This window comes from Cyphomyrmex costatus, unplaced genomic scaffold (genome assembly GCF_001594065.2).
Source record: "Cyphomyrmex costatus isolate MS0001 unplaced genomic scaffold, Ccosl1.0 scaffold61, whole genome shotgun sequence".
In the NCBI taxonomy this organism is placed as follows: domain Eukaryota; kingdom Metazoa; phylum Arthropoda; class Insecta; order Hymenoptera; family Formicidae; genus Cyphomyrmex; species Cyphomyrmex costatus.
The window spans coordinates 56542-128630 of NW_017280167.1; the positions used below are offsets into that span (position 1 = coordinate 56542).

At 35.1% G+C, this 72089-nt stretch overlaps 2 protein-coding genes across 2 annotated transcripts; both read left to right on the plus strand.

Annotated features, from left to right (window-relative positions):
* Positions 1–2805: 2805 nt before the first annotated feature.
* On the plus strand, positions 2806–54690 carry LOC108779760 (fibroblast growth factor receptor homolog 1). Its single transcript, XM_018547251.1, has 11 exons — positions 2806–3133; positions 36561–36706; positions 47633–47983; positions 48566–48955; positions 50029–50216; positions 50801–50936; positions 51062–51547; positions 51762–52260; positions 52617–52757; positions 52849–52954; positions 53044–54690. Exons 2-11 carry the CDS (start codon positions 36595–36597, stop codon positions 53146–53148), a joined length of 2514 nt encoding a protein of 837 aa, XP_018402753.1. The 5' UTR covers positions 2806–3133; positions 36561–36594; the 3' UTR covers positions 53149–54690.
* A 12382-nt stretch (positions 54691–67072) lies between these two features.
* l(3)73Ah (polycomb group ring finger 3-like lethal (3) 73Ah) lies at positions 67073–68445 on the plus strand. Its single transcript, XM_018547162.1, has 5 exons — positions 67073–67175; positions 67407–67701; positions 67872–68017; positions 68096–68239; positions 68314–68445. The coding sequence occupies exons 2-5, from the start codon at positions 67425–67427 to the stop codon at positions 68443–68445; spliced, it is 699 nt and encodes a 232-aa protein (XP_018402664.1). The 5' UTR covers positions 67073–67175; positions 67407–67424.
* Positions 68446–72089: the final 3644 nt, after the last annotated feature.

The window sequence follows — 72089 nt, forward strand, 5'->3', positions numbered from 1 at the left end:
ACTTAACTGTAAAAGTCTGATTTTCCACTAGAATTCCGATTAACGCAACAAGACTGTTTTCAGTGCAATTTTTAATACACTGATATTTAGTATTACTATAACTCTTATGTATAGTTTTCGGTATATATTTTAAAAGTTCGGTTCTATCGATTATAAATTTTTATAAAACACATTTCCATATTAAAATCTTTTACAAGAATCGTTATTGTATATTTTTCAGCTTTTCACGTCATAATCTGAAAAAGTATAGTGATGTGTAAACAGCAGCTGAACTTTAAACCGCCGAAGCTGTCAATATGATACTTAATTATACATTCTCAAATAATCATGTAGTAATATTTCTCAAAATTCACAGTGTGAGTTGAGTATTAGTCATCTATTCTAAGTTCCGACATATTTTTCGACGTTTTCTTTTCTTTTCATAGTAACGAACAATTTACCGTGGTAGCGAAATAGAATGATACGCGCGTTCGCGTGTAACGATGAAACTGTATGATTGTTGAATTCAGTGTGTAGCATAATTATATTTTTATACAATTGCAAAATATCAAAAATATATGAATACATCTCAAATGTAAGTAATATCAAAATAACGCTTCACTCATCGAAAACAAGATTACAAGCCAAATTGGCATCTTCAGCTGTTGTATAGCAGAGTCTCGGCGATTCTAGTGCGTTAATCTCTCGGAGAGAAATGTTCGTAGTAATCGGAGGGGATTTATTTCACGATACGCGAGATAAATTCATACAGGCACGTGGACGCGAGATACCGTCCGCAGCCGAAAGGATCTGGCTCCTTTACGGGGCACTATAAAGATTTATATTTAGAAGAACGTGATGCGACAAAGACCCTTGCTCTTTCAGCGTGTCCTAGATAAATCTTTAGGTATGTCCCGCTCTCGCGACCACTTAGCATTAAACTACATAAAAATAAATCAATGAATCACCGCGAGGGGAGGGAGAGAATTACGGCGTTCGCACAGGAGATGAACGAGACTCTGGTGCGACGTCGAGTTATCTCGCGGTGCGCACGCAGTTCATTAACGACACCGTCGATTAAGGATCGCGAGTAAAAGCTCATTTACTCGTGCGACAACAAGTCGAGAAAAGCACGCGATCTGACCAAGTCTCGACGATCCTATATTATGTCAGAAGAAGTTAACGAAATTCAGGAGGAATACAAAACGACGTGCGTCTCTCTCTTCTACCAACGGCAAATATAAATTAACACGGCTGGCCACGAGGGAGTTTCATTAATTCGACTGGATAATAATAGGTATTCTGGTCTGCGCCGTGAGGTCGTTACGATTAGGCGAGTCATCGCGGCTTTCTATAAATAACGGGCAGAGACAGACATCGCCAGGGGGATGGGAAAGGGAGACGTGAAGACAGAGAGAGAGAGAGAGAGAGAGAGAGAAGTGACTGAGAAGGAGAAGCGACTAGTAATCTCGGTTGTTTCACCACCATCGCCGTTCATGGTGTGTCGGGTGTCTCGAAGGAAAACGAAAAGGTGGTCGACGTTCGGGCAACACATGTCCCGAATGTGTTCCGGACACGGTGATACGAGGGAACGAAAGAAAAATAGGGATAGTAGCCAGTGAGATGGTGGTCATGGAGCGTTCGAAATTACCTTCGAGGTGGTGATTCACGCGATTGCTCCGATATGGGACAAGACTTATCTACGAAATGCATTCTTTCGCTCGCGTTCGAGTGTTCGGGTACGAGACTTTGAGAGAGTTCGACGTTTCGAATTATTCTTTTCTTATCTATCTTTCTATCTTGTTTGGAGTTTCCAAGATCGATTTCCGGCAATACGAAAAGTGCCTGAATACAAAATGAAAAACGAGAGGTCCTACATGTTCCGGCCTTCGCGCGGCGCATCTCGGAATGGCGCGAAAACTGCATCGCGCGCACGTGTGCGTATGAGTAGCGCACGCATGATGAGACGACGCGACGCAAACGCAACGCGATGCAACGCGACGAAGCGGCGCGCGGCGGCGGGAGGATAGGAGAGGTGAGGAGAGGAGAGAGGAAAAGAGGACGCGTGGAGGAGACGCGCGGCGTTAGAAAGGGAGCGAGAGGGAAGGTGCCGTCAGAATGTGGTAGTGGGGTTCAGACTGTTCAGAGTTTTGCCGGCGATCTCGGCACTCGGCGGCATCCGTCGTAGTGGGGAAAGACTAACCCACGAGGGGTTGCGGAGGGAACGAGCGTGGACGAGCGGTTATTTCAAGCGACGGCTCTTCTGGCACTTCGCCCCGAGCTTTCCTCGTGCACATCCTCCTCTCGAAGAAGTAGTGCTGCCACGAGTAGTAGTGCGGATCGTCAGTGTCGCGAAGTCGCAGTCTCGAGACTAAGAGAAAGACAGAGAGAGAGAGAGAGAGAGAGAGAAACAAGGAACCGTCAGTCAAGAAAGCAAGAAGCACGAATTCGTCAAAAAATCGCCGATCGATCGATCGAACGATTTTGCCGTATCGGTATCCGTACTCTCGAGATCATCCGCGAAAACTCGCGAAAGCGAGTGTCCGGTGACACTCGCAGTGGTAAAAGACCAAAGAGTCTTTCGAGGGTGACAGTCACGGTGTCAGTGAATGGATGAACCCTTTTGTGTATGGTGACGGGGATTAAGAGAGTCGCGGCACGGGAGGACAGTCGGATAGGACGAGAGACTCTTCGGAGAGATCCATCGGGAGAATCGAAGGATGGAACGCGCGTGGAAAAGAGTAGCGAAGGAGGATCTATAACGACGACGCGCCGCCGTCGGGTGCGTCGGTCTGAAATAACAGCGGGAATGCGTGCGTAGTGAATCAGCTCTCTTTCGTTCCGCAGCAGACACGCGAATCTCCTCTCGGCAGTGACTCTAACGCACGCACTTCTTCTTCGCCATCCCGCCGCCCTGTCTTGTCTTCAACCCTTCCTCAGTCGACCGGTGCATCGTCGGTGTCGTTGCTCACGATCGGCGCCGACGCTCGACAGGGTGAGAAAGAGAGAACCCTCGAGAGCAGATTGAGGAAAGCCAGAAGCGCCAGAAGCAACGCGGAGATCAGAAGCTGGGAGCGTGAAGAGGCCGAGGGGAGTTTTCGGGACGCTGTCGAAGGAGTTTTCTCGGAAAGGAGATCGCGAGCGTCACAATATAGTGAGTACGCAGCCTGCTTCGTACTTATAGATAAAGATACAGACGCGAAGCGAACGTGGGCGCGAACCGTCGACAGAATTCGCAAAGCCGAGCGCTTAGGGGCAGGTATTTCACGTCGAGTGAAAATTTATTGTAAAAAATTTATAGCAAAGATTCGCGAATTACTAAAATGTCCCCCTGAATCTACTTAGAATTTTTTTAGTGGTTTTCTAATAATCGCCGTTCCTAGAAGAAATATGAATCATTTCGTTCACTCGGTAAATTGGAGTAAAAATAACACTACAAGTATCAACATTTCCTGCTCATTAAAAGGACCGAGCAAATAAATTATTGTAGAAATGTGCAAAGTAATAAAAAACCAAATATTTTGTTAGTATAAAAACATAGTTATAGAAAAGTCAAAATCTTATTGTTTGCACAAGAAATACAATATTAATCCAAAAATGTAAATGAAAATTGAGCTCGTAAAATGTGTAATGATAATATATTAAGATAAATGGCAAAAAAAAATGAATATGATAAAAATATTATATTTTATTCAAAATTAATAAAAAATAGATGTGTTTCGAACTCACAGAGTCTTCTTCGGCGATGCTACGAGTGAACATGCAAATTAACTACTTATATCTATATACATCAACAAACTGATAAGAAATACATTATTGACAAAAAGGTTATCAAAAGACTATATTAAAAGTTAAACACTTTTTTTTTTTACACCAAATATAATAATTTATAAAATATACTAAAAACTTACATCGCGAACTAGCAAATAATAACCGAATTTAAGTAGTTTAATCTGCATTATATAAATTTTACTACTTTGACTCTCAAATTTTTCAGTACAAATTTTTTCTATAGTTTAATAAATTATTTATTATGTTGCACGCGCGCGTGTCTAGCTTCTAACATGACCTCCTGATAATCTTTTGCATATGTTTATATATATTATGTTTATCAGAGAAAGAGAGAGAGAGAGAGAGAGAGAGAGAGAGAGAGAGAGGAGAGAGTCTATTATAATGTACATACATAACTAATTTTCAAGTTCATTCGGAACTTTGCTGATTGAGGAAGATTCTGTAAGTTCGAAGTGCACCCATTTTTCAATGATTTTAAAAAAAGTGTAACATATTTATGCCACTCATATTTCATTTTCTTTACTGTATGCCTTATTACATTAATTTAAAAAAATAAAAATAATCAATAATAACTTGATACTTCTAGTGTAAAACAGGATATTGATTTTCTATGTTAGAAATAAACGAATTGATGTGGCTAATAATAATAATAATAATAAATATGATTGATTTAACGACGAGAACGCGGACAGACGTGCAGGCTAGTAGCTATTGCGGAAATGCGTGAAAATGTATACGCGTCATCAAGGCAACCAGGGACCGGGGCGATGACGCGTGCGATATATCGATAAGCTACGAGGTTCTGCTCGCGTGCGTGCATACGAGCGGGAAGACATCGTTCGGGAATGCAACTTTAATTGGTATTGCCTCGTTGGTCGATTAAAGCAGACTCGTGCCATTTATTTCCCGATGCGTTCGATCGCGGTCGTACGAACCGAACGCGAGTCTTCGATGGAAAATTTCTATCCTAGCGCAGCATGCTCTTCCCGATAATACTATATAGCGAATATATTTTGCTTTCTGGATGAGCATTACCTTTTTCAGTAACATTAAATAACGAACTTCCAAAATGCATTTTGTCCAAAATTAATTTGTTTTTAGTTAGACATGGTAATTATTGACATTATGGACTATAATATATCGTATGCCTTGATTTTTGATATTGTATATTATTTGAAATATGCCCTTTATTATTGTTAGAGATGGCGTAATGTTTTCAGTGTTGAAAGACTTATATTATAAGTTATTCTGAGATATTCAGAAAAGCATTTTTTTTATCATCAATTTATATACTGGAAAAATATAGACATTTCGAAGTGTGTGTGCATTGTTTTTTAACTAGAGACAAACAAAATGCATTTATTTAGCATTTTTAGCAATTGTTCAGCAATTTTGTTTAGTATTTCACATCCTACTAATTGACATATTATTATTTTCTATAAAGTGCATAATTGTCTTGTGCGTGTAATTTTTTTCTTTCTCGTCTTCTAAAAATAAGAAATTTTAGACAAAACGCATTTTGAAAGTCTGCTCCTCAAATGGCGAATACGTTAAATACACCTTAGACACATACACGACAAACTGACACAACGTAATAAAATCGTCAAGATAAAAATCGTCGACAAGTAATTAAACAACTCCATGAACCTTAACCTTGAAGGTAGAACGACGATTTAATTGCTATCCCTTTTCGTTTTATTACTAGTAAAGTCGTTCTCCGTGCCGCCATGATAATGAGAGAGCGCGCAGGTAACGATTAAGAAACACGGCAAGGTGATCGGTTAATTGATCGACTAATTAATTTGGAGCGCAGAGAGAGATTCTACTACGATACGGCCGGCAACTTCTCCTCGTGACTCTCATCGCGTCTCGAAGGTGTGGTTAGATTGTAAAAGGTAACGTTGAACAAAAATCGACTTTACACTACTTAAAGAACGAAGTTATTAATTCGTTGCACTCTATCCATGCAAGACATGGCGAAGTTTACCCCCTGTGCGTCCCTCGGCCAGACCAGGCAGCTTATTTAGCAGGCGAGAGAAAGGGGGAGGTAATTTATTCCGGCTTTACTTAATCTCTTCCCTCGCATGTCTCGACGGCTCTCGACCGAGTCTTCTTTAATCCAAATTCCAGATCGAGAAAGGGAACGCACGCGCGCGCGCGTGCTTGACAAAGAGGGGAAAGAGAGAGAGAGAGATCTAGAAACGCGCGCGTCCGTCGAGATCCCCCGACGATGAATCAGATTATCGTCGGGAGTAAATCGCTTGCGACTCCGCGATCGTTTACCGCGTTTCGTTTTCTGGCTCTACGACGCCAAACGTTTCGTAAAATAATGGTGTTTCGGAGTACTTAATCTCCGGCTAAGTAAGACTAAGTCTCTCGACTAAGTTGGCGCCGCGCCGTAGTGGAATGAAACACGCTCGAGTTTCAGTTAGCCCGAGATAATTCCCTCCTCCCCCCCCCCATTGACTCGACACAAAAATAATCATTAGCTTTATCGCGCAGCTTTTTCTTAAATTATAAACCGGCAGGCAGTTGGGTAGCATACAGATTGGATGGACTGGAGAAGTGCCGCGAGAGATTGTCTTGAGCGAGTCATAAAGCGAGTAACAGTGTTCGCTTCCGGTGTTTACATGAGCAAAACGCCGCGAGCGAGCAGGTCCGCGCGAACGATAATATACACGCTCCAGATGAATTACACGCGCGTTTCTTTGCCTCCCGTATTGTCCACGATCGCGTGGCTCGCATGAGTCTTTCTCGCATCCGGTGATGTCCAAGATATGCCTCTTGAAATTGCTGATTAACGTGTCTCTTTCTGAGACAAGATTCCGAGACAGTTCGTTTCCACCGAACTCCAAACAATATCGATTTCACGCAATTTATCGTTTGATATCAAATTTCTCTGAACAGATTTGTCGAACGTTCTACGTTATCAAATTGAATTTATAAACACTGAATACAGGTATATTTTTTCATAAAAAATGTACTTAAAAATACCTATTTTAGAATTTACTTAAAGATGTATATTATAAATACTTTCGAAATAATGAAAAAGTTATGAGAGAATTACAAATTATTTTACACATCATATTTAGAATCTGAATTAAAAATTATTTCTATAAAAGTGTATTTTTTTATAAAAGAGAAAAAATAAAGTGAAAAATTAACATTATAACAATAAAAATAATCATAATCGCATATATAATATATAATTATAGTTAGAAATACCACAACAATTTTTCTCTTAGTATGATATACGTTTTTAAACATTTCTGTGAGACTAAAAGCGTGAATTAAATTTATTTTGCCAACGTAAATTAACTATAATTTCGCTTTAATTTACTCTTCATTCTTTTTATTTTTAGAATCTCGAAAGAGATTGAAAGTTAAATCGAGATAAATATTATATTCTATATTGATGGACATTAAGAGTTATCCGAGCAAAGGTTAAAGCTCTGACTGGCGTTTTCTCAATGCACGTCCTTGAATGTAAGAACCATGCAACATATGTACACTGCGGCGCATTGTGTCATTTTTCTCAGTCCTTCGTCCTTTTGATTCTCTCTTGCTCGCTCCGTCTTGTGCATCAAAGTATCATCCGCAAAGGATTTCATTGAATACGAAACGAAGAGAAGGGACAAGAGATATTCGGGTAGGTATCGAATATAGAAAGCAAGAAAGAGAAAGAACGATCGCGAAGTAGGAGGTAAGATTGAAATTGCAAGTAAACTCGTAAGAAGTAAGCTACGATTTATTTGACGCGTCGCGCCGACTGCGGGCGAGCTAGAGTGGTTTATTTTATAAGACCAGATTGCTGGCCTCGCTCTGCCGGAATAGAATAATGAACGTTTCTCTCCATCCTTCGTAGTACAATCTCCTCCTTCTCCTCCTTCATCGTCCAAGCGCGGAATTTCCTCCCTCTCGCTCTTTCCACCCTGCCTCACGAAAGTCGAGTGTCGTTCAAGACCGCTCTTCGTATTGGATCACGCCGTGGTTATGGCTCTCCCTTTCTCGTCAGGCGAGATTGAAACGAAACTTTTTTTTTTTTTTTCGTCAAGCGTAACGTGGTAGAAGGAATATATATATGCAAGTTTCACGCCGTTTTGGTAACCTTGTTGTAATGGATCTTTATCTCGACTGCCCTCGCAATTTATAGATCTCCGTGTTTGAAAGTACTGGATTGAAAAATTAATTCAGGACGGGTACACGAGACCATTCTCTAGCCGGTTTCTTCCCCGCGATGTCGCATCTTATTGATCGTGCGTTCGTCGTGCGATCGAATTAACGATAATGCCCGTTAAGAGCGAGTTACATAGTACACAGTTAATCCTTTGCGCGTACAGTGTACCGCTAAATCGCTCGATAATCACGCCGAAGAGACGGTACCTGATTACATTCGACGAGGGGAATTTCAAATAAGAACTTACCGGTCATGGAGCGATAACTCTTTTGGCGCCGTCCGTCGCAAGATCGTCGAGGCACAAGAGATCTTGTAGTGCCGGACGTGGCACTTACTCCATCCTCTCGCTTCGCGGATCGACTTTGTGTATAGATCCTGAAAGCAAAAAGCCTACGATTAAATTCATCACGATAGATTATTATAACTGCGATATATGTATTTGATCACTAATGCACTAGCTAATTAAATTTTAATGATTGATCATCAAGAAGAAGGATTAACGATATGCCTATTTCATGTAAGTGCTTATTTTATTATTAATGATACACTCGATATTGAATTCTTAAGATCCGCACTGAGAGAAAAGTATTTATTGGTTAATTACTGGTGACTATAATTCTATGCTAAAGTAAGATTAAGATAGCCATACTATTATTATAATGTTATGTAGCGTGGATTTACAATTTTTAAAAATTAGAATGAATAACGTATACTGTACAGCGTACTTGTCAGGATCTTACGTTAAACTGTTCAGCGAGCTCGCGTCCCTGCTTCGTCTCTTTCCCCGCACGGAGGGGGCATAGATGGATAGTCAGTAATACGCAATCACACGACCCCGAGGGCTCAATCACATTTCACGGGGAAACCGCGACGGTTATCAAATTCGGGAATCTTCTGCGCGCGAGTTTCTCCTTTCCTCTCCTCTTTCTCAAAAACAAACACTCGCATTCCTCAACGAACAAGCGCGATCACTCGAACGGACTTTACATACAACGGTAGATAATATTGTAGTTGTTTCTTAAACTGACTATATATGTATATATATATATATATATTGTATTTTACATAGAATCATAAATGCAATTGTATTATTGCTAAATTATATAGTAGTAATAACATTAAAAATAAAACTTCTAATTGTAATTATTTTACCATACAATTATATATCTAATCAATCACAAATACTTTTCTCTTAATGAGAAAATCTGAAAATATTGTGAAATATTTCGAAGTGAAAAATGGATGATTTTACGCGTGTAATTACATCAGTGCATATAAATATTGCACGTTTTTACGAGTTAATATATCCCTTCGACTTTTTGACGTGGCATTACCGAGATTTGCTATGGCTACTGATGTACTGGCGTTGCCGCAAAATTTATTAATAACCGCCAGACACGCGCGCGTACGTATTTATATATTTATACGAAGGCAGGCACTGCCTTCGAAATGGATTCCGAGAAGAAAAACTCTGCCTACGCGCGGCTTTATGCCGATTAAACAACGCGTCGAACGCTGTGCATTACAAAGTTTTTGCAATAAAATGTCTCGGATATGGCAAACGTTAACGTGATGTGCGCAATGAGTATAAATCATGCAGTAGCTCGTGTCAAACGTTGGTGTCATTAGTATTACGGTATTGCGAAAACCGTCCATTAACGAGAATGAAGCATGATCGAATTTGCTTCGTCTACGCAGAATCACGATTCAAGATGATAAATCGTGCATGCGAGTCCACTGACTGTCCTCTTTAGCTTCTAGAACGCTTTGCGCGTCGGAAGAAATCTGATAGATTTCTCTTTTTATCATTTAATACTCAAAGAAAAGTGTACGATATTTGTGACTATATGATAAAATAATTACGGATAGTAATTCCATTTTTTTAGTTATTACTATGACGTTAAAATTATATTGATGACAGTAATTAATTGTATTTATAATTCTACCAAAGAACGCGTAGTTGGCACCGAAGATCAATTATAATTAAATTATGGTAATTGGAAGCAGTTTTGTTTCAGTGCACGTTTAACGAAAACATATGTTTATTACTTGACATCTAATTAAATATAAAAAGCAGATTGAATTTCTCAGCATTGATGAAATTTTCTTTGCAACGAGTCTGAACGATAGCTCGTCTCCGGCATGGGATTAGCATCGAAATATTCGCTTAGCCGCCAAACCAGCAACGATGTTATTCCGAGTGCGTCCATTCCGGTCGAACTTGGGCGACTGCGAAATCGAATTGTCAGAAGCGGCGCGTAAATTCGTCACGTTCGCGGTTACCCGCCGCGCTTAACCAACTGCTAATCTTTCTAAAGCCACAGCCGCCTTGCCATCGACCGCGAGACTGTCCCGTGTTTGCATACATTTCCGTCTTCGGAAATCGAGTAACGTTCGCACTTTCGATCCACGCTCGTTTCCAGTCATTCGACGTTTTTGATGACACGCAATGGAAATCTAATGTTTATTTAAGCTGATCAACGTCGCCTAGTCCAAAAATCAAATATATTATATGTTATAACTTCGTAAATTTAACGATAAGAAATAATAAATTAAAAATTTTTATTTTTAGAGCACATATTTTTATACGATTTGTTAAAATAATAGATTGATTAAAAATTATTTCAATGCTAATAAAAATTTATAATAGATTTCGTACAAATTTCAAATAATGGCTAAGAATATAATATATGTAGGATATATTTCTATTTTGCGATTTAGTTTGGCAAAAAATAAAAATAATAAAATAATACACGCTTATTAGCAGTAAGATGTATATCGCAAATAAATTTTGCCGCCATAATTATATACAAGTCAATATTCATGACAGCTAAATGGACTTACGAAAAGTATAGATGAGACTGATTGCCGCGTATATACGCTGTACATTACTAATTTATCAGCTGGAATCTGAATTCACTAATTGCCATACACGCCACACGTAATGTTTCATGTAAGACAAAACGAATGATGACTCTATTCGCGGCATTGAATAATATATCGCATAATAGGCGAAAGAATAGACCGACAGAGAAACCTAATGAGTCATTCTCTTCGCAATCCTCGAAGGAGCACCGATTATATTTTATACTCGAAGGATCACGTATCGTAAGAATGAGAGAATCTGAATAGAAATACATACACGAATCTGCCGGATACTTATTAATACCCGTGTTAATTAAATTAATTAATTTTTTATAACGCGAAGAGATAAATAAGGATTATTTTGCCGCCGGAAGATCAAAGATAGAAAAAATAATTATCGCGTGCACAGGAAATCGCAATTGTATAAATATACGCGACCGGATATAGCGGAGTATGGATACTGAACTCAGAGTATCGGGAATTGTGCTTCCGCTTGTCGACAGGTAGTTGTTCGGCGGACGTCTCGCTCTTTTCGATAGAGAACGATAGAAGACAGAAGACGAGAAGTGTACAAGGGCACTGTTAACGAGATGGGGATTATACACGCGCGGGACCGGGCGAAGAAACTGTTACGACGTAACAGGTTATTTGTTCAACGCGGTTACATCGCACAGCTCGCTCGGTGGTTGAGAGAAGCGGACGAAAGGGCGGGAGAGGGGGGGGGGGGGGGGGGGGGAGCGTGCCGCGGTGACGATTCGACGATAGCTCTGCCGCCTTCCTTCTTCCGCGTATAACTCTTGTGTTCTGCTGAACCACCGTCCTAACGCTTCCCCGATTACGCAGACTATGAGTAAACCAGCCAAAACAAAAGTTACCGAACAATCACGGTTGCCGTATATCTGATAGATGACGCGATTATTCCTCGCGAAAAGAATTTGCGAGAGGATAAATTTCATATTTTGCTCGCTGGATTTTGCAACGATTGTATAGTATTTATAGTCTACTAGATTTATATCGACGGTTATCGTTAACTCGTTCAGAGAAATAAATAGAGGTCCGAAACCTCCAGTATTTCATCGCCGCATTTGCTTAACGAGCGCATGTCGTAAAATCTATTGTAGTCGTTATTCAAAGGACATTTACTCGCGGATGCGCGATAAATCGTGGAACCTTTGTCAGCGCGACGACAACGGGGAGGGCGGGCCTTATGCACCTACTCACGGGGGCTGATAATGCGAGTCCCTAATAGGTTGACCACATAATAATACCGGCTGTGCGCGGCTGCGGAGTGCCGCGATTAAGAGAGCGGACGGCTCTCCGGTCCCACGTCCCGTTTTCTTCAAGCCTTAAGTGGTCGCGTGAAAAAGAGCTAGGTAGCATTTAGGATTAAGCGTAAGCACAAGAAAACTGAGTAGCTGAAAGTCGAGATATAAAAGGAACGAACAAAAATATTCAAAAAATCCCAAGATGATAAAATGTACGGATGATGGAAAAAATTCAATGTTAATTATTAACTATATATTAATTTATAAATATAATTGATGTTCAAGGATTTAATTAATTCATGCAATGTTTTTGAAACGACTATATTATATAAAAAAAAAGTACTAGCTATTATATAGATAAGTGATAGCTATATAAATTTAATGTAGAATTGATTGCAACTATTGCTGTTGTTGCAACATGAAATAATTTTTTTAACATTAATTTTATAAAACATATATGGTTATCATCTACTACTACGTCTTTTTCTTCGAATAATGCATAATTGTTCTTTGAGTGTCGCAACGAAAGTCATCAAATGTTATAACAAGAGCGCAATTCCGAAGGTTCCAACGAATCTCAAAGAAAAAGAAAGAGGGCTCATCAATCTCTGGACCTCGTTGCGCTTGTTCCGCCAATTACGTTACGACAATGCGACATGGTTTGCGGACGGTAAACAAAAGGGTCTGCACCAACTTCTCCGTAGCACTTCCTAGAATGCATCACGAAAGGAGTACGACTAAAAGCAATTTGAGCCAAGAAGACATCTGCGAACACACACAGAGTTTTGGATAGTCTGTTGTTCAAGAATGTTTTGGTTTCAAAATTTTATTAGAAATACATGCCGTTATGAGATTGCTGCATCTTAAGTCCTAGAAATTACATAAATCTAGGTTTATATTTATTTATGAAAAAAATATCATATATTCACGCATTAATTCTCATATTCAGCTGTATATCGCAATAGTCATTTCATATGAAACAAATAATAATAGAAAATTAAATAAGCAAAGATCACAAATGCCTTATACATTTCGCCTTTCAGATCGTTTAATATTTTAACTATAAAAAGAACATATCTTCTTTTATAGAATAATTTTTTTAACCGTTAAGAAATATATGTTATATATTTAACAAATATAACATACACACATAGAACACTAATGATCCTCCGATACAAAATGTATTAATTATTATTATTATAATAATGCATCTTAAAACACGAAAAACTTATTGAAAAAAACATTAATATAGAAATATTAATATAAAGAAAAGATCACGAACATAGAAATCTTAAGCAATTAATTTGTATTATGTAAAACCGCTTTTGCGATTTGCCGTGGAGAAACAATGTGATCCGCTCCTTTCGTATACAATGTTTCCTAAATGATAAAGGGCGTATAACGCAGTCATTAATCATCATTACGGGGCGTAATGATTGCCGGTGGAAGTCGTTGCCACGAAATAATGAGACCATTCTGCTTCACAGATCGTGCCTTCCCTAATCTCGACTGGCCATCGAATAACACGGCACGACTACCAGATTTCTCTTTCTAAACGAGGATCTCCGTGTCCACGGCTTAGCGATGTCAGATTTTATCGGTGGTGAGCCTAGGCCGAGAAGGGTCTGGATCCGTGTCACGAACGCGTTATCCCCTTCGGGGTGGTATGCGCGAGACTATTATCCACCACCACGCGACGCGGTCCATCGATCGAAGACGCGATCGGTCGGCAGTATCTCGATGGTAATTAACATTCGCGTTTTTCTATCTGTCTCAAGGATCTCTCCACAAAACTTCTACTAAGAGAAAAGTTTGAAGTATTTGTGACTATACTTACATGTTACCTTAATTACGGCTATTACTATTTATTACCTCTATAATGTATTAGTAATTATCAAGCGACACGGCAGTCAAGGACATAAAAATATAAAATGGAAATATAAAACGGACCGCGTGATCGCGTAACGAGTGAACGCACATGTTCGTGTCGCTATCAAGTTTGCGGCGTTACCACCCTAATGCTTGTTCTACCAATGTAGATTAATTTTAATCGTGGTTCAACTTACTCTTCATTTTTTAATTCTCAGAACTAGATGAAGAGTTCGTTGAACCACGCACTGAAAAAAAGATTGGTTGAATATGTATTAATATTAAACTACATTGAGGTAAAAACGGGTAAAAGAGAAAAATTTTCGCACAATTATCCAATTCTAGTCACGAATATTAAATACTTTTCTCTCAATGTGTAAAGACATCTTACATTAATTCCGGTAATCTGCTAACAGTTGAATTCTGCCTTTATATCACGTCATCGTAAAATGATTACGAGCGCGCCTTTCATTATGCTAATTGCACATGGTTACAATGTGAGGCACTACCAAGAGCTCCGATTACGGCCGGTAAGCGCAACGCTTTTTTTTTGTAATTCGGCGATATCCATCAAACGGAAATTACAGCTTTATATGCGGCAGCGGGCGCGGAAATAAAGCAGAAAAACCGACATCCTCGCGCGCTCGAGGTGTTGTTTGAATCAGCGTACGAAACGAACGCGCAATCTTTTCTAATTATCTCGTTCCACAAGCGGGAATTGCAAATCGTAATCGGGTATGCTAATGGATACAGGGGAAACGTAACGATGTTAACCGCGTTTTTATGTCGCTGCGGTATACCCCCTCGGGCACCGATGTGCCCGCGTGCGCGCAGGTGTGCGACGTGATGCAACAACAAACGCTTACAGCGAAGGTCGCCTCGGGCGACTGTCAGCCAGCGGTGGTACGTCATCGACGTATATCGCGTCTGCTCAGATTAATGGCGCTAGAAAATTTCTTAATTATCGTGCTCGCGCATCGCGATTACAGTAAGAGACCCGCCGACGATTTGTTTGAGAGACATTTCTCTTTCTCTCTTCTTACTCAGGTTGACTTCTGTCAAAGCTCTTTTTGCTTGCCTCCTCGTGGATTTTGACGAAATTTTTTTTGCTTCATTTTATCTACATTAGCTGTTAATAATTTTTTCGAAACTGCATTGCACATGCGCTCGCATTTTACTGATTTTGATTTATCGATTATGTAACTTGTTTTCTGGGACGGAAATGTGAAAAGTAAAATTTTTTGCATGTATGAGTATGTATAGAAAATTTTCACTTTTCATATGTTTCTACTCTAGAAAAAAGTTACATGATCGATATCCTGTGACTATCGACGATTCAAAGTTTCAACTGTCGCTGTATTCAACAACAATGAGGGATAGGATAAATAAACGTGGTCTTACCAAACAATCATTCAGTATATCCAGTTTATCATGTTTAACGGATAGACCGGTAAGAATAATTAAGGCGTCGCGACTTACATACTGAAACAAAGTATCACGATAATGTATATTGAACATTTTATTATATAGTAAAAAGAGAAAGCGAACGTAAATTTCTCCAGGACGCTTCACCCTTCACGTGCCTTACACATATAAACCAATTCATGAATATAAATTTTCAATATCAGCGTAAAAATCTTCTGTCTCACGTTTGCATTAATCGCGGCTAGAAAATTTCTTAATTATATCATGCTTTAGCATCGCGTGTTAATAGAGGCACGTTGAGGGACGACACTCCCCCTCTCCCTCTCTCTCTTTCAAGAAATTTACATGCTTCCTCTCATAAGAGGGGGGGGGGGAATGTAAATTTCTTCGGGCACTTCACCCTTCGCGCGCGCGATTTAAACCAATTCATGAATATAAATTTTCAATATCTGCGGGAAAAATCTTCAGATAGTAATCCTGCGTGGATTTATCGCAACTTTGTTGCTCACGAACGTTGCCCGCGAGGACGTGATGCACGGTACGATAAGAGCCAAGGGTTTGTCCAGTGCGACTGATTTCAATTTATCTCGCGGCGCGTATCCCGGCTTAATCGCGAGAGCGGGGGAGGCAACGTTTCTCGTTACATCTCGTGACTACCGAATCCGCCTGCTCACGCGTGTACCCGCTTATCTCGACGTATCGCCGCGTCGTGTCTTATGCCGCAATTGAAAAGAGAGTCGTAGTCATACACAACGAATTCTCGTACGCGCGCGCTCCGTATTTACTCGCTCAAGAGAAAAACCTGTTTTCGCACGCCGGTGGTCAACATTGCCGAGGCAATTGTCCGGCGTACCGAAACACGCACGCGAGTGAGAGAAATATAAGGCCTCGTTACGAAAAAGGCGATGTTCTCGTTCGCGCGTGATGCGTGTTGGAATTTCCACAGGTGGAATTTTCACTGTGTGATCGGAATTGAGTCCCTCAAGTAAGAGTCTGACCAACTTCGACAGTGTCGTTGATTCAAACAATATGCTCAAATATGGCGGTCAAGGACACAAAGCACAGTAAGCAATAAAAAAAAATGTTAAATATATTTTTATACTGCTCGTACAGTCAAGAGCATGTCAATTTTATAATTTAATAAATTAGAGCTATGCAATTTTATAATTTTTATAATCTTTTTCTAGTTTCTATTTAAATTATTTATTTTATTCAATTTCCACATTATTATAAATAAGATTGATTTTATCGTCATTGATCGCAGACTCAAATGTTACAAAATTGCAAATTATCCAATTTGTAAAGTAATAGTACCTGATAAGATTCTTGCGTAAAGGACTTTAATCGCAATAAGAACAGTCGAGTAAATCGTGGTCGTAATATGGAGCTGTCTCGTTCCCTTCCCGCACGAGAGATCATAGAAATTGAATAAAAAAAAAAAAGAAGGAAAAGAGTAGGCACTGATTTTTATTCTTTGAACTTTATCTCCGCAAGCGCCGCTTCTGAGAAGGATGTAGATTGATTTACGCAATACAATAGCTCCGAATGCTACGACGCAACGACGGCGTAATACGGCCAATCTTATGTCCGCCTTGACACCACTAACATTCGTCAAAAATAACTCACGACCGTCCGCAATTAAACGAGAGCGTATTCCCCGACCTTCGACGGTGCACGAAGGATTGATTCACAATCTGTACAAGAGAGACAAACTGATCGTTCATTACTATCATGAAATATTAGCGTAAAAATTGCGAATTGTTTAATCATTATTCCATAATACGTATATACCTTATTCGCTATCGATTATCAAAGAAGCTATTGCGTAGAACAGAAAATAGAATCTTAATGATAGGATAAATTAAAATTATAATTACGGAGAAAAAATATCTCCGCGGAAGAAAACAAGGGCTTGTTGTGCGATGAAAATAATTTGGCGCCTGGGCGCTGCGCTGCCGCGAAGCAAATCAAGATTTATCGATTCGCCTCCGGATACGTGCCATTTCCATTGGCTACAGAGAGCGAACGAGGCACGTCGACAGCCAAAACATTTCTGAAATAGATCGCACGTCGTAATGTATATATCTAGGTCATATTTACCATAGAACAAAACCCCCCGGAAACTCCGAAAACATAAGTGACTCTCGCTACTGCTCGCCAAACTGAACAGGTATGCTAATATTTTATATATATATATTTATATATATATATATACATATATGTGTACATCAAGTACACCTAAGCCAAAATGTTGCGATGCATATGTGTCTGAATTCACAAATTCGATCTAAATACATACATGACGATTACAGGAAAAACCATCACGTCATTGATACATTTAGATCGTTAAGAGAGAAAAATTGGTTGTAATTATCACAATTTAATTTACAGTCATTTTCAATACTAACTATATATTTCTAATTTTTTTAAACACATAAAACAGACTGAAATTGGGGTATATTAAGTTAGCACCCCAACTATAGTACTCAGGAGTTCTGATTAGAGTTCCCACTTCCTTTTGACGAGACGAAGAGTTCCCTATAGTTAATAACAAGAGTTCCGCTCAATAAACATTTTTTTTACATTTTTTAAAAATGGGGTGCTAACTTTTTATTGAATTTCGAGGTGGAATAGTTCTGAGCGGCTTAATAACTTCAATTTGCGATTGCTTAGAGTTCCTGATATGTAAAAAAAAATTTTCGAATAATAAAAAAAAATTAAAAATTTTTGAAGAATTAATTTTTAGATACAATAGTTCTGATGATAATTCCTGCTTTTTTTTAACGATACGAAGAGTTCTCTATGATTTTTGATGATATATGCGCTTAATAATCATTTTTTAATAATTTTTTAAAAATGGGGTTTTAATTTTTTAACGAAATTCAAGGTTGCATAGTTCTGATCAGCTTAACAAAACTATTTTGTGAATACCTAGAGTTCTTGATACATAAAAAACATTTTTGAAATATAATAAAGTTTAAAAAAAATAGTGGAAATCTTTGAAAATTTTTTTGAGAGTACCGAATAGTTCTGAGTAGCGTTTCTTATAGTACTCGACGAGTTCTATCGAAAACTGTAAGGTGAAGAAGCGATTGGACCAACGGTTTGCAAGATACAGCGACATTTGTCGGAACATTAACAATTCTTAGAGTGAGTATATCTCGGAAACCTTTGATCAAAAATTTTTTTCTAAGTCCCACGTCGGAAAATTTTTTGGGAGTACCGAGTAGTTCTGTTCGGAGTTCTGGACAGTTCTCGGCGAGTTCTGTCGAAAAGTATCAGGGCTCAAAGCGATTGGACCAATGGTTTCCAAGATATACTCTAAAAATTGTTGATCTTCTGACAAATGTCGCTGTATCTTGCAAACCGTTGGTCCAATCGCTTTTTCACCTTACAGTTTTCGATAGAACTCGTCGAGTACTATAAAAAACGCTACTCAGAACTACTCGGTACTCTCAAAAAAATTTTCAAAGATTTCCACTATTTTTTTTAAACTTTATTATATTTCAAAAATGTTGTTTATGTATCAAGAACCCTAGGTATTCACAAAATAGTTCTGTTAAGCTGATCAGAACTATGCGACCTTGAATTTCGTTAAAAAGTTAGCACCCCATTTTTTAAAAATTATTAAACAATGATTATTAAGCGCATATGTCATTAAAAATCATAGAGAACTCTTCGTATCGTCAAAAAGAAGCAGGAATTATCATCAGAACTATTGTATCTAAAAATTAATTTTTCAAAAATTTTTTAATTTTTTTTTTATTATTCGAAAATTTTTTTTTACGTATCAGGAACTCTAGGCAATCACAAATTGAAGCTATTAAGCCGCTCAGAACTATTCCACCTCGAAATTCGATAAAAAGTTAGCACCCCATTTTTAAAAAATGTAAAAAAAATGTTTTTTGAGCGGAACTCTTGTTATTAACTATAGGGAACTCTTCGTCTCGTCAAAAGGAAGTGGGAACTCTAATCAGAACTCCTGAGTACTATAGTTGGGGTGCTAACTTAACATACCCCTGGAAATGACTTAAGTGATCAACTGGATTATAAAGAAATGGATTATAGGGTGGGTGCCATTCCGTATCCCCTGAACATTAAACGATTAATATTCACGCTCAGTCCCAAGATTTACATTCTTCTATTATTTGCAGATATATTTTTATGTCCTCACATATTATATGTTATTAATATGTCTATTATATCTAATTTCAATTACTATTTGCCATATGTTAAATAATAAATTTTTATTCCTTATTAAAAGTGGATTGAATAACGAACAAATTATTATTCATCATTCACAAGTAGCCGAATAACGAATAAATTCTTATTCGTCATTTATTGAAAAAAGCCTAATTAATTAAGAATAAATATTTATTTATTAATCGTTAATCGTGGAATTCCAATCATGCCCATCCCTGTTTTCCAATTTTATTACATTATTCTTCCTTCTTCCAATTAGAATAAATTTAAGATTATGTAACTGAAATATCAAAAGTGACGAATTGTTGAACTTTAATTTATTTATAACTTTGTTTTTAAAAGTAGACAAAAAAAATTATGAATAAACAAACGCGTACATATATGAACTATCGAATTCCGTATATAATTTTGGAAGAATATTCACATGGGGGTGTTACAATTTTATTTATTTATAATTTTTTTTTTAACGGAGGATAAAAATTTTTTTTTGGTGGACAAATGTGAACAAATGGTGGACGATCGAATACGATATTAATTGTATTAAAATTCGGATTTGGGGATACCAACTTCACAGACCTCACTGAAACCGATTATAAATTGTAATTAAATTATGGTTTCTTCTCTCAGCGTACACGTGGTCCCTATGAAATTATTTTTCCAACTTGTGGCTGAGTGTTTTCCCACGGGGAAACGCTGCTTCCGTAGACTACGAATCGTTCGTCGAGTTTGTCCCTCGACAAGTCGCTACTAGACTATGTCGTTGAATGATGAATCGTTCATTGTGCGACGTTACGCCGAAGAGCAGTCGGTACTTGCGCAACATATGTGGGCACATTCTAAGCCAATCTCGATCTAATTCCAATTCTATCAATTCGAAACAATTCAAGGTGCTACGAGAGCGATAACGACAGAGAGTTCTGTACAAGCGAGATTGGTCGAGATAATCGACACGCGAGAAACGACGTTTGAAAAAAATATCGCGCTCATCTTTATCGTCAGAAATTATTTTATTCCATCCGACTCTGAATCCGATTAAATCCGATTCGACTCGGCCTTCACGCGCGCGTCTGTCTCGCGAGATTCTTCAGCGAGATGCGACGACAGGTATAGCTCAAGAGGTTTGTTTATCGATCTCCGCCGGGCATTGTAAATGCGTTCACGTAATTCAGAAAAAGTACGTGGCCGTTTTGTATCGCGCCCTCGTCGTAGGAGGCGGCGGCGGAAGTACGTCGTGATTCGCCACGACGCCGGAAGCGACGCACGTGCGTCGTCGTTTTCGTAATTCATTCACTTGTTTTCTTGGAATTCATTTGAGGATGGGACTAAGAACGTATGTATGTATTATACATTCTGAAGATCCCTAAAAAAATCTGGCGTTAATCCTCGTCGTGTAAGTCAAAAATATTCTCAATTTAAAAAGATAGAGCAGAGTGAGATTATTCCGTCACTTTCAACCTTAAAGTAATATAAAATTTACTGCAACAAACGATATCCTTTTGCAGTAATGTACTTATAACTATTTTAAACAATCATGATTGCTTCTTGAGAGCACAAGCGACCTTTAGATGCTTATAGATTTTATGCTCAGATTATACGCTGCTCAGAAACAATATCCTAAATGAAATAGCCCCCCCCCCCCCCCTCTATCCTAAGTCGAAGGATGAAAATTGATAAAGACAGTGTGACGATAAGTGACGATAATTATCATATTTATAGACAATGTAACGAGAAAAGTTGATGCAAAACCGATTAATAAAGGGATCGCGCACTTTCGTGTTATAAAGAGGTCGAGGTTTATTCACGCTCCCATAAATCTCATTAATTGCCCGTCTATTCGACACGCATCGAGGAAGTCACACGAATGATCTTACAATTACGCAAGACGCAGACACGCCGGGTCATTCACCGATTCCGTGCATTGTTCCGTCAGGTCAAGAACAACGCCAACACGCTGCCGAGTCGCGCGCGCGTAAGAATCGACTTCGCACCTTTCCAGTCGCCGATGAAACTACAATCGAAGGATCCTGCCGACTAGAAATAACCGACACGATTGGATCAAGTAATGCGATGAGGCAATAAAGACGGAATATTCTTATACGCGAGATACTCTGTGTAAGACACGTTTCGCCAACGCGCAACGGCCTTCGCTATCATCAGGAGCGGTCGGTAGGGTCACCGAGACGAACGTAAGAGATCGTTCAGATTCCGTAAAAATGATAGCAAGATAAAAAGATAAACTTAGGGGTCGCCTGAGGGGGCAAAGGTATACATCTCTCTCTTTTTCTTCTTCCCCCCCTTCTCGCGCGATGACGATATTCTTCTCTCGTATGCTTTTCTCGAGACCTCGGGGTCAAGAGACGATTTCTCTCTTTCTCTCTTTTGCCGTCTCTCCCTCTTTCTCCGTCTCTCCTCGAGTTATCGTCCTCCACCTCGTCGCACTCTCACATGTCCACCGTCGTCTGCTCAGGAAACCATCCATTACGGAGATCGGTCGGCGTATTTAGTGGCAGTGTGGAGTGCGCGCGGCGAAGTACCGAATTGAGAAAAGTTGGACTCGGCTGAAACGGATACTACATTACTGCGGGTATCGTAAATATCGGGCACGCGCGGGGTCTGCGATGCCCGAGGACGCGAGGAGTGAGGCTCACGTTACCAAAGAGAGAGAAAGAGAACGATTCGCTCGACGTGAATGCGATTTGTAAGTAGTATAAGTAGTGTATTGCGCGTTCCATGGCACGGTAACCCGCTATGTTTCGCCACTTCGCGTGCCTTTCGACGATTCCAACTGCATTTAAATATAAGACAAGCTCAATGGATATCTTCACGTACAAGAAGTGAGAACTCGAGAGATCCAATATAAATCTAACACGTATCTCGTAAAAAGAGGTGGACGGAACGCTCAACAGTGCACTGATTGTTAGAGAAGTGTTTGATATTCGATATTTATGACTATAATTGCATGTAAAGTAATTTCATGTGTTTGGTATTTGTGACTATAATATATTGCATAATAAAATAATTATATTTAATATCTCCGTTTTTACAGTTACTGCTATGTAATGTATTAATAATAATAATTATATTTATAATTTCATATATTAAAAAAAAACATAAGTTGTTTTCGAAAACGTTACAGAGTGCAGAAAACTACAATTTTAAAAATTAAACTTTTAACCGTAACTCTATTTTACCATGCAATTATAGCCAGAAATATCAAACACTTCTCTCAGCGTGTAGTTATAAAAATATTTAGTGAAATAAGAATTATGATAAATCTACTCGAAGGGGAGGGGGGCGCACAATATGACGCAGTTACCCACGACATACTCATGCATTGGACACTCCCGTTAGATGAAACGCCTGATTTTGATTTTCATTACCGTTACTAGTATAATTAAGTCAGACATGAATGAATCGCGACAACGGCGTGATTTATACATTTTTTTTTTTAGTACTTACGGGCATAAGGCGCGCTCTGTTCCGCCAAAGCCCCCGCGATTTAAAAAAAAAGTGTTCCTAGCTGCACGACGACGAGCAGATGTTTGGAGCGGGATGGAGGACGAAGAAAGCCACTTGGGGGTCACAAAGACGCTTCTCCGAAACGGAACCCGTGGCGGCGCCTCAACACGTAAAATGAATTTCGAAACACGGGCGACCCGGTGACGATTGCAAAAAATAAAAAAAATTCCATTTCCGCGGCCTAAGAATCGTCCCTTCGAGACGCTCAGTGACTCTCAACGTAATAGAATCTCTCTTAAAGAGACTTCTCTTCAAATAGTCAAATATTTGCTCTTTATCGTATATATAAAAATTTCACGGCTGTTTAAATTTCGAATTGTAAACATCAAAATTACAAAGCAATTCACTCATCATTTTCTACCATCAGATGCTTATTTCACAATAATTTTCTTTATACGAAATCGGAAATCCATATCTAATTTTTTTAAATTTTGAGTAAATTAATTTATATAATTTTTTAAATACTAATAAATTGTTTAAAAAAATTAATAGTAGAATGCAAATTAATTTTAATTTTAGTTTAATTTACTTTTTTTCTATTTCTTAAAACTAGAAAAGATAAAGTGTAAATAAATCTATATATTCAAATTATAATATACATTGGTAAAAACAGACCAAAAAATGTTAATTTAATTTAAGAGAACAGTTATCTAGATTTTTTGTGTGTGATCTACTTTCTTTAACAGTCATTAAAAGTCATTGTTACACGAAAAGAATGGTTTTGCTAAAGTGTCTAAAAATTACTTATATCTATATACAGATTTAAAAATAATTACATTAAATCATTAAAATAATTATATAAGATGCTCAAGTATGATATGTAATTGATAATAAAAAAAAATTGATATTTTAACAATTAGTTTGAGAGTCCAATATAATTATTTTAATTGACTCTGCATAATTATTTTCAAATCTTGTATCCATATATAGCCGAATTTTAGATTCTTCAATAAAACCATTCTTCTATATATGATATTAACTTTATATATATATATATAGTATAATGATATTATATATATTATCGCATATTAATTATTTTACAATTTATTAGTATTTTAGATTATTATTATAAGATTTATAGTCAAAGTTAACAAAAAAATAGATTCTTGGTTATATATACATATTTCATAATATCTGTACCTGTTATCACAATAACTGAGCTTCATTTCTTCACTGCTGAGATGTAAATCATTTTAGACTGTTCTCAGATATAATGTCCTTCTCCTTGACATATTTGACAATTGCAATCTTTGTCTCCAAACATTGTATTATACCTGTTGAAATGTTATCATATTACTGCTCTTTTATTTCGACAATTTCCGTTATATATTTCAAAAAGCTGATTCAAATAAATTAAATAAAATAAAGGGTTAAATGTAATATTAAAGTAAAAGATTGGATAATGAATTTTAACAAAAAAAATAAGAGAAACGGTATAGATTTTTCGTTATCAACCAATGATCTTATGCAAGACAAATTTTCGAGAGCTTATTGCGGATTCAACATGCGTCTCCCGATCGATTCTAATAAATAAAATATTCCAAGACCGTGTGCGTACGCTTCCCCATTCTACCGACCTCTCCGCGTCTCCTCTTCCGAAAGCATCGCACGTACACACCTCTTATTATTCATGCCATTAAAGTATCTTCTTTAACTTTCTTACCTTCGAGTCTCATCTCACAAAGTCATCAACAATCGTTGAGAAGTATCTTTGTCAGGATGGGCCAGCAAGAAAGCCGTTGAATCGATATATTCCATATTTTCGCCAATTAATGTCTCATGATGTACTTTGCCCTTAGAGTGACCAACTCTTTCGAAGCATCAACCTTAAAATATTAGGACACAATCAAAAAACTTTTTCATTATTATACATTGAATTACGAAAAGACTTTGTAATTAACCAAATTATGTAGTAATGAGTCGAATATTGAAAAACATGAGTGAGAGAGGGATATGGAAAAACATTTCATATAACAGTTGTACGATCTGAAGGAATACAAATAATGGTAAAATTAATTAAAAGAAAAATAAATTTTAAGGTCATACAAACGCCCTTTTTTTAAATGTAATTATATGATTTTTTTACACAGATTCCAATGATTATTCCGCATATAAAAGTATCATATTAAAATTAAATTATCAAAAAATCAATAATTTACGAGATATTTAATACTGACACATTTTGACATGAAATGTTAAATATCTCGTGAACTTAATTTGTATTAATTTGTTATTAATTTCCTGATAATCTTATCTTAATACTTTTATGAACAGAGTTATAAGATAAATCAATTAATATAAAGAAAACACATAATTGCTGTATATAAAATATATGTAGACAAATATTTCTTAAATAAGCAACTGTCCTATGATATTTAAAAAATATATTAACAAATTTTATATTAATTTACGTTAAATGATAAATCGGTACAAATATAATCTCATCTACAATAACACGGTTATATCTGTGATACAGACGTGCGACTATTATAGGTGAAGCCTCAAACCTACTTTATAATAGAGTCGCAAGTCGTAAGAAAATAAATAATCATAATCGATTATTTGTTTCATACTCAACTGTGCCTGGCCAATTTCTTGTACGGCTTACGACTTGTGACCTTATTATAGAATAAGCATAACAGTTTTCAAATAATGCCTGACGATTAATAGTAAGTATTACACTAAATGTCGTTCGTGTTTACATACCACATGAGATATCTTAAATTAGGCTCCTGCCTCCTAAAATTGTAATATAGGAGGTCGATACGGTCAATCACATGAGACAAACAATCTGGAAACAAATGATTCGATTAACCTCCCTCGTCCCCACTTCTGTTGCTATTCGCGGAAGCGTCGCGTCGCACGGTTTTTGCGAGGCGTTCGCGAAAGCATCGCACGTTTTCTCGATCGCTATGCACGTCACGGATCTCCATCGTAGATCGTAGGTGATCGCGAATGACAAACTGGTCGGCGCCGCGCGAATAAAGATACGCGACCGAGATTGATCTTCAACAATATCATGCAGAACAAATTCTCTTCCGGATTGGGCCGTTGATTAATCGATACATATTACACTCACTTCGAAATTATGATCGAAAATACTCAGAAATTTTATGTTCTATATTGATGAATATATTCGTTCCAGAAACATAGAAGATAAAAAAAAGAATATACATACTTTTATCTCTCTACAGTCAATTATTATATTAAAATTGCGTTTAAAAATTAATATCACAAATTAAAACAACTAATATTGACGCGTAGCCCTGTTGTTTTTACCGTTTCAATTTCAAATTATTTGAGATCGAACGTGAAAAGCAACGGCAATCATGTTGCGCAAATCAACGGTTTTCGGCGTTTAGCGAGCCGGCGAGATTCTGCGTCGATAACGATGATTCGATCGTGCCCGCCGTAGATATCTTAATTCGTTCAGCAGTCACGTTGGATGCATGTTTTATTCATCGCTCGACGAGGCCGAGAGAGCCGCGACACGTTTACGCCGCGATATTTCTCGCCGCCACGAAACGGTAGGGAAATACAAAAGATGTCCGCTTACCTATTCTCTGGAAGTTCGCCACACCGCTGGTGATCGATTCGACGATTTCGGCCGACTTTCGTTACCACAAGTATCTTTTACGCAGCAGTGGCTTTCTGTGCAGAATGGCACAACGCGATAAACCGAATTATAACAGATTTCGGCAAAGATTTTCCACCGAACGGGATACGCGTCGTTGATTACGCGAGTAATGCGCGAGAATAAGAGCGCGGCGCGGAACGATGTGAAGTGAGTCGCGAAAGCTCGAAGTATCGGCCGACCGTTTCCGCCAATCAGCGCACGCTGCGAGAATTCGTATCAACCCCCGTATTTTTGAACTCATCATAACAGTAATTGTGTTGTTTTATATCTATTGTTATATTACGCAGATTTTGTACATAGAACAATAGAACAATAGAACAATTTCTTTTAAAATTTAAATAAAACGATTTCAATGTGAGATAGCATATACCCGTCTAAAATTGATATATATATATATATATATATATAATATATACTTTGTTTTTAAATAAAATCTAGGCTATTTTACGCGATTTAAAATTTAAAAAAAGGAAGGAAGGAAATCTCATTATGGAATCTTTGAATATTTTGCGAGGGAATTGTCATTCAAACAAAATAGCGAAAAGTTTAGTGTTCGTAAAATCGGAGAGTACGAACAAGGCCACCCACGTGTATCGTACGATCTGATCGTCGACGTCATTAATTCTTCTCGCGACCCCATGGGGCTAAAACGGATATGCTCTAAGCGGCTTATTTTTTGGGGGTCGACACCCTTTCCGTGTACGGATAATATCTTAACCCACCATGAGACTTGTTTTCGAGACGATCCATTTCCGGTTCGCGCGGATAAATGAAAACAAATACATGAACGTGAGTATCGAAAAGAATCATAAGGGGGAAACGAACTAAAAGTCTATTTTAAATCCGTTCGGATTTGATTTTATATTTTATAATTCTAAAAATAATGTCGTTATCGGTATACAATATTATCAGTATACAAATACACAGTCATAAAACTAATTTCGGATAATAATGATACACGAGAAGAGCTAATATAAATTCATTTAATTTAACAAAACTAAATACAAATCAAATATTTTCGACTCCGATCAAGTCATTATCAACATTTAAAATATATCGATTGTGAGATACATCTATATAAATATAAGATAATTATTAGTGTGTTCGAAATTCTCTGTATTTTTGTGCTCTTGACCGACTACTTGTAACACAGATTTCATTGTTTTGATAAATATAAAATTCTTATAATTGGAAAAAGAATATAGGTAATTTAACATAACATTATTTGTTCGTTATCGCAGTGACATTTCATAGTCTTGACAAACGTTCGGATAATGCTATCGATGATTTCTTCCGGATATTAAAATTATGGTTTTAATATTATAGTAAATATATAGTTTAATTATCAGTTTTAATAATTTTAATCTTAACATTATGTATCTACATATCTACGTGTGTGAATCAATTTATAATATAACTAATCAATTACAACTACGATTAACAAAGTTGATATAATATCTCACTTTGAGCAATAAAATAGCTAGTAAATTTGTTCTTATAATAATAAATTTCCTTTACTAATAAATTAATCTAGAAATTCGATACGATTAGAAATAATCTATTTATTGATTAGAAGTGAGATAAATTAATAGAATAAAACTGACAGTAAATTTAAATGAAAGAAAGAATAAAAATACATTCTGTACATCATATTATTCACATATATTTTACTTGATAGCCCACGATAATTTTTTTTTGTATTAATACGTGTTTCCGGTTTTATAGTTCACTCCGTTTTATGATTTTTATCGTCCACGATTTATGACATAAGAAAGAGAGGCTTCCAGAAAAACGAATCTCTTCAAAATCTTCCTTTAGTGTTTCTCTGATACTCTTCTCGTGATCCCCTCTTAATGCACCTCTTCTGTCACCGTCTCCTCCTCGTCTTTGATCCGCGCCGCCGTTTCAACGACAGCTGAACAAGCTTTTTAACGGTGAAAGTATCAAAGTGTATTCAATTAGGCGCCATTTCGAGCCGACAAAATTGTGTTTCTATCACAATTGTCGTCCGTAAATTTCATAGTTCCATACTTTCATTCTCCTTTATCTCGAGGGTTACTTTGCCGAATTTATTTACGACTTCGCCTGTCTCTTTCTTCCTTTCTCGAGATATTGCCATAAATTATACGGACTATGTCCCGTTTCAGTTAAAATAATACTAAAATCGTCTAAAATAATATTAACGTCGCATTCACTTAAATATTAAAGGGTTAACAGAAAAAAATGTAAGATGAGCCCATCTAAAAGCACGCTTCTTGAGTATTCCTGAAGGAGCCAGGAAGCACACCTTAATTTATGCATGAATGTTTAAGTGCCACGACGATCCCCATTTTTCCCCGTTCGTAGCCGTCTTATGATTATCAACGGAAATCTCGGCGAGATGCACGATATTCCTACGAAGGAGTGTTCCACGACCCTCGACAAATTGAATGAAATCGCTCCAACCTGTTTCATCACGGAGGCCCGGCGGATTTGACCACCCGTAATTATCGTAACGTAGGTCCGGGTCTTCATCATGGTGTCGACGGATGGCAAGGATATAATTTAAAAACTCGTCACTAGCACTTTCTTCCGAAATTTTAACCTGTTTTACATTATTTCATTTCGTACGCAAATTTCGGCGATAGTTAAACGCGACGCTTAGGCAACTAACAATAAGTAATTGAAGCTGCAAAGAGGAAGAATACATGTACAGGACTGAAGACAATATGCTAATTTTAAACATTTTATTATCCGTTTTTAAATTGCTCTATCCTTTGTCTTTTTTAAACATAAGTTTCGATTATACTAATAAGACGTATATACATATATCTCAAAAATTTCCTGTTAGATTTTCAAAGATTTACACCACTCCAATTTTTTAGCAGTGAATTAAAGGATTTGTCTTCAATTTATACACTGGCTAAAAAATAAAAATCTAGATTATGACACCAAATTGTTTTTCATCAGTAGTGTCATATCTTGAACAATTATGTTTCAGGAATCAAATGAAAAACGGAAAATATAAGAGTTCAATATTTGTAAAGAATATTTTTATTAAGAACGACTTGTAAAATTATGTAAATAAAATGTGAATGAAATATTTGCTTTATATTTTAAATTATTATTATATTTATATTTAATCATTATTGTGTTACAAAAATAAATAAGTAAAAAAATGGGATAAATAGATACTTATTTAACTGATAAATATACTAAATAGAAAATTTTGTAAAAATATATCAAACAAGTTCAGAGATTAAAAAATTTTTTGTTTCCTAAGACTTAACTTTTTAGACTTGTTCGGTTTTTCTGAAAAAGAAATCTAATTATAAATTATTACCTCTATCATATATGAATCTCTGGAAACAATCTTTTTTAAATAAAATTATAGAAATCAAAATTGACTGTGTGTTATTCCAATCGCTTTTACATACAGTCCCATCTCATGAATGATTTCAGTGATTTTAAAATGCTAGACGGATTTAGCGAAGTTTCGTTTCGATGCCAGATTTACATTCCCGCTAATGGAATCGTCTTCAGGAAAATTCCAGGCGTTCGATGTACCACGCTTTAAATTACAGGAAGAAAGCATACTGTGCATGTGTGTGAGTGTATAGTACGAGCGTGTCGATGAATACGAGGCGAGAAAACGAGCACGGTTACGATTTCGACGAGAACCAGACACGCGTGCTTGTTCTAAGATTTAACTTTCGGTCGAAGCCTACTATTTTTTATAAAGTATCACAGTAGAAATAGAGGAAGAGAGAGAGAGAGAGAGAGACCAAGAAGATAGATTCCATTCGACCGTTCTCGGGTCGATTTATGATAGCCTGCGTTCGCGTGCCGATTCGAAAAGAATAAATGTTTACTATGGTGCCGATGTTCACGCGTTATTTTATAATAGCTTTTACAAATAGATTTATGATATTCTTAAATATTCCTACGATCCTATATTCCTACTGAACATATTTTTTCTTACCAATCGTACCTATATATATTTAATTATCATGATCGAGAAGATAAAATGATGAAAATATCCTAAAACAACAGTGATATATGTATTTGTTGAGATAAAGAAAATTACAAAAATATCGTCTTTCAATTTGTACAAGGTTATATCTTATCGAAACATTTTGATCGTGCACTCAAAATTGCTTTATATGTATATTTCTCTCATGTAATTTCGTATTTTCTGCGATCGGTTGAGTGCAAAGTTTGTGATAATGAAACTCGAAATATTCCCTTGTGTGCATGGAATATTTATTCATAGTCGGAAATGTCGAACGAAATCTCGATAAAATATCTTATAAAATTCCAGCCTCCGAGAATTGCAATTTTCGGATTTATACAAAATACACGAACGAATTTTGTGATTGCTATTTGATTTAATTTGGAGCAACGATATTCATTACCGTAGTTTTACATTTAAGAATGTACTCGCGCTGTTTAAACCGATCACATAAAATTCTTGAAGGTTTTTTTGAAAATAATAATAAATACACAGAAAGGACGGTTTCCTGAATATTTCGCTGAAATATTTAATCAAATGCAGATCTGAAAATGTAATAATTTGTGAGACCGTAATAAATTAATTGAGTGTAATTATTAAAGACGGATTGCTAGAATCAGTTTGTTAGAACCTTTTAGCATTGCTTATCATGTGCTTGAGAAAAAATTTCCTATATACAAAATTATTCTGTAATTCGATGAAATTATTTTCAAATCTGTAGCTAGCTAAATTTTTAGATATTTCAGTAAAACCATCTTTCCGCGATTGATTTTAAACTTAAATTTAAATTCTTTCTAGAACGTAGCCATAAATGTCACGCGGTAATAAACCAAACCGGAAATGTTATCTTCTGAATTAATCAGATGCTAAAGATTCCTTCGCTTATAAAATATTAGTGCATTTTTATATGATCAAGGGAATATTTGCTGTTGCTTGGATAGCGGTGTGTTGTGCGTACGTGAAAATAGTGTTTTTATCCTCGAGTGAGATAAAATTGGTAAGATAAAGACTGTTAATAATTTAAACGCTAGATAATGCCCCGCAGTTGAGGAAATGGACACAGATTTATAGCGAGTTCGATATGTTTAACCGCGAACGCATCGCGCTAATTAAATGCTAAGAAATATCGGTGTTTACATTACGCTCCCTTTTATTAAACACTAAACTTTGCGTAATGTCGAATTTGTGCTATGAATATATAATATTAGCAAATATACAAGCTATCTCTTCATTCACGTTCGTGATAACATTCCTTGGCGATGGAAATCCGTAAGATCCTTACACTGGGAAAAAAATCTGGTTGCATATATTATAAATCTGGTCGATTCAACGAGCATACATGGTAGAAAAATAAACGAACAAAATTTTTTTTATAATTTAATAAGTAATCATGAATAACTTCTTAAAGTTAAATATATCAGCCGTTTTTGGGAAAAGATGGTAGGTATAAGTCTAATTTAAAAAAATGTATTAATGGCAGTTTTAGTTAAACAGAATCTACTCGTATATTTAACTAAAAACTGTCATTAACTCATTTTTTTAAATTAGATTTATACTTTCAAAAAAGACGACTCATACGTTAGACTTCTAAATAATATGTACATGTCTTCGATAACATAACTTGAAAAAAAATTGTACATTGTCTAATGATGAAAATTATTATAAACTTATTTCTATAAACTTAACTTTAATTGTATTATAAATTTATTTTTGCAGAGTCTGAAGTTACTATGAAGAAGATTAATTTTATTTGTGAGTTTTAACTTTATTTATGTGTAAATATTCATTTAATAACTGCTTTAATTACTCACTATAATCACCCACATATAATTGTCAATTTTAATTAAATAATTTTTACAATGCAGTGAAAAAAACATCTTATGAATATAATTAGAAGTTTTACAAATCCAATAAAAAAAACTAGCCGAATCTTTATAACTAATTGTAAGTCTATCAAACGTTCTATAAAATATCGAGTTCAATTATGCTAAATAATGATTGAACTCGATATTTTAATATTCTGTTTAGTCTTACTAAAATGCGTTTTGTTGTACGATATACAGCTCATTGATACAATCAGAATATTTTTCTCAGTAGCAGCGTTAACCGCATATATACGATCATAAAATATCTAATAGCGAGACTGAAGCGATACAGAATTCTTTGCGCCTTGCGTTCTGCATACAAATTAGGATCGCCACGCAATTTAATGATTAAGCAAGCATTCTACTGAAACCGGCGTGTTATGTTAACGTACAGTAACATAAAACAAGCATGTGTGCCTAACATGCACGTGTATCTAACCGGATTCGAAGGAATATTCGCTTTAATTATTACATGCATTACCGAGAACGATTCTGCATTTCGTTCTATGCACGACTGGTTATTTATAAATTAATGTACGGCCCTTTGGGCTGCTTTACGCCGACTGTATTGCTCTGCACTCGAAATTCCGCGACCCACGCGTACCTAAAATCGGCAAATTATTAGCGCGAGTAAAACATGAAAGTCCTCTAATATCCCTCGTAATTTATTTTCGACCGAGTGCCAGCGAGTGAAATACGCACGAAGTATGAACAAATTGAAATAAATGCGCTTTCTGCAATATGAAGCGGCTACATAAATTATTTAAATAAATTATTAAGTATATGACACAATATAATCATTCATTTTGAGAGTTTATATATACTTTTGCCTGAAAATCTCATATGTTCTCTCGCTATAGTAATGTAATATTTTTGTCTTTCCTTTGCAAACTATCGAATTATTTCTGTAATACTGTTTTTCAAAAGAATACGATTTCTCTTCAGTTTCACTTGTCTCGATACGCCTTCTGTCGTTACGAGCGTTTTTCTGGGCTGCCTTGGAGATATTGAGGAAAAACCTTCTCATAACACCGTGATTCTGCTGGAGAAATCAAACACCAATGGACTTCAACCGCAGCGAGGGTGCGCTTATTTCTCTTTTTCATCGACCCAACAGGTGACGCCTCGACCAGCGAGGAACGTCCCAGACATCGAGAACCCATGAAATTCTTCGACCCCCTGAGGAAGGGTCGGATATTAATCGTCGCTTGTCGGATTCATCATTTTTTATTTCTTTCGACTTTTACAGACCTGCAGTATTCTTCCTCAAACCGAATCTCTAGGTAAGAAGACATGTGTCCATGTAACCGTATAAGGACGTTTCGAAGAAAACAATCCGCTTCGAAGACATACCCTCGACCTTTTCAACAGTCGTTAATAGCAGCGTGGCAAAACAAACACATATGTAGAATGTTCAAGGAAAACATTGATCATGAAATTATCTTAAAGGATACTCGAGATCAGAGATGGGCACTTTTACAAATAAAAAATAACAAATAAAGAATAAAGTCTTATTCATAAATAAAAAAAATTTTTTATTCGAATAAAAATTTATATTTGTATATAAAATAAAATTATATTCGAATAACATTTACATTCATGTATGTGGGAATAATGTATTCGAATAAATTTTATGCCCAACTCTGCTCGAGATTGCATATATCGAAAACAGTATGCAAGAAAGTCGGTTAACAGCCGATTGTTTTAAATTCGAACGCTTCATTATTAAATTTATGACGTTAAATTGTATTTAATTACTATAAAAAATGATTTAAATAACCATAATTGTATCCTTAAGAAGAAGTGTTTCTCAATATACTGATTTATTCTGACTGATGAAATCTTTTTCTTAAGAATATAGTCATTTAAATCATTTTTTATGATAATTTTAGCCATTTTTATGATTATAATAATTATAATTAGTTATTTTTGGTTGCTTATTAATATTACAGGATTCATAATTATAATTATACACAGAGAAAATGATTTTGCTGAAGTATCCAAAAATTTAGCTAGATACAAATTTGCTAATAATTTTGATGGTCCAACAAAATTATATAGGTATTTTTAAATATATATCTAACTAAATTTTCGGATACTTGAGCAAAATTGTTTTCTCCATATAATATGTATATACCATATACGTGTAATTATAGTTATAAATACCCAATAGTTTTTCTCTCAACACGCGGGTAATATAAAGCTAATTATCATTAGGATTTATCGTAGGAGATACGGTAGTGTCGCGGAGCGATAAGATAGTCTTGATAAGAGAAACGACGATCGATAATATTGTAATAACATACTCTAATGCGTGTCAACAAAATAGCTAACTGTTATTGTAAAATACATCGATAGCACTGTGATCGCAAGGATTAACAATATATATATATATATCACGGAATCTGGCATTTTTGTGGCCATCTATACATTTTCGGCCGCTCATGTGATAATTTCTTTCGTTCGTGTCGCGTGGTATAAATTAAATTGTACATATCAGTTTTAAATGTAAGTATCCATTTACACTGAGAGAAAAAATTGCAATTACCATAATTTTATAATTAGTTTATAGTTATTTCGCGCGGTGTCAATATGTATATTTTCTTTGGTAAAACATATAAATATATAATAATTATTACTAATATTAGAGTAAAAATTATTTAAAAAATGGAGTTTCTAACAATAATAATCTTATCAACAGTTATAATCACAAATATCAAACACTTTTTCTTGTATACTATGCATTTCCATTAAAGTTATCAAAGTTTAGTGAGATTCCATTTCTCGCGCTATCAAGCTCACAAATATCAATAGATAGCACGATACCTATGGATTCCTGGCGATGATGATTTCGAGTTACATTATACGTAAAAGCGAAGAATGTCGTCATTCCCGGACGGGAAGCACGTGCGTAAAGCTTGACTGGTACTCTCAGGGCCGTATTTCAACGTGGTCGTGTCTAAAACCGTTAGTCGGTGTGTCCTCGGTGAGTGCATCGCGTTTTCGGGGTCTGGCCGTCCGCCAAACGACGGGAGACTCTCTTCTTACGAAAAGAGAAAAAAATATGACGAGGTCGGAGAAAAGGAGGGAATGAGCATTTGGAAGGAAATGAACATTTTGCTCATCTATTATTAATGCCGACATAATTATGAGTTTGTTTTGACTACCGAATATTTCTTTCTCAATTTTTACCATTTACATACAGTGAGTGCAAAAATATTTTGTACAGAAAAGACATCTTTTAAAAAAAATCTTATTTTTAGAAAGTAAACGTTAATTAACAATTTATTAACAAAGAATAAAATATATATATTGTGTATTTCTTAAAATAGTTGTAAAATGATGTGTGATAATTAAAATATATTATCTTAATCCTTGACTATAGCAATGGGTTTAGTCCAGACGCAAAAATCTTTAGTACCATCACGATTGATAAAGTTCTACATTGTTGGTAAAAAAGAAAAACTTTTTCTGTCAATCTCTCTCTAAGATGGAAATTTACTTACATACTTTTAAAACTCACAATTAGATGCAATTTTTATAAATAAAATTGAGGGTTAATAATAAGTAAAATTTAAAAAAAAACTATTATTTGAATATATAAAAAATATTCGTACAGTTAAGTAAAGAATTGCTTCTAAGATCATAAATATGATTAAATATTTTCGAAACTATTTTGTTATATTAGGACATGTATATATATAACGTATTTTTATTACTAAATTGTGAATTAATGTTTATTTTTTATAAAAATCTTCTCTGTACAAATATCTTTGGTATTCATTTGTTACATAATTACTCTTCTCATCATTTCTGTACAGTGGTTGTGATCAAGTTGAAAGTTGCCACCGCTCTCGTTGCTCCCGAATAAAGTCGTTGAAAGATATATTTTCCATCACGAGCTATTTTATCCCGACGCGCTGCGTATACAGGCAAAGATAAATAAATAAACTTTCCACGGTTTCTGTTTCAGGAAGTTATCCATGCCGAGATTACACTAACTGCGTATGTCCGGTGTCGAGCGAGTCGAAATGGCGATGAGGATCTGCATAATCTTCGGGATCCTCGCTATCCTGGCCGTCGGATTTACACAAGGAAGGAAGCCTTATATTCGACTAGGTGAGGAAATATAACTTTTATTATATATGCACTTCTTGGAAAAATCACATAATCATTCAGTTAATGATAATAGTAGCACACTTGTGTTCAAATTTCAGACAAATGAGAAAGATAGATTCATCTTACTTTTACATCTCAGTTTTATCATTATCAATCGAATAAATGCGCACCGATAAAAGTGAATTATAAATATAGATCAAAGAGTTTAAGTAGCATGCAATAGACCACATAAATGATCAAGAGATTAATACGTGCCGCTCATTAACGCTATAGTCGAGTTATATTTGGAGAGCGTTTAATTCACAGAAGCGACCTCGAGACGTTTTCTAGGAAAATTTGCAAAGGGAGATGAAAGCTTGGTGCACGATGGAAATCTCGTAAACATTATATAGGTCTGTTTTTTGTTTCTACACTGGACTGCACTAAAAGTCTTTTTCTCATTTTCTTAAATATTAAACATATATACCTATCTCACTTTAAGTTTCAAAAGTATGCACTAAGTTCAATCACAAAAGAGACTATTGTTCAAAAGATGATGTGTGGAAATTTCAATAAAAAGCCGATATTCTCATGTAACGAAATTTGTTATTATTTTGTCGCAATTTCGCGGTGAATTTTTTTTACTAAATTCTTGTTGTAAAATCGTGAGTGAAATTAAACAAGTGAACGCCACTAGAAGCACCTGGTCGTCATGAACCGAACATTTGTAAAGGAAGTCCGTAACGACATTCCGTTCTGCGATATTTTCGTATCGAAAAAGGAACAAGCGGGAGCATAGCTAGTGCGAATCACGTGACGTGAATAATAGCGCGAAGGAAGAAGCGTTGCGAGTCTGACGAGGAAGCTAGTGAAAGCGAAGGAGCGAAAGCGGAAGTACGAGCGAAAAAGGAACAACGCGTTTATAGATGGAACAGCTTGAGAAATGTCTAGATGAAAGATTTACAATTCAAGAACCGATTATTCAGCGACTTATATCGAATCCGGCTGGGCGAAATAATTTTGCTTTTTATATCAGTTCGAGAAGCGTTGAAAGAAATTAGCACGACGACGTTACGATCCGCGTTAATAATACGGAAGAATTATTCGCGCCGTGTGGTGGAATGTGTGAAATCGGTACCGAGAAACGTCGACTCTGTCAGGCTTTCAAATGGCTTGATCCTGGTTTATTTTCAGCAGAGTTGATAAAAAACGTGTTTTAAATATGTGTCTTAAATAGTTTAAATTATGTTTTTAATATATTTTAAATATCTCTTTTTTATAATATGATTTAAAGTGTATTAGAAGCATTTAGAAGAAAACAATGTTTTATTCCTAAAAAAAAAAAACATTATAGTCTTAGGAAATTCTGATTTCCAGTCACGTTACTCTTTTAGACATCGTAGCTACGATTTAATTATTGGCGCTTGCATTCTTGGGAAACTTCGTCGGGAAACGTCACGTGCATACATATCGTTGCTATTTAAATCGTAACCGCTGGCGCTTGGTTGCACCCATCGATGTTCAAGGAAAGCCGTGACACTACGATCACTTACTTGATATCCTAAATTGTAAACTGCAACCAGCAACGGAACACGGTAATTAATTAGCGTCAGCGCGACGATATAATTATGCTCCATGTGGATATAATTATCGATGGCGTACGCAGAGATCGTTTATCTTCGTGCACTGAGAGACAGTGAGATATTTTAGTATTTATTACTATAATTGCATGTTACCGTAATTATTACTGCTACATGTAATGTTAATAATAATTATATGTTTAATTCTATCAACAAATATATGTATATACGCGGTTGGACCAAAAAATAACTACAAATTAAAGTTAAATTATAATAATTGTAACTATCTTCATATAATAATATCTATAATTTGTAATAGCAATTATTTAAAATATAGATAACAACTGTACAAGTTTTACGTGTTGAATTAATATAGAATGTAAACTATTTTGTAGTTGCAATAATCAGGAGACGCGGTAGCGTCTCCGGCCATGTTCAAAAACTCTGATTATATTATTATTATTTTATAATTATTATAAAACTAAAACGTTAATTCTACATATAAAACTTGTATAATTGTCACTTGCATAATTGTTACATTTTTGTTCTGATTGCATGCAAAGAAATTGGTCATCGATTTCGTTTAATTACGCGTTTACATCTTAAATCATTAAAATGTACATATTTTCGATTGTTGTTTCATTGTGCCTCTCCACCGTTGATCTTGAAATTATTACGTAACATCGCGATGTATTCGCAGAACGGTATGCGAGAACGGTGCGTGGGCACTCGTTTATTGTTCCAAACAATGAAAACGTCGATTTCGACGAAAGTTGTAATGCTGCTCCGGTCAAAAGGAGGAAGGCGTAGTCGAAATTTTCAACCGGCACCACATCTGGCGAACAGACGTGGCTTTGTACTCGCGCTCTGGTACGATTTCCACTATATTCCGTAGTTGGTGCTCGAAAGTAGCGTGTTTCGTTGGAATTTCGGCGACGGAGGTCACGTGCGTAAACGCACAACACGTAAACGGGGTCTCGTTTCGCCGCGAAACGACACGGCCTAAATGTCTGGACCAGTCAACAGAGAGAGATCCCTCGTTCGGCTGCAGGCTGCCGTTGACGACGGTTCCCCGATTATATTTTCAACGTGCTCGACATATATTCCGCCCCGGTTGCGGATTAATATTTCGGTAAATAAATACCGTCGCGGTGAACGGGCGAAACGACACGTCTCTGTGTGACACGATATGCGTATGAGCGTTATTATGATTGAGCTCAATTGTCCAATTGCCCGGTCATTGAATGCCGAGCCGGGCTGCGGAGGCCGCTATTACCGAATCGCCAGCAACGATACTCTCCCGGACGATGGCGGATATACGAAACGCCATTTTCTCGGACTAAATCCAAAGGCGGGAGGGGCCCCGCCGCCGCCGCGAGAGCGACGAGAGCGATGAGAGCCACTGCCAATCTTTTGTCTATTAAATGTATTCAACAGCGTAATAGCGGCTGATATTACCAATTGGACAATGAAAGAGATGGCAGCGCGATTTATGGTAGAAGGGGCAGAAAGAGCGGCGGGGGTTACAGACGAGCGATAACGGGTGGAGGGGGGGGGGGGGGGGGGGGGGCGGGGGAGGAGATTTCGCCAAGAGATCTCGGTCTTGCCAGTTGATCGAGCGTCACTCCGTTTTTCCGCTGGACCTATGCCCGCGGATTCATGCTCGTCTCACTCGTTCGTTCAGAAGATCCTCGGAAAATCGACACGCGGAAGAACCTCGCGCTGCACAGACTCTGTCCTCCCTGTCAGCGATTCAATCTCGAAGCATGAGAGGAGCTCTCGGCGTGTTCGTTAAGATAACGAGCGCGCTTAAATGCGACGCGCTCCTTCTCTCGATTTCTCCCGAGAGTCGGATGATCCGTTTCGAGGTGTAATTATGCGGGGTAGATACGCGCGTACCTGACGAGATGGTTTCAGACTGTCGGACCTGTCAAGAATCCCGACGTTTCTATCTGCTCTCTGTCTCCCGGCCCGTGAATCTCCTCGGTCCTTTTTACCCCCGCGTTCGCTCCATTATGAAAGGACTGCTTCCCAGGACGAAACGGAATCTTAATTAGATCGTCGGGCCAGTTGGCAGGTCTTCCTATCCTAGTGGAGAGGCCTGCGGTACTTTGTTAACGCGATATCTTAACGCGAATGGACGATGCGTTAAAACGTGTCTAACAGGATTCTTCTCGATCCTGCGCGACTCATCTTCGCTGCGGCTCGTTTTTTTTTTTTTTTTTTTATCTCGAGTTATCATATATCGAGTCTTTTGTCGAAAGAAGACGTCCATCCGCGGCGAGTGCTCGCTTCGTCTTCCTCCGGGCAGAGGAAGATCCAAATAAAAGCCTACGATTTCAGCCGTCAAACACGCGCTACAGAATAGAAACAAGGTAATTGGATCGACGGCGATTCTCGTTCCTGTACCGTAAAATATCGTTAACTTGTCGACGGCGGAAAAAAACATTGTCGTCCATTAAGGAATCGTGAAACACATTTCAATCACGAAACTTTGTACGCGCCGACAGTTTTCCACGAATAAGCGAAGAAACAACGTCGTCGCGGGATAGGTGAACACTCCTATGAAGAAAAAGGATCTGCTGAAATGACGAAAAAACGCGGTCGGCGTTTTAACGTTTCCGCGCCGTTCGCACAAGATGGAATTATCGTGTCTAGAGTTTCTCCTTTTTGTCGAATCATCATCTCGCGTAAGATCGACCGTCTAACATCGGCGGCATGAAAGAGACCTCTTCTCCTTCTTCCCCGTCAACGAATGAAGACGCTAAAAGCCGAACGCGTGGGACGATCGTAATCCGACACCGCGGGGCACTTCTTCGTGGTCGAGAGACCTTTCTCGCCTGTCGATTTTTCTTTATTTCCTCGGTGCAGCACTTCTAGAGAATAGACACTCGTTTCGTTCGTGAAGTAAAATGATATAGACTCCGACACTAACCGGCAGCCGTGATTTCTGTCATCGTTTAGGATGACGCGCCGTTTTACGTTTTGCGGATTAATCACACCGAATGTTCCATGTAATACGCTTAGCTTCTGCTGAGTCTTCAGCGTTGTTGTTTGATTTTGCGAATCGTTTGCTCGCGTTTGTATCGAGTCGAATCGTTTTCTTCACGGGTTCGTTTACGCTTTGAAAAAATTCGTCGAAAATCTTGAGAAAAATATTCATCTTACTAATTTGGAGGAAAGCTTTGTGAAATTCTCTCATCCTGTTATTATAATAATTCTCTTTACATTGAAAAGATGTTCCAGTTATATTAATAAAAGGTGCAAACAAAATGCATTTATACTAAAATTCTATTACTGCGAAAGAAAAGATTGGTTGCTACAGCAAATTAGATGGTGAAATATGGCGTAGCATTTTTCATTGGCTGCTGCAACTAATTAAAAATATTATGCCATATTCTCAACTAAAAAATTTAATTACTTTAATAATTAATGCAGTAATTAAATTTTTAGTTATCTTAATTAAAATTTTTGGTACATTGAGCTAAATTATACAAACAAAAAACGATGTCACGCTGAAATATCTAAAAATTTAGTTAGAGATAAATTTTGCTAAAAAAAAAAAGCAATTTTATTAAATTATCAAAATAATTATATTAATTACGTAGAAATCTCAAACATAATGAGTTGTACTGTAAAAAATTTTGACATTTTAGCGATCAGTTTAACGGTCTGACATCTTACATAATTATTTTAATGGTTCAACAAAATTGTTTTCAAATCTATCTCTATAGTTAAATTCTTACTTATTGTTAGTTACTTTAGCGCAAAACATCTTTTCGTGTATTTATGGTTGAATCTATCAGAATTCCAATTAATGCAACCAGACGATTTTTCCAGTGCATATTTAACGCGAAAATTATACCACCAGTGTTCGCTCAGCGACTGACTCGTTTCTGTGAAAGCAAAGAAACAATGAGCAATTAAAAGAACATAAATCACTGTCCACGCATGGTATCCCTATACGATCAGCGTCTTATATCTCGACGACTTCTGGCTATTTCATCCCGAAATAGCCAGAAGCGAGAGATCTGCTTCCTCTGAAATGAGCGAACGATGCAAAACGATTTAGACTGATAGTCATGCAAGAGGATCGTAGAAAGCTTCGAACATAAAAGTCAAGATAATATAGAGATCTAGTGCTCCTTTTAAGTTTCTATAACCTGGTGTTGATTAATTTATGCGTTCACACAAATCGTGGAGATCGGCGGGACTAGTCTCTAGTCATGTGGAAATATTTTTGGCACGATTCTCGTCGAGAGCGACGTAATCCATCTTACTAGCCGACCTCATCTTGTCTCTCTGAACGAGGCAATCGTATCACCGACGCACATACACACTCTCACAAATACACATTTGATGTTCTCCGAATCTCTGGTTCACGAATGAAGACTCGAAAAGTCGATCGAATGCTCGCCTCGTTGCTTTATTTACGACTCGTTATGTGTCGAAGGGATAATCGGATTGATATTGATAAATCGGTTTAAAGATTGCACGAAAAGAATGATTTTACTGAAGTATCTAACCACTTAGCTAAATGTCTAGTAAACACAACTTACGGTGTATATATACACTATTAAATTTATAATTTAAATTATTTTTAATTATTTTTATAGACACATATCTGGAAATAATTTTGTTGCACCATCAAAATAGTTATGTAAAATCTTAAGCATGATAAACAATATGCTGCAAAAATTGATATTCTAACAAGCAGCCATAATTATTTTGATGATTCGATAAGATTACTTCCAGATCTGTATTTAACTAAATTTGTAGAGACTTCAGCAAAACAGTCTTTTCCGTGTAAAGACCGATTTATCGTTTACTTGTTTGATTGGCCTTTCGAATAGTAGTAGAACGTATGTAAATAATGTGACGCAGCGAAATGCATCTTTTCGTGTCCGATAACATGACCGGTTTTATATCTAACGGTTGGAAAAAACCCATGGGGTATATCTGTAGCAAAACATTATTTACCTCGTATTGGAGTGATTTCATTCCTATAAGTCGCGTGCACGCAAGGAAACAGCAGTTATTTATGAAGCTATCCGGCACTCGAAGAACCGGTAACCGCGCCTCCGTTTGCGCGGAAACTTTGATATAGCGATTTACGAGCGGCACGTGCTGCAACAGCGAGATGCACCGAGACCATCGAGAGCGTCCTGAGAAAAGAGAGAAAAAGAAAGTCTAAGAAATCTACGTGAAAATATTTGTCTTATTGAAAAATTATGGTACTCTTCACGAAAACGTAGTGCGCGAGGAAACCAAGGGGAACGTTTGAAGAACAAACGCGGGTTGGAGATCGTTTTTTTTAACGAAGCCGTTATAACTATCACTAACCATGCAACTGTGAAGGAAAAGCGCTGTATATGTCAGAGACAGTGCGATGTGTCGGGGTAAAAATGCTTGTGCATTTCGGGCGCGACACGGGTAAATAAACGGTTGCTGACGTTGATAAACCAGGGGTTTCCGTCGTCTTGCGCGACGGTAATGGCTAATGGTCTCGAACGAGACGCACTCAATATCAAAATCAAAATGGAATTAATTATGATATTACATATTGACTGTTATTTATTATTACTGAAGAAAGCCACAGGTGTGAACCGAAACGTTGTTTATCATTAAATGTACACATGTAATTTTTGTAATTATTTAATAAAAATTGTATTCATTTAAAGAAATTAATTTCTCTCTCTAATTACTGCGTTGATTTCTATTAGTTCTTTGCACTTTTATATATATTTTGGAATTATTTCAATTATTTTAAAATATTTCCTGCACATTGTAACTGGAAAATAAGTCTAGTAATAAAAAAAGGCTATCTGAGAGCAACACCATAGTTATTATAATATCATAATGTTTAATTTATATCTAATTAATATATTCTTCTTGTAGATACATCAAATGTCCGGATATTTTAATTGAGATATTAATTAGATACGAGTTAAATATGAAAATATTATATATGCTAACAATAACTGCGGTGTTGCTCTCAGTGGCCTTTTTCTATTAGTAGTTTTATTTTTAATTTAAATATTAAGAGCCCGAAATTATATCTTTTTGTGAAAATAAGTCTCGTTTATGGTCAAAATTTTTTTCATTTGCTGACAAAATTAACTTGTTCCTTTGTATGCTGAGAACTCTTTATTTACACCGCAAACGGTCATATTTCTGGATGCCGAAAGTGACGTGCAAACAAAACTCTCGCCGACTTGTCGAGGAATTTGTTGAAAGAATTGCAAACATTTGGATATTCGCTACTTGTTTTCTTCTTTGGAAAAATTCTTTTACGCGACGTAATCTACCTGCGTTTTTCATCACTTGTGCGAGTAAATTCGTACAAATATTCAAAACGTGCCGAAGTTCCTTACCGCGACCGAAAGCTTGTGGCAAGGAAAGATCGGAGGTAGAAAGAGAGAATAACATCAGCAAAACGACGAGAAGCTCTTGAAACGTTTAAGACTATTCCTGGCGTCTGGCGTCGAGGCAGATGGCCGATTGCGTACCGAGAGGAATCGATCCCTAGTTTAACTATCGGTCGCAGTCAGAATCTGGTGTGGTTTAACACAAATCAGAACGTTTGAACAACCTAAAAATAACCTGGCTAGCAAAACAAAAAGATTATGATAACATCAAAATGGCAATTAAATCATTCTAAAATGATTAAAAACTTTTTGATCATAGTTATAATTAATTTTATATAAAACATTTTCCCACCTCTGATTGCAAATAAAACAGTCAATAACAAAAATTAATGTCAATACTAAAATTAATAGACAGCAATTAAATAGATATAATTTATCATAGAGAATGATTTTTGAAATTTTATTATGTAAATAAAAATACGTATAAGGATTATCTATATTTTTCATAACGTTATTTTGACGCTATTATGATCTATTGTTTTCATATCCAAGAAATCTAATCGATCTAATTTCGAGAATTAACTAAGAAATTCTGAATGTTGATTATTTCACCTAGAATTGTAACAGAATTAACTAGAATTCTGAATTGTTTAAATTTTCCACCAGAGTTCCAGTTAATTGAACCAAACATTTTTCTCCGTGAAGACTAAATCACCTTAAAAATTTCCGATAAGAATGGATTAATTTTGGAAATATTCACAGAGATTACGTCTCGGTGCGCGTTTCGTACCGAACTTCGAGCACCGGATCGCAGCCGTCCCGGTGCCGCACGTGCCCCGCATCTGTTGGTATCGCCCGAAAAAGAGCGAAACGAAAGCGTTCACGACAACGAGCGACAATATAAACTCGATCGATTTCCGTCGAGAGTTCTTCGCAAGGCACAACGATTCGTTTGTGTCTTGAGAATGAGCTCGACGCGAGGATGTTTAAAGATTCGCGAAAAGAACGAGACCCTCCGTGCGAGTCTCTTGATTGAATTAAAGTCTCCCCTGTCTTCCTGGCGCGTCTGGAATAACTCGGGAAGCGGATCCGCCAAAACAGAAGGGAGAAAAATGTCACCAATTATCGCTACGACCGAAACGAGATCGATGCGTATCAATGCGATCTTGTATTAATTCTTAATTGACATCGTAAAAAAATGTTACACTTTTAATGTAGATCCACTGGACTCTTATTTTTATGAGAAGCTAATAAAATGCAACTCCCCCCCATTAATCTTGGAAACACTTTTATCATATTTTTTTGATGTTCATACTCTCATTTAATTATTATTAATTGAAACTAATAATAAAAACTAAAAATTAATATCACATTGATTTTTATTTAAAACATGTTAATAGACGTTGAAAGATTTGATACAATCGAAGTTTCAATGTCGCTATCTTATAGAACTCCGTGACAATGATGAAGACGCGCCTCGTAGTACTATTAGCAATCGTAATCACAGGACGATTCATCGAGGAAGAGAGACGATGAGAGAAATTCGCGATAGCTCTAAAAATAGTGCACGACGCATTCCGGGGTCGGAGGGAAAGGTTCCAGATGGAACACGTCGGAAGGGACAGTGTCGCGATTCACTTCTGGCTGCCTTCCAAATGGCGACACTCCGAGGTCCGGCCGGTCGGCCTCATGAATGAATCGTGCAGGAAAATGAGTTTCCTCGATCAAACCGGCGCGAATATCGCGGAATAGGCAGACCGGACAGACCCGAGCCAAGCCTCGTTTTGCTCTCTTTCACTCTTTCTCTCTCGTTAGACGCGGAACATCCCTGTCTGACTTCCGCAAATTCTCGCGACGCGACGGCGATTATTATAGAATAGATCGTCGCGTCGACGAGCCGAATTGATGTAAAGAGATAGACGATGCAGAAGACGAGCGAGATCAAGTTAAAATTATTTATAAGATGCAAGTTAACATCATATTTAATGGATATTTTTAGAAACGATCCTCTTAAAGGCTTCATAAGAGGTAGTTGCATCATTTATACAAGATGCTTATCAGAATGTACTTACTAATGCCTGATTTCTCCTGGATAAAGTTATCCACAATTTACCTGGAAGTGAAGAAATTGGACACGTAAATTGATCATCAATTTATAATAATAATAGAAAATTATGACATTATTTTAAACTAAATATTATTAGACATGTAAGATTTACCGACGACCATTCCGTCTTTTTCATGTTGTGTTATTCACATTGTTGATCTAGACTTATTATACTAAAATTATGGTATGTTTTTAATTCAGTACTGAGAGAAAAAAATTTGATATTTGTAACTAATTACTGCTATAATTTTAATAAAAATAACTATATGTATAGTTCTATCAATAAATATACATTGTTGGTAAATGATTTAATTATAGTTACTATTAAAAAACAATTATTACAATAATTTATTTTTCTCTCAGTGACTTCGTAATTTTTTAAAAAAAAGTTTCGAAAATTTTTTAAATCGCTCGAGATAAATCGACAAATAAAAAATACCTCTTCAAGTTTTTTCGACAATGATAGCCTAAGATAATAAATGTATCGAGTTAAATGGAAATTACAATGTCAAGTTAAGAAAAATGAACAAACGAATTTCACAGTTTCTCCAGAATTTTAAAAACATTTCACGTATTTATTATTTTAATTTAAACAACCCCATGATGAATCGCGTTTTATTCTTCTCGCGTAGGAGGCAGAGACACCAATTGACTTTAGAGACTCGTTCAGTAACGATTTAAAACTACAATCTGAGGGATAAATCGCGAGTTTCGCTTCGCGGAAATCGCATACGAAGAAAGGCGAAATAACCTACCGTTCTCTTCGTCTTATCGTTAACATCGTGTCACGCAGTACATTGCGATGTACCCGAGGGATAGAGATTGGACGTACATTCGTTGGCATGGTATATTCATACGAGGCATAATAAAATGCAGAATGTTTACGTTGCAGATGCAATTAATCCTGACGTTGCGATATCCGTGGGCGAGAAGCTCAATCTACGTTGCCAGCAAAGCTTTAACTTCGAGACGACATGGTATAAGGACGATGAAGCCTTGCATAAATCGACCGCCAGAATCCGTGTAAACAAGCAGTCTTTGAAGTTCAAATTTGTTGAGATGGAGGACACTGGTGTCTACAGCTGTAGATTGGAGTCGAACGAAACCATCGAATGGAGGAACGTGACCGTACGCGTCGAGAACCTGCAGAACGACGGCTTCCAGAACGAAGGCGAGGACAAGAGCGCGATGAACATTCTCAGATCGGAAGACGGGGGTAACGATCTCGAGATGGAAAGCAGAAGTGAGTTATCCGACAACTCTCACTCGCGGATCTCAATTAACCCGCGATCACATAAGATTTTTATATCTTAGCAGCAAGAAAATAAAGCTCGCAGTAATATTTCTTACTGATTGAGAATTCGTACTTATTTTTTTAAATTTCTCACATTTTTTTTTTAATATTGAGTAAATCTGCATTGAAAGAAAAGTACTTGGTATTTGTAATTATAACTACATGTGCGGTAAAATAATTATGATAGGGAACTCTATTTTTGTAGTTATTAGAGTGCTATAATATTAATAATTATATTTATATTTGCAGCTCTATATAAAAAAAATATATAATTGGCACTGAAAATAACTAGAAATTATAGTTGAAACATTTTTTCTTAGTCAGTATATAATAATTTCTAAATTCTAATAAATTGTAGATTAATGAATACGATATATAACAGTAATTTTTAATTGGACCGTCAAAATCATCCTAAGGAATCCTTTACACAAAACTAAATAACTATTCTTTGGTTAAACGGGACCATTAACTGTCAAATTAAATTATGATATCAAATACGTGCGCTGTACAACGCAATAATCACTTCCGCAGACTTGCCCGAGACACGATCGTTGCACTTGGATAGCGAAAAGTTGGACGCGGACCTGGACGAGAAGAGCGAGAGCTACGCGGAAGACGATCACAACCATAAGGTTCCGGAGAGTCCGCCTTCCTTTAACAAGACCGACGAGATGCACACGTTGGTAGTGAAACCCGCCGGAAGCATGATGCGATTGAAATGTCCGAGCATAGGCAATCCTAGACCGAACATCACGTGGCTGAAGAACAACGAAGAACCAAAGCGGGATATTGGTTCCGTGAGCAAAACCAAGTGGACTCTGAGATTGGAGGATCTCGTTACCAAGGATAGCGGCAATTACACGTGCATCGTGTGCAATTATCTGGGATGCATCAACTATACCTTCAAGGTCGACATTATCGGTAAGTAGATGCCATGATTCTTCATGGACTCCGCTTGCAAGTTTGATCATTTTCTTGCCTATGCAACAATTTTGCGCCGCGTCCGCGCATTATCATTACGCGAACTGAAGATCTACTAACGAAACCGCAGAGCGTTTCCCGCATAAACCATACATCAACGAGGACTTCCCGAAGAACGTAACCGCTCTGGTTAACGGTACCGCGATCTTCAGGTGCCCCATTGTCTCCGATCTTGAACCGTTTATACAGTGGATTAAAGTCGCCAAAAACCCTGGTGATCAAGAGGATTCACCACCTAATGGGACTGTGCTACAGGTACATCCGCCATTTATCGCGATGATGGTGGTGGAGGGTCCTGGGTCCTGACTTCTGTTTATCTTAATTTTATCTTGTCTAAAAAATTCGATTCATTAATGTAATGGTTATTTTGTGTTAACTATCAGTGGTGTATAGGGTGAACTAATTATTTAGTCTCAAATTTTTTTTAATGTTAAAGGCCACTAAATTTTTACAGGTTTTGGGCGAAGAAAACTCTATGTTCTAATCGTAATTAACAAAACTCAATTATTTTATTTTGCAGCACACGTCGCTTAGGAAAAATCTTCAAGGTTATGGGTTTTCTTATTTTTCTTAGGTTCTCAATATATTCTTATAATTCTTTACTTTTTACTTTATTTTATTCTAGTCTATATATTTTACACATAGAAGTCAAAACAGGACACTGACATCATAAACAAAGAATTAAACGAGATCTTTAACGAATGTTGTAAACAGCATATTATACAATTTATTTTCTTATGTGTAAATAATATATTTATCTACATTTTACAAAATTTGACGAAACAGATCTGGTTAATTATCTTTCTATAAGTATTACTAGCTATTATTATTAATATTTTCACACATTTTTTTATTCTTATATTTATTATAAGTGTAAAAATAATAACATTTTAGGTGACTTGGATACACAGCCGAATTCTCTATTTCTATATTTCTTGCTTCGTTTGCTTTATGTGTATTATTTCTAGCTAAATATTGGTTTAAATGGTGGTTGGGTTTCTTTTTCTCTGTAGAGACCGTACCGCATCGACCGATTCTGACGATCGCACCACGAAATACCACGGTGCTTATAGGAGGCAACGCTAGTATGATCTGCCGGGTTTTATCCGATGCACATCGTCATCTTGAATGGTATCACGGTTACCATACTTCTCTCGACACTGTCAACATGACCAATCAAAGCTTACGGGTGGAGGTCAAGGTGGGCGCCGCTTGCATGCAAACTTGCAATCTTTTTATAATCGCTTCTAATCGCTTCATTCGCTTTGAAATCTTTTAAATGTCTTAAATTAAATATGTCTTTGTTCTGTCTTAACGTTTATCAAAGAAGCAAGGAAATTGAGTTAAGGCTGTTTTTTTAACTAAAATGAAAAAGTACCGAGATACAACAATTATTTTATCGATTCTGTTGACATATAAAAAACAATATCTTACGTTGCTTTTTTGAATGTTTGAAGGCTTAGAATTTCTCTTCTTCTTATTCCTGATTTTAAAAGAAAAATATTAAATTTTTTTTCGTAAATCGTAAAATATATATGATACTATTAAATGAACTTTTCTCATAAATTCTCCCATGTTTCCGATTTTTTTCCGAAAATTATCAATACAACACCGTTTGTAGTCCTATAATATGATAATACAATTTATAGAAAAAATGTTTTCGAAATTTTCTTATTTTAGCCAAAAAATAGTCACAATTTAACATTCTAATTTAAATATGCGCTTACGACTAGTATGTAAATGTTGTATGATCTCGGGCGCGCGATTAATGGCCTTTCAATATAGGTAGGAACGAACGCAGAAGACCCGGAAGAGCTAAAGTTGTATAACGTTACTGAAAAGGACGAGGGATGGTACACGTGTATTGCCCAGAACACTTTAGGAGAAACATTTAGTAGCGCTTATCTACGTGTAGTCGAAAGTGAGTACATTACAACCCTATCTTGCTTAAAGTCATTGAGCGGTTTCATTGTACGAATAAAGTATTTTTAAATGGAATACAAATGCTAAGCAAGCTACACATAGTAATTTTGTAAAATCTTTCAGCATTGGACGAACAGAAAGTACCGTTAGCTGCGAAGCCGCATATCTTGATAAACATTCTGGCGGCAATTCTATGCGTGTTCTTCGCCGTAGGTGTCGTCGTTGTGATATACATTTTCCATCGATTGAAACGCGAAAAAATGAAGAAACTGCTTGCGATAGAAACAGCACGTGCGGCGGTCGTGACGCAATGGACTAAGAAGGTAATCGTGGAGAAGCAGAAATTGGTGAACGCGCAGAACGAGGAGGAACTGTTAATGCCGGTAGTAAAGATCGAGAAACAAAAGTCCACCGTCGTCAACGATGACAATTCCACCGATAACGTGTTCGAGTACGAGATACCGCTGGACAACAGTTGGGAAGTACCGAGGGAATATCTCACGCTTGGCAATACATTGGGCGAAGGAGCCTTCGGCAAGGTTGTCAGGGCTGAGATAAACATCGGTAAGCCCGGGATACCCAGCGTCGCAGCGGTAAAAATGTTGAAAGGTGAGCAAATAAAAACATGCCACAATACCTATAAGAAAATATACATATATATGTTTATATATGTATAAATTTTTTATCTATACACATTTAAACATATTATAGATGAAAAATTTGTGTTAAATTAACACTCAAATATATTAAAATTCAACACAAAAATTTTGACAAGTTTTAACACAAATACAAAATATTTTCTACTGTATATTTTTGTTCTCAGAGGGCCACACAGATACCGACATGGTGGATTTAGTTTCGGAGATGGAAGTGATGAAGATAATTGGCAAGCACGTGAACATCATCAATCTGCTGGGAGCCTGCTCTCAGAACGGTCCTCTATACGTCATAGTGGAGTTTGCTCCTCACGGTAATCTACGAGACTTCCTCCGAGAGCACAGGCCCTCTTTGGGATACGAACCGGCCATCGGACAGGAGTTAAAGGAGCGGAAGACCCTCACGCAAAAAGACCTGGTCTCGTTTGCGTACCAAGTGGCTCGTGGGATGGAGTACCTGTCTAGTAAGAGGTGTATACACAGGGATTTAGCGGCTAGGAACGTCCTCGTCAGCGATGAATATGTGTTGAAGATCGCTGACTTTGGTCTCGCCAGAGACCTTCATTCCAACGACTACTACAGGAAGAAAACGGATGGACGGTTGCCGGTGAAGTGGATGGCTCCAGAGGCTCTCTTTCATCGTGTTTACACCACTCAATCCGACGTGTGAGTATCCAGAGATAATAATTCTTTCATTTAATACAAAAAATTTACTTAATTATTTTGGTTCATTTCACATTTTTTTGCGTTTTTAAATCTCTTAACATTTGGATCAAGCAATTATTGACCATTTCTATTTTGTGCAATAAATTGATATTTTTTGTGTAAAAAGAATTAAGTTTCTGAAATGTTTCGGCTTTTTAATAATTACGTCCTTTACGTTTGCATTGATAAAATATTCAGTTTTTTTATCACATATTTAAATTTCACTTTTTAATTATTTATTCGTTTGATCCTTTTAATGAATATAGGAAACATTGGTACTTGTAGTCATATATTTTACTATGAGCGATTTCTTCTAGATGGTCGTACGGGATTCTGTTGTGGGAAATCATGACACTGGGCGGCACGCCTTACCCGTCTGTTCCATCAGTGGAGAAATTATTTCAGCTGCTAAGAACGGGACATCGAATGGAGAAGCCGCCCTGTTGCTCGATCGAAATGTAAGGCATGCTTGTATGAACGATGTGATTATATAATACATTCTCGATATACGATTCATCTTTATAATTTATCTCGATTTCTCGCTTATAGATACATGCTCATGAGAGACTGTTGGAGTTATCAGCCTAGCGAACGACCGACATTTGTCGAACTGGTCGAGGATCTCGATAGAATATTAACGATAACAGCGAACGAGGTGAGTGGTGATATCTGTATGCTAATAAACAAGTAGGAGAATTTTTGTAGTAGTAGCAATCTTGATTTTTCATGCCTTTATGATGTTAGGAATACCTGGATCTCGGCCTGCCCCAATTGGATACGCCACCATCCAGTCAAGAATCCAGCGAGACAGAAGAGGAAGGCGAAGAGAAATTTCCATATCTATTATGAGTCGTATATTCGCGAGAAATGTCACTTATTGTTAGATCTTGCGCAGACGAGGTACTTGAGATAACTCCGACTCGTCAAACATAATAAACTCAGCGAAAGCGAACGAAGCGGACACGATAGAAAATAAAGAGAACAGGAATCTTAGCGTGAGAAATCACACGGATAATAGACTGAAACAAGCGAAAACGCCAAATAAAATAAATCAGTATTGAACTGTGTAGAATTAAGAAGAATGCGTTAATTGTAAAAAGGAATAGTGTATGTCAATAGCATCGAGTAATGATAATTGCGCATCAATAAAACATTCTATACTACTGTTTCTCACAAATTGATGTACCCTGGTTTAGGAAACTTCGATCAAGCCAAAGGAACGATCGATGAACGGAAACCTGAAAGAACACTATCTTTTGCTACGTCCTCGAACACAAGAAGCGGATTCGTGTATAGCGCTTATACAGATCTTACAAGTATTTATAGATGTAATAATCGTGCCATGAACAGTGCCTTGCGGACATATCGAACGACAATAAATGAAGAGATAAGAGATGGTGATACTTGTCTATGTGTTCGCATAGATCACACAGATATTAAACGAATATCAAACAAAAACATGATATTGTGTTATGTAACTAGTCAACTGTGGAAATTGTACGTTTACTTGTATTATAGTAGCTGATAGATTTTTAGCATTTTCACGCGGCTAATATTATAGCGGGTGACAAACTAGATTTTGTACGTGGAAGGCAAATTCTGTAACAACGTTATGTAAAAAAAAAAAGAAACAAAGACTTGAACACACGTCTCATATAGTACAAAGCATTCTAACAATATTGTAGCACAATTACTGCAACATTATACAAACGTTGTAAATGTTGTAATGTTGTTGAAATAAAATGTATTGTGCTTTATGAGGAAAGAGATCGAAGACGGGAGAAGGAATTTTATTTTAAGGAGAAAGTATCGCTATAAGTTTTGTAGTTGTATCATTATCGAACGCGATACGTGTATAAATGGGAGTAAGGCGCTTAAAGGTAGATAATTTATTTGTTGTATATCAGTGTTTCTCAAATATACCCAGTAAAATCTGTCCGAAATATGGTAGCTGTAAAAAATTTATTTAGAAATTGCTAGAAAATTGGCATTACTTGTGTCTACATCATATAAGCGCATATTTTACTGACATAACTTAACAGCAGATTGGCGACAAATATAAACAGCAGAATTTATATTCAGCTGTTGTTTCGTATCTAATCCATTAATATTAAACAGTGCAGCTTAAGTTTGTCACCGTGTGCTTGACTTTAATCAATCTGTTGACACATTTTATTGATAAATATAGCTATAATTTTGCCAACAGCATTGTACATGCCACATGCTGCACCAAATCTATTCTTTTTTGAGAAAATAACGGATAATTTGTAGAATCTATTTTTGTACAAACAGAGACTGTTTGGGTATATGCATACGTTTCTTCAGAATCTTACTTTTTCTTTATGTAATATTAACATACATCTCACTTAAGTGGGCCTTTTGTAAAAAGTGACAACAATCGATTTACGCATTAGAAAGTATCTTTTTAATTTGTGACTTGTACATATAGGCGTTTATTTAAATATTATTTGTTATTAGGAAGTAGAGAATAAGAACAGTTAAATTAGGATTTATTCTAAGGTTTTACATAGAATTTTTATGTATAAACCATGTAAAGGAATCATCATCACGATATGAGTTTCATTTCGAATAAATTAATCGATTTGTCAAAATGAAGTGATTCTTTTCATATTCTTCACAACTTCCTGAGCTTTACTGTCAAAAAATGTTAAACAGCTACTTGTTATTATATTTATATGTTATAGTTAAAATCTTTATTAATCTAAAATATTAAAATTAATGTATGGTAATTAGTTTAAAAATAATAATAATCGTTATCCAAAGAAAACATAATAAATCTAAAAACATATCTTAAAAGGAAGAATAAACAAACAATTTTTATTTTTGTAATATTATATAATATATTAAACAGATCTTACTATTTAAATCGTAAACAAAGAAAAAAAATCAATTTTGCTATAAAACAAAATCGCTCAAAGAATACTTGAAAAATCATAAGTAAATAAAGCAAGTTAATAAATTATGCAAATTATGCAAATGTTGAAATATACTCTCTAAAAAAATTAGAAAATCACTTAAGGTTCCTGAATAGTATCATGAACTACAGCAATATACTAAATCGTGACGTTAGAAACGAAAAATGACATTTTCTTTGGAATGTTATCATGATTATATCAAAAAGTAATTGTAAATACGTGATCATAATAATGTAAAAATAATATTTTTGTTGCCTAATATTTGTTTATTAATATATCTTTTTTAAATAAATTTTTTATATAGAAAGAATAATACAGAATATATATATTATATGTACATACATATAAGATAGTATAAATAATTTATTAAGTAAATATCTAATATAAATATAAAATTGAGAATCAAAACATTGAAAGTAAAATTGAAAATTAAAGAAAATTAGGAATAGCCTGTAGTCAATAAGATCTTGAAGGAAATTATTGAATTGGATTCATATTAAAGACCAATCCAGAAATTACACAGAAATTAATCAATCAACAGTTCTTAAACAGTTATACATCAGTTGAACCAAAACAAGAAAAGTAATAATCCGACATTATTGGTTTGCATTAACTTAATAGCTATTCAACTAAAATTAATCAATACTTAAAAACTTAAAATAGTTTATATGACTATGAATTTCTAAAATTCGTTTCTGTATTTTGTATTCAATTTTTGACTTTTCTACTTCAGTTAAATTAAAATTGGGTTTCTCTGCCTTTAGATGCAAGGAAATCTGAAACAAAAAATGTTTTAATGTTTACATTTATTTTAATAAATTGCTTATTCTGAACATTTCCAAAAATTTTATATTATCGTACTAGAATTTACCGTAATCATTAAAAAGAAAAAATAAAGTTCGTAGACATATACATACGTATTGTATATGTTATACACTCTAATTCTGGATAAACTTCCGAAAATGGACAACGCCCGATTATCATGAAACTTGGCAGAAATACTCTAAATGACGTCAAATGAATGCCCTTAAAAGGATTTTCACCTACAAGAAAGTTTAATACCAAAAATGTTTGAATGACGTTGCAGAAATAAAACGTCATTCTTTACACTTTTAGACTTTCAACGTGAAGGGATTTTTCTCAAAAAAATTTAAAGAAAGACGTTTTATTTCTACGTTTTGAAGTGTATACGTGGTTACAGTGAGTTCCGCCTCACGTACAACAGTACAATTATAGAAGTCTTATGCATAGACACACACACACACACACGCACACGGGCGGGTCAAGGGGGTGGCCTTCGCCCCCCCCCCCTCCCACGCATCCACAACGTCGACAAATCGTCTGCCGCGACAGTACTATCATAGCAACAGTACAATCGTAGAAGTCGTGTGCTCTGTGCAGGGGGGGGATATAGCAGAAATAATACGTTATTTGTTGTTTTACACACACATATGCATACGCACATGCACAACTTCATTAAAACATTTTTGGCATTAAACTTTCTTGTCGGTGAAAATCCTTTTAAGGGCATTCATTTGACGTCATTTGGAGTATTTCTGCCAAGTTTCATGATAATCGGGCGTTAGCCACATTCGGAAGTTCACCCCTAATTCTTAATAAATTTGTTAATAGACAATCAATAAGTAAGTATAAAATTTTGATTCATTTTGCTTACTTCTCTAAGTCTATCTTCAGAATATACATGATTAACAAAATTGCCTAGTGCTGTTAATAGGTTCATTGTCCTGTAATTTATACAACAATAATTCTATTTTATAACTGAATATTTTTAAATATAGTATATATTTATTAAAAAGATGCTCGTACTTAGGTCTTAAATCATTAAGTTGACTATATATTTGTAGAAACATGTAATGATTGTTAGGAATATTCTTAATTATTGAATGAAAAATGTGTACATATGTCTTATTGTAGGACTCAATTTCATGTCCTTTCTCTCTGTACTGTTCCAAAAATGAAGAACTACTATTTTCATTTAAGCCAGAACAAATGAAGTAAGGTAACAATACATTGTTTCCTGATTGAGGTTTTTCGAACCATATTTTTATTAAATCGAACCACAGATATTTATGACCAATAGATAAACCTGAACAATATGTCCAACGCTTCCAGCCTGGCATAAATCTAGTATTCCAAAAAGCGAATAAAAACACATTAAAAGCAGTATTTGTTAAATTTTATAATATTATTTCATTAAAATATTTGAAGCGTAAAAGGTGTAATTACGATAAAATTATGGGATAAACTTCCGAAAATGGCCAACGCCCGATTATCATAAAACTTGGCAGAAATATTCTAAATGTCGTCAAATGAATGTCCTTAAAAGTATTTTCACCGACAAGAAAGTTTAGTGCCAAAAATGTTTGAATGGAGTTGCAGAAATAAAACGTTATTCTTTACACTTTTAGACTTTCAACGTGAAGCGATTTTTCTCAAAAAAAGTTTAAAAAATAACGTTTTATTTCTACGTTGTAAAGTGTATACGTGGATACAGCGAGGTCCGCCCCACGAGCAACAGTACAATTATAGAAGTCGTATGCATAGTTACACACACACACACACACACACACCCGGGGGGGGGGGGGGGGGGACACCTCCCCGCACCCGCACCGTCGACACAGGTCTACCTGGACAGTACTATCATAGCAACAGTACTATCGTAGAAGTCGTGTGCCCCTGTGCAGGGGGGGAGGGGGGTAAAAGTTACTTCGCGTGGAAAGTTCAATGTTTCTGATCAGGGAAAGGTGTAAACCCTGTACCGATGGGCTGGGTACACACACACACGCGGGGGTGTACAATCTCGGGGGGGGGAGGGGGGTATCGTAGGCCACCATCCCCTTGTACACCCCCGCGTGTGTGTGTGTATTGTATACATATAGAGCAGAAATAATACGTTATTTGTTGCTTTACACACACACATGCATACGCACATGCAAAACTTCATTCAAACATGTTTGGCATTAAACTTTCTTGTCGGTGAAAATCCTTTTAAGGGCATTCATTTGACGTCATTTGGAGTATTTCTGCCAAGTTTCATGATAATCGGAAGTCGGCCACTTTCGGAAGTTCACCTAAATTATGCTTGAAAAAAATATTACTGGCTATTTTCAGGATCAGATATATGGCCTTTCAATTTAGTATAGGCCGTTGTCCAGCAATCTTGATCTTGGAATACACATGCCCATTTCACGAATTCTTGTCTTAAGCTTTTTAAGAAATCATCTTCCATCAAATGTTCATCAAATCCTAGTTGTTCTACTGCTTTATGCAATAATTTCATACATTTTTCCTATATGTTACAATTTTTATTTATTTATAATAATTATGAGGATTTTGTGATGATGGACGAAACCAGCAGGGTACAAATGTATTGAGTTGGTTTATTATAACACAAGATAAAGCGTGGCGTACATGCAAATTTTTACGAAAGAATGAATGCAAGCAAGCAAAAACAAATACAGTCAGAGTAGATCAAAGACAAACGTATACGCCACCTCGTTCATCTTATATCGATAACCTCGTAACGATAACTTCTTTCAACAATAATAAAACACCATTTTTAATCTTAGAGACAGCACAAATAGTCATTATAAATTCTAAAAGGAACTCATACTTCTACAAACTTAATGATTTAACATAATCTATATAAAATGTGTTTGAAAAAAGAATCACTCATTAGGTAATTAATTATGAACCATTAATCATGTGTGTGTAAATATTGTAACATGGTTATGGACGATGTACACACACAGAGAAAAAGTTATCTTAATTTCGAGAAAAAAACTATTCATTGCATATAAAATAAAATTATTTCTTTTAAAAAATTTATAATATTAAAGTATTTTTTTACTTTACAAAAAAGTAAAATTTTAAATATAATTTTTTTAGTATAAGCAAAAAAATATTTCATTCAAATTAAGATCTTTTTTCACTTCTTTTATTATTTCACTTCATTTTATAATGATGTAATAAAGTACAGTAACTAAATCTTTACATTTGTAAATATATTAAGTTTAAAATAATCTAACAGTAGAAAGCATAAAAACCATGCGTTCGTTAAATGATATCTTTTATATTGGTCCTTACCTTAATATCGATATACCTAACTTCATCGACTGAAAATGGAATCAGCGTAGATACATATTGGAATATTTTAATCATTGGATACCATGCTACATAATCTGTCACATGTGTTAAATATGTCGTGAGATCCCAGAACATATATGGGACGAATTGACCTTCCATCATCAAATGAAAAGCGTCATCAATGAATTTAGCACGATTGATAACGTGATCTTTCTTGAATATTGAAGTATTTTGTATAAATGGAAATTTTGTATTTAGGTGTTTTGCAATGTTGAACACGGTTTTTTCATCATAATTAGCGCGATAGTATCCTATTTAGCAATAAAAATATATTACTGTTCTATTACATACTATAAAAATATTAAATCATTTTATAAATAAATAGAAATATGTTTCTAAGGGAAAAACTTTTTTATTTTTCAATTTTTTTGTGTTTATTGCGTTCACATACGTGCTTTTAAATAAATATCCACTGCCTCCATTAATTATTACTTTATTCGTTACTTTATTAATTTCCCTAGTAAATTCTAACGTACTTTATATAAATTATCCAAAATATCTTAATTATTCATATACAAAGAATACAAACATAAAAGTAACAAGTTGTACTCAAGATCCAAAAAATTTAAATATATATCAATAAATATATATCATTAATATTATAGTGCATATTTACCAGCTTGCTGAAAACTGATTATAAACCATTCCACGTGAAGGTTAACATCGACAATATTAACAGTTATATTCGGGTTATCAAAAGTTAACCACTCTTTCGTGCGCAAATCATAATGGAATGGTCGTGGAACTAAAGTTACAGGTATCCACCATATTCCATAATGGGAAATTCTATTATCTTGAAACAATTTTCCTTGAGAAGAAGTTTCTTGTTCCCAGAATACGGTAGGGTAATATTTGTAACTTATCCAAGAGTTAAGTTCATTTTTAATATCATATGAGTAATTCAAGGGTTGTTGATAGATTGGGTATATCGGCCAAAATTCGTACCAACCTTTTATTTTCGACATAAACATGCTACATTAAAATAATTTTTGTTATTGTTTAACATAATCGATTAATTGTAAATAAAAAATTATAATTTTTCTTATATAAACTTTTAAACGGTAGTATAATATTATATCTTAGGTATATCATATTTTGCAAACTATATTATGTATTTTGTATTACATTATATTATATGATGTAATACATATTTTTATAAACAGGTATGGGAAATAATTCGTTACTTGTAACTTGTAAAACGAAGTTAGAGTTACTTTTTTTCAGTAACTGTAACTTATCTTCGTTACTTTCTCTCCATCAGTAATTATAATTTAACTTAGTTATAACTTTTAAGTAAGTAGTAACTTATTTAATAGTTACTTTCATAGTTACATGTTTTATATATTTTATACTTATTTGTCAATTTAGTGTGCGGTAGCGTTCAATTTTAGCTACAAATGCTTCGAAACATATGATTAAACAAATCCAAGAAATTTAATTAAAACGATCAACGAATTTGTGTTTAAACTATATTTTTGGATCTAATGAAATCCGCCAGTCAAATGCAACAGTGCTCAGTGAACGGTTGTAGTACTAAATGCACTCGATCAGTGTTCCATTATTTTCTAAACGCAAAAACGTGACCTATGTTGGATTAGTGAAATTTATTTGCAACTTTTAGCCGAATATAAAAAGAATTTTTTTTTAAAAAACATTTGGATATATATGCTATTTCATATTCATATGGGTTTACATTACTTTAATACACACAAAAAACATCGGTGTTTTATATATCCTTATTTCTTGAATACAATTGTTTAACATGTAAATGTAAACCAATATTTATTTTAACTGTCCTACGCTGCATTACTTTGAAGACCCCGCGTATATTTCTTGTTTCATATTAGGTGAAAAAAAAGGGTAAAACGATACACGAAGGTAGTCGGGTAATGTTTCTGAATGCAGCTCTAATAGTATAGATGATAGTATCGATGATGATACTAGTAAATATTCCGATGACATAAAAGAGTTTTAAAGGTAACTTTAAGTTACTTTTTCAGTAATTGACACTGTAACTAAATACTTTTAAGGATTAATAACATGTAACGGTGATTATAATAATTACATTTAGAAAGAAAAATCTGTAACTTTATTTAATTACTCTTAAAAAGTAATTTTTCCATCCCTGCTTATAAACATAAAATATAAATTTTGAAATTATAAATGTCATAAAATAATCTTTCGTTAGAGGATGATGTGATCGCTAAAGAGATATAAAAATAAATGAATTATAAAAAGAGTAGATTATATAAGATATATACAAAGAAATAGGATAAAGAATAAAATGTACAAAAAACATGGAACGTAAAATTATTGACGTGCAATGACTAGAATAATATAAACGCAGGTAAAACAAAAATATTAAAAATATGACAAATAATGTAAGAATTTGTTTCTAACTTTATAAAAAAATGTCAGATATATTACACATAATTTATTATATTCGTACAGTATATAGCACATAACTTATCATAAATATAGCACACAACTTAAATCATTATCATAGACATATTTTAAATTATTATATTATCGATACTCACTACGTCTGTAGAAATGTGTGGATATTTTTCCGAAAAACTTCTTTGGTTATTTCATTTTGGAACATCCGTAAAACAACCAGTACTGCAATAACATAAATGCATTTCAATTTTTTTGTACAATATATGTATTTATGTACATTTTTTGCTTTTCTTTGATATTGTTTTCATGTTTAACGTTATAGAAGATTATTTTATTGTTCTTACCTTTCATGCTTCGAGGGAAATCGAAAATTGAATCATTCTTCGATATATTATAAACAGGATTCATATTAATATGATAAGAATCTAAATGTAAAGAATCGTATTGATTTTGTACTATGAAGAAATCCATTATTTCGGAATTATTGAAAGTCTGCAAACAGAGTTTTATAGTTACATGAATGTTAAGTTAGAAAATATATTTAATCGCATATTATTTATATGGTGTAAAATGTGCTGCTACACTATGTATGTTACTGCTAAAAATTTGTTAAACAATTTTTCGTAATTAACCTACTAATTGTGTAATTAACAAATAATATTTATTAAAATAAGTTTTGAAAGATTATATAATGAGATAAAATGTCCATATAATTCATTTTGAATATCACGAAACAGTATGTAAAAATTTTTTTGAACATTATATTAATTATTTAAACATATTTTAAACCTTGTTTTCATAGATTTTATAAAACAGTGTAACATCTATCGGCATTCATGTTATAAAAAATAAAAATTATGCAGAAAATTAAGATAAATGTAAAAACCTTGACGATAGCTTCTTCTGCAAATAAAGCAGCAAGACCATCATGCAACCAAAAATAAGATTGCCAAGAAATACTGCCAAGATATACGTTACTAAACCATTGAAATGCTATTTTAGGTGCTATTAAACGTGCGATTTCCATCTTGCGCATAACTGGATCTACTTGTTTATCAAAGACAAGATCTGCTTCCCTAAAAAGTATTATACATACTCATGAGCAAAGTCTTCGCTCAATTTCTTTGGAGTGAAATCGTATGCTTTACACTTTGCTCTCATCAATTCAACTTGTTTAAATGATGTATATAAAGTATTTGACATATTAAGTTTAAATTACAATTTCGAAAAGTTGAAACAATAAAAAATATGTGTATGTGTAATAAATTAAATTTTATTTATTCAAATTTATTTCCATATTAAATGTATAAAATCTCGTTAAATTTTTACGTTTTTAATTAATTTTTCAATGATATATATATATATAGTGAATTTTCTTTAATGCCTATAAAGCACAACAGTCAACTTATATCTGATGATAATGACACCAATTGTTTATTATTTTATTTATACTTCTTAGTTGTATGGAAGTTATAAAATGTATATACGCGCGCGCGCCCGTGTAAAGATTTTAAAATTGTAAATGATGTAATTAAACAGTTTATCTAACATTATGGGATAATGGTACGTGTTTTATATAAGTATGTATAATTACTGTATAAGTATGTATATGAATCTGCATACCTATGAAAGATTAATCCCCATTTTGATGTGCCATCGTATGGAAAATTTGGAATTGCAATGTGATCCATTTTTGGAATATTTATTTCACTAAATTCAGATTCCAAATGCAACGTGATATTTCGTATGAGATTTTTTGTAAACTCAAAGATAATAGATTGCTGATTTGAACATTTGTCGCACCACAAAGAAACATTTTCATTAATACGAATGCGAGAAAAATTGGTAAAAACTAGAGCAAATTGCAAAATGGACATTGGGGGAGTAACATGGAAATGGGTCCACGCAGATTTTTCATCAATAATATTGTAGGTTTGTATCGGCATGTTGAATAAAACTTTATAATTGCGATGACAGTTTATAAACACTTTGAACGTGGTCTTTAAATGCGGCTCGTTCCAACAAGGAAATAACTGACCATCTTCAGTCGATTGGATAGTTGGCGAGATCAACCATCTACCATAATGAACAATTTTTGTGATTGTATTAAATACTTACATTGCATAATTATACACATATTTCTAACTGTATGGTTGGATTTCAAAAGCAATATTAAAAACTGTTATTTTATTGTATAATGCAAACCGTGTTTATTCGAAGGTCGATGTTACTGTAACGGAATAAAGTGATTTTTTTCTAATTTAAATAAGTATAAAGTTACACAAAGCAAAATTATATAATATGAAATCTTTATAAATAAAGCAGAAAATAAATTGTAGTTTTTTTTTCTTCTTATAGAAGAATATGTTACTTGAAATAGAAGATTTGGATACCCTCGTGTGTTAAGTCCAATACGATATATTTATACGATGCATAGGTATATGTGTGCATGTGTGTGTATATATATATGTATATGTTTAAGTTCTGAATATCTACTTACATCATACTATTTTTATTGTTGGTGTGAGAGTATTCAAAAAAGTTTTGAGCATATTTTTTTAAAATGTGACCAAAGAATTGAATTTTTAAAGTGTATAGTCCGGGTGTCAATACATCGGTGAAGCCAAAGCAAATAATATTTACTTCAATAGTATATTCGTTTATGTGGTAAATTTTACCGTCGCTTCTAATTAATATCGTTTTATCGTTTATAATCGGATGTAATGAATTCAATGTTATATCTTGTGTCGAGCGAAGAACATGGAAAGTTATATTGCATATTCCGATAAATGGAAAACTGCCTTCTTCATAATTCATAGTTATGAGTTTCCAATAGATACTGTCTGTTTCATATAGAGATAAGTGAATTAGGTTTATGTGATAATGCACCGGTATTATATACTCTGGTAAATGAAAATCACTTGGTGCATCGGAATAAAATATATGTTCACCAGTAAGAATAGTTATCATGGTGATAAATGTTAAGCTACTACTAATCTGTGCCAAATTCATATTGAATAAATATTTCTTCCAAGCACCTGTCAAAATGTTTAAAGAAAATAGAATATTATGGCAATAGCATCTACAGAGCATAGGAATTGTTGTATGAGAAACTGTAACATTAAGAATTATAAACGTATAAATAGCAAACAACATTTAAATTACACTAAATGTTTTTAATTTTAATAGTATTTAATACTATTTTTTACTTTGTTGTGATAGTGATAATTAGACTATAGGAATATTACTCTTATTCAGTTTTCATATTCTCTAAAATGTTTTATAAAGTATTCAAAATATTACTATTCATAGATACATAAATATTATATCCGTTGATTATTTTGGAAAACAATTTTTAAATAACAGATTTGTTATATTTTACAGATATAAGTTATATTTTTAAATAATTAAACTTGTTTAGAAAGAAATATATATGATGACTTAAATCAAAGTAATAAATTATTTGTTTTATTCAATAAACGCTTTTGTATTGGGAATATTTTCTTTTAATTTTCGTTGATACGAAACGACATAAATCTAGAAAAATTTGTTGAATTTGGTGTTTGCAAAGGTCGATAGATTCATTTTTTATCTATATTATTTATCTCAAATTAAATTCAGTATAAAAAATGTTGCTTTTGAGCATTAGAAACGTCAAGAGGACAACACATCATCTAATAAACGGAAAATTATCCTTTATTTCACATATTTTATTTGTTATAAAATATTATACATATATTGTAAGATTTTAATATAATAAGTATATTAATTTTTTAAATCAATAAACTGTAAATAACAATTTAAAACCTTTATTGAATTAAATTATTATACAGACATATTTTAAATGATTTAAATTTTATTTGGAAAACTCTTTCAAAAATTAATTATTTAAATAAATGACTTTTCGTCTGTAGGTATATGTATTAAATCAAGCGAACTATATATATATATAAAGTATTAAGCATGTCTTTAGAAACTTACCATGGATGTTAAAACTGTGTTATTAAGATGTAATTTTCGATAATAAAAAATTTGTATACTCTTGTAACAATTATCACGGAATGAAATATGAATATTAGTAATAATATGCTTCGAGATGCTGTAATAATCTTACTCTTTAGAGGAAGACTTTACAGAAAAGACGTTGTAGACTACATAAATAATAATACTACATAAATTGTCGATAACGGATTCGTATAGTAAATACAAAATATCATCTAAGCAATTTCTTATAATAAATACATATTATATTGTACTGCGTATTAGTTGACATACCTATATAAAACTATAGTAAGTTTATCTCTTGTTTTCAAATAATATCAACAGCTATTTTGGTATAACACAAACTTAATGTATATATGCATTATCCCCGAAAAGTTTCCGGACACAATAGCGAATTTTTGGAAACTTACCACAGCACTGATTATAATAAATTAAATTAATTTGGTTTTATCATACCCCCCCCCCCCGCATGGTAATTACAATTGTAAATTATTATTTTTAAAATCAAATGTTTAAACGACACATTATATAGGTATATATGGTAGTTTCAAACCATACGAGCAAAATACACGAAAACAAAATACATGACACGAGATTCAAAAGAACTAAACGTAAAACGTTTAATACTGCAATTATGATTAATTATTTAATTAATTATCGTATATATCTCTACGACTAAGTGTTATTATTCGGAATAATATACGTGATTATAAAATTATACTGCTGTATAGATGTTTTGTCGTTTCTATCACTTTATATCGAGATTACTTATGTAACATTTGATATTAAACTGTAAAATAAGTTACCTACATGTAAAATCATATTTAAATGTCCTAAACCTCCTAGAAACGTGTTATGTGGAGCCATATACCGGCCTTTTTCCTGTTACCAATTCACCATCGAAATTGTCCATTTTCGGTTTGAGAATTGCATCGCTTGCACTCACAATCAGTATACTGACGACAGTATAGGGACGATTTCGACGATATAACAGGAAAGAGGCCGTCATGATCTCTCTCAGGTTTATCTCTCTTCTGATTCTGATTTTCAGACTTCTCTGATTATAGTCATGGTAGAATATTTCTACCATGATTATAGTTAAAGTCGTTTGACGCGAGCGCGGCGAGCGGCGCCTGCCTCATTCCTCAGTCGGTTTTGATCCGTTTTGTTGTCGTATGACTTGTATGTGTAGGCATTGAGTTGTTTTTAAAACAGATTTTTAGTGAAACTCCATTAAGTTCTGTAAATCACTCGTTCTGACCTGTGGATCGAGATTCAAGTATGCAGTGGGATTTGCGAATCCACCCCGCAAAAATCCACGACGAGTAAAAACTGGCGTAACATTACCGTACGATAACGCTTCAAATTGAGGTTAGAATCCGATAACCCACTTTCCGCACGCTTTTAACTTAGCACACTGCTCCGTCATAATCGTATCCGCGTGTTCTCGTAACAGCGGATTAAAACAACTCGTTCGCAATTTTTTGAACTTCGTATTTCTTTCATCGGTGACTCGTTCTCATTAATTCCAACAACCTTCTCGCTCTGGTAACCTTCGGTTATTAATATCATTTATTGCAACCATTCTATCCGTCATTACAGATAATATCTCTCTGTTAAATGGTGATTGTCGATGCCATGGAAAGAAGGATAAAACTGAAAACTCTGAACAGTCACATAACATGCAAGATATGTCGCGGATATTTAATTGACGCTACTACTGTTACTGAATGTTTACATACATTCTGCAAGAGCTGTTTGGTAAAGCATCTAGAGGAGAAGCATACCTGTCCGACATGTCAAATTGTGATACATCAATCACATCCACTACAGTACATCAGCTTCGACAGAACTATGCAGGATATTGTATACAAATTAGTTCCTGATCTTCAAGAAAGTAAGGACTTTATTTCAGTGAATATGAATTCAAGGCTTGTTTTTATAAAGCAATAATCTAGAGTAAAAAGGTCTTTTTACTTGTTTTGGTTTTTTTACTTTATTTTCTGTTCTTTTGACATAAATTTTACTTTCCATCCAACTATTAACAGAAACATTTTCTTATTTTAGATGAAATCAAAAGAGAAAGAGAATTTTACAGAGCCAGAGGTTTGCCTTGTCCTAAAGATATTCTGCCAAACGCTGGAGAAGTTGAGGAAGAGAAAGCCAATGCTGACGCACATGCAGAATCAGATTATCATCGTACTGATGAACAGGTAACTACAGCATCAAAAACACAAGTTTGCAAAAGTAGAGTACTTTAATCGGTTAAAATTAATATGTTAAATTCACAGGTTAACGTATGTTTGGAGTGTACAAACTCAAGTTTGAAGACTCTGAAGAGACGATTTATCAGGTGTTCAGCTCAGGCGACGATAACGCATATGAAAAAGTTCATTGCCAAAAAGGCTTTGAATGGTATGGAAAAATATAGAGATGTAAGTATATCTGATGTTGTTATTAAAGATGATGTTGCTATTGTCATTTATTAATTGTCTATATTTCTCGACAGATCGATATTTTGTGCAATAACGAATTATTAGGTAAAGACCACACATTGAAGTTTGTTTATGTGACGAGATGGAGGTTCCGGGACCCACCCTTGAGGTTACAATATAGGTCGCATATAGATATGCAAGATTAACCTTTCTACATTCAAGATGTACAAAAATCACAAAGGATCTGTTCCTTTATTTGTACATTTTTCTAGTTACATTCTCATTTTAACTGTTGTAGTACTTATTTTTACGTTTATTCGCAAAGCATTTGTGTGAAATTTTAGAAAATGGTGGTGATGATTTTGTGAAAGGTGATATACCGACTTCAAAACGTGTTATTCGATATATTTAATAATAGCAGAATCTTATTATTACAAATTAGTAATAACGAGATCCTACTGTTGAATCAAAGATCATTCTTGTCATGTACCATGTTGTCATGTTGAATTATAAGATATCTCTTTATAGTTGAATTATAAGATATCTCTTTATAGTTAAAATCTATTTACAAATCAAGATTTTCTCATTAGCGCACTACATCTAATAATGTTTAAATGTGGTTCGTACGAGAAATCGTCGCGACATCTCAGAGGAAGAGAGAGAATCTGTATTTCCAGTTTGCAGTGTGTAATATACACGGGTTTTTAATAGATATTAAGTACTGCATTGTGTACAGATTCGGTGCCTGCGCATTAAATTTCGGCGGACCATCTCTCCTTCTAATATGCAGAATCTTAGTGGACGAGTGAGACTTGCTATATTTTACGACGTGAGACAAAGCCACGCGATCTTCATTTTATGAAACCGTATATTCTTTTTACAAGCACACATACCCCATCCTTGTACATAGAATATTTTTGACAGAATGCAAACAACATTGCATGTAGAGAAACGCAAGCTTTGTATTAGGTAAACAAAAGAAATCGGGTCTGAATAGTCAGGTCTTTTTAACTTTGTATATTTATGCGCCGCGGCCGTACATATTCTAATTGTGTCTCTAATTTCTCTCGGCATCGGCTCGCAATTGGAAAAGAGGAAGAAAGAAAGTGAGAGAAAGAATTATTCGATGACTAAATATTTTTAGGTGATTCGCTATCGAATAGCGCGCCGTGTCGAGTAAAATTCGTGGCGCTCGTCGCTTATAGTAAATAGAGTTCCTCAAGTAAAAGTTAATACTAAATGATAACTTTTGATTGATCTATTTTATGTAATAAGAAGATATAAATAAAACAAAATAGTACATATACGATGGACACGTTGCTGGTTGATCTGCTAGACAGCTAGAAGGTCAAGTGTGCTATTTTTCTTACATGGTTTTGCTCGCTTATTATAAGAAGGAATTAGAATGCATTCTAATGTCATGTGATTGAAGTATTCTTTTTGATCACGTATTATTTGCTTAAATAGAAAAATATGAAGAAAAATATAACGACCACGTGTTACAAAAGGAATGAAAAAAAAATAGACGGAAAATTTTAATTGCATATTTTTATGTGACAGCAGCAACGAATTGTGATCTATTTATTCGAGCTCCACTGTCAAGTTAGATCCAGCTATTCAGCTAACACAAAAACTCGCACCGTCTGAAATCAGATCAGTAACATGGCCAACAACATTGCCAACACAGCAGGAAGCACACAAATTCAGTTGAGAATCCAGTGGAAAAACCGCATCGTGTGTTGTAGAGGCGTAAGGCAAGAGCACAATAATTATGTTCTATTGGTTGCTTTCTCATTCTATCTTAAGCAGCCGATGTCTGTCTGATTCTATCTTATAAGACAGAATGAGACAAATAAATCTACATTCTATATTAATCGACCGATGTCTTCAACTTGTTCTATAATATGGTCGCAAAAATCATAAGCCGTAAAAAATTGACCGATTATGGTTTAATATAAAAAAAATAATCGACCATGATTGGATAATTTCTTACGACTTACGGCTTGCGATTCTATTACAAAACCGTCTTTAATCTAATTCTCTTACTTGAGGAATTTTAATAGCAAACGATCCTGTTTCATCCGACGATCGCTAAATGAAAGATGTGATTGTACATAATCGTTAGAAAATCGAATGCGACTTTTCAGCAAGTAGCGATACTGCAAGAATGCTTGTACGTTGTACGCTGTGTATGCGCATCTCCATAAATTATTAAATAAATATGTTTTGTACAGCTAAACGTTGTCAATACGTTTATTTTAATCCTTAAGACAATATTATAAGGTATTTACAAGAGATACAAAGAGGATGAACAAATTAATACATGAATACTTGGAAAATATCCTATCTACTTATTTTATTGATAAGAAACTGGTCCCACTTTTGCTTTTAACAGAATGTTGAGGAGAAGGAAGTTTATTTCATTCACTCGTGAATTTTTTCCGTAGATTGCACATCGTTAAAAGAATGGCATCACATTGCACTGACGACGACTATTTAATCATTGTATGACTATTCCAACAAGAAGATAAAGTCTGTGGTATTAGAAACAAATGCAGAAGGCTTTTTGTATTAAATAAAGAAAGAAATAGAGAGAGTCTTTTTAACTTTATAGCGCTATACATATTCTAATTATTAATAAAACAAGTAGTACATATTTCTCAGATGTTCATATTATTATATCTAGCCTCTGTGTTTTGTCGATGTACAATGAGAAAGGAGTTTCGCAACTGTTGTAAGATTCTTTAATATGATTGGTTTATATACATTTAGATCCAGTGAGGAACTAAGAGTGAGATCAATCATATTAAATAACCACAGTAGTTGCAAAATTGGTTTCTCTATTAAATATAACTAATGTGCTTCAGATTCGCTGCGTTCCCGCTTCTTTTCAACGACGAGTGCGCGCATGCGCCCTCCAGTTCGTTCGGCTGGTACATTCGTTTGGAAAGAGCGGGGCGATCGAGTGAGCGCATCGAGTAACGGCTGGTGAGGTGACCGGATGCTTGCGGATCTGCTTTGCTGCAGTCTACAGTCCGCTTCAGTTAAATGAAAGGCACCGCGGCGGTAGCGTCGGGCACGCGTGGCGTATACTCTCCGCATGCAAACTGTTTACGCGTAAAGGCCCTTCTACTGCGTTCTTCTTACCTTGCTGGAGACTCCGGTACAGCTCGCGTCGCGCACCGTGGAGAATGAAAGAGTGAGTAGAATCGATTTTCTCGTGCTCCGATATATACATATATTTTCTGTGCGCGCGATTTTCTGCCGCGCAACATCGGTGGCACCAAAAAAACAAAAACCCGTGCAGCGCGAGCGCCGATCCGCCACGCGAATGGATCTACGTCTCTCCTGCGTACCGCCGTAATTGACCAGAAGTGGGCAGAACCCGCTGGAGATCCCTGGGAAGATCCACGCAGCGATCAACACGTACGACCAGGCATTCGATCTAGTTATAGATATCGTTTATCAAGAGATACGAGTCTTTTTTCTAATAAGAATCAAACACACTATATCGTATCTCCTGAAACATTATATTTAACGCGCAGTGATATTATAGCATGAGATCGTATCATCTTTGTGCGAGCCTTCGTCTTTATAATAGTCAATCTTTAATCGAGTTTTCGAAGACCCTCTTAAGTAAGCAGATAGCACAGAATATTTATAATAAATATTCATAAATATTTATTATTATTAATTTTTTGAAATATATAAATATTTTATATAAGCTTTATTCGAAATTAATCATTAAAAAATAGACCAAATGTTTTATATGATTATGATTAATATAGACAAATATTTTTAATAAACATTTTTTACTTAGATTATAATGTCTTGTTAAATATTTTCGTAG

Excerpts from the sequence above, each read along its gene's own strand:
- LOC108779760 (XM_018547251.1), top strand. The coding sequence starts at position 36,595 with ATGTCCGGTGTCGAGCGAGTCGAAATGGCGATGAGGATCTGCATAATC. Across the intron at positions 36,707-47,632 it reads GAAGCCTTATATTCGACTAG|ATGCAATTAATCCTGACGTT; the intron begins GTGAGGAAATAT and ends TTTACGTTGCAG. Across the intron at positions 52,261-52,616 it reads TACACCACTCAATCCGACGT|ATGGTCGTACGGGATTCTGT; the intron begins GTGAGTATCCAG and ends GATTTCTTCTAG.